At 33.2% G+C, this 56,223-nt stretch overlaps 2 protein-coding genes across 4 annotated transcripts; one reads left to right on the plus strand and one right to left on the minus strand.

Moving 5' to 3' along the window:
- Positions 1-7,611: 7,611 nt before the first annotated feature.
- LOC149903780 (lysophosphatidylcholine acyltransferase-like) lies at positions 7,612-49,984 on the minus strand. The gene is made up of 5 exons (XM_090108183.1): positions 49,668-49,984; positions 39,611-39,756; positions 10,212-10,423; positions 8,413-8,565; positions 7,612-7,775 (listed from the first exon to the last, which is right to left on the minus strand). Exons 1-5 carry the CDS (start codon positions 49,794-49,796, stop codon positions 7,612-7,614), a joined length of 804 nt encoding a protein of 267 aa, XP_089964309.1. The 5' UTR covers positions 49,797-49,984.
- Positions 49,985-51,897: 1,913 nt separating this feature from the next.
- On the plus strand, positions 51,898-55,906 carry LOC149903781 (sperm-associated antigen 7 homolog). Of its 3 annotated transcripts, none has more exons than XM_090107837.1 (4): positions 51,898-51,911; positions 52,112-52,208; positions 52,355-52,465; positions 53,296-55,906. In XM_090107837.1, the coding sequence occupies exon 4, from the start codon at positions 53,629-53,631 to the stop codon at positions 54,331-54,333; it is 705 nt and encodes a 234-aa protein (XP_089963963.1). In that variant the 5' UTR covers positions 51,898-51,911; positions 52,112-52,208; positions 52,355-52,465; positions 53,296-53,628; the 3' UTR covers positions 54,334-55,906. The 3 variants fall into 3 exon arrangements, with proteins under 3 accessions (XP_089963963.1, XP_089963962.1, XP_089963964.1); XM_090107836.1 differs by having other exon boundaries at positions 51,901-51,995; XM_090107838.1 differs by lacking the exon at positions 51,898-51,911 and having other exon boundaries at positions 51,919-52,208; positions 52,336-52,465.
- Positions 55,907-56,223: the final 317 nt, after the last annotated feature.

The raw sequence follows: 56,223 nt of genomic DNA on the forward strand, positions 1-56,223 counted from the left end.
ACTTCTATTCTCTATACAAATAAAGTTAAGAATTAATAGAGATGCTTTGAAGGGGATTATGGATAAGTTTAAATTCATATAAAATTCCTCCCGCTGGGGAAAGAATTTTTAACTTTCCTACTAACATGATTAGTAGCATATGCAGATAGGCGGATTTGATAAGTTGGTTTAAAACTCGTCACAATCAGTTTTTACCAGTACATGCAATAACCGTTAAGATCGACTTTTTAAGTCGTTTCAAATCATTTCATGAATACTAAAGTTAGAATCAGGAAACACCAAAATAATAAAAAAGGGGGGGGGGGAGATTTTCAACAAATAAAAGCTCAAATTAATCTCGTCATCCTCGAATACCATGTAATTCGAAAACCAGCCATAGTTTTCACTTAAGAGGTAATAATACTTATTTATTCTTTAACTCTTGACATCATACTTTATGTCTTTGAAGATTCAAGTCACTATTGAAAATCAGGGGTTCGTCAAACGAACACCATGACTATTGTTAATCACCCCTTTTCATAATTAAGAAAAGCAAGTTCTGCAAATACAGAGTAATTTTCAATTTCACACCCACTGTTAACTGTGACATGACATACTCAACATAAGATCATAAATTTTTGTATTTGCGAGGCTATCGACTACCCGTACGTATCGACGCCTCCTATATCCTTGTATCACTATTGTATACCATATCGATATTATAATTATAAATACATCATAAACGAAGGTCAATTACTTAAGATAACGTATCAGCCCTTCGGGCTCAAAGAATGTTTGCAACAGTCACAAACTGGACTGCTGAAGAACCAAGGGACTGTGGCCTTTACTTGGTGATCTACATGGGCAATGATTTGCGTTCACTAGAACAGCATGCACACCACATTGAAATGAAATGAAATGAAATGAAATGAAAGGATTTTGTGAAGTATAAACATAGATAATAAATAGTTTTCATTTCATATATTATCTGTTGTCACTTTGATTCTTTGACACTTGTACGATTGCGCTATTATTCATTGTTCGTTGTTCAATAAAACCGCTCATCATATTTTCTCGGACCTTTTATTTAACAATCACTACGTTGCATGGTGTCAGAAGCGGTTGTAAAGTATGTAATAAGAAAATATATGAGAAAGCTGTGAAATGACGACATCCGACGCAGTGGCTGGAATAAAGCCGCCAGCTAACCTACAATTAATTGACGCCGACAAGTCAACGTGTTGGACAAGGTGGGTGCAACAATTTGACTGGTATGCCACAGCAATACAATTAGACAAAAAACCAGCCGCAATCCAGGCAGCAACTTTTATGGCGGTCATAGGCCCAGACGCCATCGAAATATTTAACAGTTTTAACCTTGTCGACGCGGAAAAAAATGATATTGAAATCATTAAAAATAAATTCAAAGAATATTTCGCGCCGAAAAAGAACATATCTTTTGAACGATATGTATTCTTTAAGATCGAACAAAACGAGGACGAAGTATTTAATGAATTTTTAATCAAAATAAAAACTCAAGCAAGTAAATGCGAATTTAACAACTTACTGGATGAAATGATAAAGGATAAAATCGTTTTTGGAATTAGATCAAATCAGGTTAGAGAAAAATTACTAACGGAAGAAAATTTGGACTTGACAAAAGCAATAACGATCTGCAAAACTAGTGAACAAGCATCTAAACAATTAGATGAATTTGATAGTAAAAATAAAGTTTTTGCTGTGAAAAATAAAAGATCTAACGAAAACAAGACTTTTGACTGCCGAAGATGTGGTACTAACCATAAAAGTAGAGAGTGCCCAGCTTTTAACAAATCTTGTACCAAATGTTCCAAACAGGGTCATTTTGCTAATATGTGTCGCACAAAAATGAAACATAATAATTACAAACAGAAAAATAGAGTAAACGCAGTAGAAGAAAGCTCTCAATCCGAAGATGAAGTGTACATATCCGCTATAAGGTCTGGAGAAAAGAAAAACTGGACAGAAAAATTACAAGTTGGCAATTTAAGGATTACAGTCAAACTAGACACAGGAGCAGAGTGCAATGTGTTACCAAGACACTTGATGAACAAAACAAAGGCAATTTTGAAACCAAGCCGAACAAAAAATTTAATAAGCTACACAGAAGACAAGATGGCAGTTCTAGGTGAAACAGAGCTACTATGTAAATTAAAGAATGAAGAAACAAAAATAATATTCAAAGTAGTTGAAGAAAAAGTTTCTCCAATCCTAGGACTTGAGACCTGTGAAAAATTAGGACTTGTCGCAAGAGTCAAAACATTGAAGGTGAGCCAATATACTGATAATATATTTGAAGGATTAGGCTGTTATAAAGATTATGTGTATGATATTGACCTAATTGAGAACCCAAAGCTTGAGATTAAACCGTCAAGAAGAGTACCCCATGCTATAAGAGCCGAAGTTAAGCAAGAACTTGACAGGATGGTAAAGTTAGATGTCATAAAACCAGAAACGGAGCCAACTCCTGCTGTGAGTCCTATGGTAGTTGTCAGACAAAAGGACAAAATAAGAATCTGTATAGATCCATCAGATGTCAATAAAAATATCCTCAGACGTCATTTTCCACTCACAACTATAGAAGAAATTTCAGCTGATATTCAAGGTTCTAAATTCTTTGCATTATTAGACTGCACAAAGGGGTTCTGGCAAATTAGACTATCAGAAAGAACACAAAAAATATTAACATTCGCTACCCCATGGGGAAGATATTCTTTCAAGAGACTTCCATTTGGAGTTTCATCAGCACCAGAAATATTCCAAGAAATATTAACAAATCTACTCAGTAATATAAAAAATGTGAGAGTATCGATCGATGATATTTTTATACATGCAAAAACTAAAGAAGAACTACGCAAAACTGTTGACAAAGTCATTGAAATATTAAAGAAATCTGGCTTCAAACTTAACAAAGACAAGTGCATCTTTGAAGCAACCAAGATAAAATTTCTGGGACACATTATTTCAGCTAAAGGTTTAGAAGCAGACCCAGGCAAAGTAGAAGCTATTCAGGCAATGAAAAAACCTACAAATAAAACCGAGTTACAGAGACTGTTAGGAATGATTACATATCTCAATAAATTTATCCCTAACATGTCGGATTTGACAAATCCACTTAGAGACCTGTTACACAAGAATACAAGCTTTACATGGGAAATTCATCATGAAAAAGCTCTTGATAAAATAAAACAAGTGCTTCAAAATCCCCCAGTATTGAGACTATATGATGTCAACAAACCTGTAACATTGTCTGTAGATGCAAGCTCAAAAAATCTCGGAGCTGCACTTCTCCAAGAAGGACAACCAGTAGCCTATGGAGCAAGAGCATTGACCAAATCTGAACAGAATTATCCACAGATAGAAAAAGAAGCGCTCGCCATACTGTTTGGATGTAAGAAATTTCATGAATATGTTTATGGTAAACAACTGACAGTAGAATCCGACCATAAACCACTAGAGACAATATTTAAGAAAAACATACAATCAGCCCCCGCAAGACTTCAACGAATAATGTTTAACTTAGCACCATACTCACCCAAGGTATTATTCAAAAAGGGAACTGAAATTCCATTAGCAGACTTCCTTAGTCGAGACTGTGATGCGTCTAACTTGAGATATGATCCAGAAGAAAACTTAAAAATCGCAGTTATACTACCTATGTCTCTAGATGCTAAAGAAGAATTAATTAAGGCTACTAAAGAAGATCAACATTTACAGTTACTAATGAAGACTATAAAGCAAGGATTTCCTGAAACCATGAAAGAACTACCTACAGAACTACAACACTATTTTAACTTTAAAGAAGAATTGAGCTATCTGAAAGGAATTATATTCAAAGGTGATAAGATTGTTGTTCCGGCATCACAAATCCCTAAAATGTTAAAAAATATTCATCAAGGACATCTTGGTATACACAGCTGTTTGAGAAGAGCTCGACAATTTCTTTATTGGAAAGGACAATATAATGATATCATAAAGCTAGTTAAAGGGTGCACCGTCTGCGAACAAACACAAAGAGATAACATTAAAGACACAGTCTTAGTTAAAAAGCTTCCTACACTTCCATGGCAAATAATTGCTTCAGATTTATTTGAATTAAAAGGAAAAACTTACCTTGTTATATGTGACAGCTACTCTGGATATATTGATTTTCAAGAGCTAAAAAGCCAGTCGTCATATGAAGTGATTGAACAACTTAAAAGATGGTTTTCTACCCATGGTATACCAGAAGAGTTACAAACTGACAATGGAACACAATATATGTCTAGAGAATTTAAGACCTTTCAAAAAGAATGGAGATTTAACCATGTCACATCTAGTCCACATCACCATCAAGGTAATGGACTTGCTGAAAGAGCAGTTCAAACAGCAAAAAACATACTAAAAAAATGCAGCATTGACAAGTCAGACGTGCAGCTTGCGTTACTGAACTGGAGAAATACACCTAGAAATGACCTATTAGGCTCACCTAACCAACGACTTTTCAGCAGAATCACAAGATCACCAATACCTGTAAGTGACAAATATTTAAAACCAAAAATCATACAAGGAGTCACAACTGAACTACAGACATTAAGAGAGAAACAGGCCAATTACAGTAATAAACATACTACAAGACCAGTAAATTTGGAAATTAATGATAAAATCAGACACAAGGTAGCTCACCAACACTGGGAAGGGGCGAGAGTAATAGAGAAGCCCAAAAATCTACCAAGATCTGTTATTATACAAACAGATAAAGGACAAATTTTACGAAGAAACTTAAGTCATTTGCACAAGACACAAGCTGATATTCCCAGCAACAGAATAGCTGTACCTGAAACTAAATACACAGAAGAACCAGTAGTACAACAGATGCCAGCTCAAACTCAATCACCGGGTGTTCCTGCAACAACCCCAACAACTACACATCCATCAGAGATGCGAGAGATGCTTAGCTCTAATAATACACAGAGTTCTAATATGGTGACACAACCAGCGACTGCACCACAAGTCTCAAGATATGGTAGACCTATAAAACCTATTAATAAACTCAATCTCTAATATTGTTAAAAAACAATAAGTACTGTAGTACTATTTCATGTATCTTAATCATTAACATTAAGTATCAGTTAATTATAACTTGTTTACTATAATTTTATAAGAACTTGTTCAGTAATCATTTACATTAACATTGTTAATTAGAACTGAATGCTTTGCCATGTATCTTGTTATATAATCATATGATAGATATAATTTTTTAATTACTGGATAAGTAAAAATAAAGAAATTTAATACTTTAAATAAAAATGTTCATTCATAGTGTATACATATATTTAAAAAAAAAAAAAAAAAAAAAGTTTGGTTTGTTATGGTTGTTTAGTTTGTTTACAAAGAAAGGGAGATGTGAAGTATAAACATAGATAATAAATAGTTTTCATTTCATATATTATCTGTTGTCACTTTGATTCTTTGACACTTGTACGATTGCGCTATTATTCATTGTTCGTTGTTCAATAAAACCGCTCATCATATTTTCTCGGACCTTTTATTTAACAATCACTACGTTGCAGATTTATTTTGCAAGAAATGTGAAAAATTTACATATGTTATATTGTTTCATTATTCCGCACAAATCGTCAATTGATTGGCTTGCAGAGACTTTGGAATTACAATTCAACTCAATTCAATTCGAAATGAAAGTTCGTCTCTAACCTACTTTGGAATATCAATCCGATAGAATCTATTCTGACACCCGAGCGTTGCTAAGATTTTCTACGAATGGTTTGGAGCACGGAAGCAAATTTGAAATTGGCGATGGAAATTAAATTGAAAGTGTCAGTGCCTTAAAACAGGCTTAATAGCAGGCAGTTGGTCCCTCAAGCAGGCATACCACCTCTTAGGGTTTCTCAACTTTGCAACCTTCATCACCCTCCGGGGAAGGATGCACTGCCGCATGCTATAGCGCCAAGGGAACGCCTCTCGGGGCTTATTACCTTTGCAACCTTCATCACCCTCCGGGGAAGGATGCACTGGCGCACGCTGCAGCGCTACAGAAACGCCTCACAGGCTTATCACTTTTGCAACCTCTATCACCCTCCGGGTAAGGATGCACTAGAGCACGCTGCAGCGCTACACGAACGCCCCACGGGCTTATTATTATTTTTGCAACCTCCATCACCCTCCGGGGATGGATGCAGTGGCGCAGCACGCTGCAGCGGTACAGGAACGCCTCTCAGGCCTTTTATTTGAAACCTTCATCACCCTCCGGGGATGGAAGCACTTACGCACGCTGCAGCGCCACAGGAACGCCTATCAAGGTTTGTCATCGTTGCAAATTTTATTACCCTCCGGGGAAGGATGTACTGACACACGCCATAGCGCTACAGGAACGCCTCTTAGGGCTAATCAACTTTGAAAACCTCCGGGGAAGAATGAACTGCCGCTCTTGTTAAAGATCTAGTTCAAAAACATCTTTTAAAAGCAAGTAAGTGAAAAAACAAGTATAATATCTACCAGCCGTATCCAATTCACAGGATAGTCTTGGCAGTGAAGGAAAGGACCTTGGACCCAGTGTCATTGAAATGTTTGCAGTAATAGCTTTCCTAATCTTGACTGTCGAGGTAGTAAGAAAAAATTTCATTCAAAGGCAGAACGAAATCTCTTTGACAAGAGTTATTAGTTTGAACGTTTGAACACTTCACAACCTTCTAGGGCTGTACAGCTAGGAAGCCGAATTCTCGCGCAATTGCACCGGCTCCTAATACAACGTGCTCGAACAGTCGACACAAACATTTCCATTCAGAGGGGAATTCTACAAATAAATTTTGATCACAGCTCAAACAGCTTACGTTATTTCAAGTAAGACAGTCTTAAACAACCGGCTCTATTGCCTCGAGTTCATTATAATAGTACCCAAGTGGAAGAAACCCTCTTTGCACCTAGACCGCAAGAGGCGTGCTACTATCAGGATAAGTCCTCTCAATCGTTCACTGACAAACACGCACAGGTTCAGCTCCAACGCAAATACAGAACCTACAGCTGAAAGTCTGGCTCATTTTGAATAGGTCAACCTATTGTACACCTTGATGGACAGCTTAAAAAAAAAAAAAAAAAAAAAAAAAAACATACATAGACTGCTGGTGACCACTGACCAGGCTATAAAAGGATGCTAAATACTTAGCTAAATTATGTATAACTGACGGTTTAGTACACTATTCTTATACATAAAATCAGTCAGTTTGTATTAAAATAAAATTATATTAAAATTTCATTTGATCATTTAAGCAAATATTAATTACCTTAGGGTATTTCCTTAGCTAGAACAAATCTTTCAAAATTACAAATCCGGAAGACAAGGAAGGTTATTCAAAAACTCTTATCGAGATATTTTTAAAATAAATCAGCATAATAAAAATAATTATTTGACTATGTGATTTATAAAATTAATAAAAAATTGTTTGCATTTATTAACGCGCAGCTACTATACTGTGATTACTGTTATTAGCTTTTGGACGTGTTCTCTATTTATTCCTGTTTACATTGCAATTCAAAACAATGGGTCGAGAGTGAAGACGCGTTTACCTCGCATTCCGCAAGTTAGCTAAATTATTGTCACATATTATGTAAATATGAATCCAGTTTCAAGCGCATTTTCCAATCCATAAGAGGTTCTCTGACTAATCTCTTTATTACTACACAGCATCCGGTGAGACCAGCTACAGCGGCTATCATTGGTGGCAGGGTAAAGTGAGCTCTTTTAGAGTCGAGTTTGAAATCTGGGTAATGTTACATAGTTATATGTAGTAGCATCATCAATCTATTTGGAGAAATATCTAGTTATATCTAGCTATGTTTATAAACATTATTATTTACGTACATATTTTTAAAGAATATAATAAATTCGATCACAAGGTGGCATTCGAACCCCCGTCTTTCCGCCACATGGTGGAATTATTATTATATTATTGTCGTAGTGTATCTAATACTAATCAAAATAGAAGTCATTAGTAATCACAATCGAGATTTTTCAGCCTACTAAGGTTTAAGTGCATATTATACTGATTAAAATGTTGACAAGATATACTTATGGATGTATTTTATGCATGGTATTGAGACAAATTTTCAATAATTATCAAAGTCATGATTTTATACATTATATACTTTGTTTATAGGATGTATATAAGCTTTTTGGGGCATTACTCTATCACATTGTTGCATCTTATTTATCAAGCCACCAGGAGATATCAAACAACTCTCTCATAATGGACTACGGACGTCAAACGGAACACATAATATATAAATTTTACCTTAAAATAAAATTTGTATTATGTTTCCTAAGACGTCCGTAGTCCAGATAAGGTCTTCCTGGTGTTATTTTTGCACCATTCATTCCGTATCATTTATGAGACGAACAATGAGAATATTTCTGGTGGCTTGCTGGAACTGTGGTGAGTTTTGTCTCCCACCACTCTCGGCGCTGGCGGCGGTACCACGTGACGGGCTTAAAACTAGCACCATCTAGCGACTTCACGGGGAAAAAGGCGATGTACTCTCTCTCATAATGGACTACGGACGTCTTAGGAAACATAATACAAATTTTATTTTAAGGTAAAATTTATATATTTATTTTTTAGTTCAATTATGAACTTGAACATTGAAATTGCATTGCTCTTAAATGAAGTTGTCTTACTGTGAACCTATTTAACAACATTTTATTTTTTCGTAATCATTTCATTATATGAAAGATTTGTTTCAGAAGTGGTGGGTAACTTGTAACCTTTAAAAATAAATCATACCTCAATATAGCTATAACCTTGTATGTATTATATATTCCTTTATATATTGTAAAAGTACTTTCAATAAAATCGTTATTGAAAATTATATATGTAATTATTGTGGTGGATGTTCAAAATATTATGTTGTGGCGATTCAAAAGTGTTTCTAGAAGAAGTCTAATTGAATAAATAAATGTTTGAGTTTTAAAACAATAATTACTTCGCGATTACCATATGAATCTCTCGTTGAAATGGTCATCGAAAATGTCTGAGAAAATGACTGTAAACGTATATGTTTCTTACGTAAAATTTATGGTAATATAACATAATGATACTAATTGTCGATTTGGGAACAATTCTAACAAATTATCCTATATTACATTGTAAAAATATCGATAAACATTTAATTAAAAACTAGTCTAAATGTACCTTCTAGAAATTTCTTTAAAAGATTTAATCATAAAAGTATTAAGTCCTTATATTTTCCTCGGAGCTAGAAATGAAAATTCTCGGTATACAAGTGCATATTGAAGTAGCTCGGAAAATGAAATTTCCCTTTAAAGAGAGTTCATAATAAAATGCTCAAGATTAAATGCTATTTTAAGACTGTAATAAGCTTCCACGAAGTACGCTCTACCTATTGAAGTAGTTTTACATTTTACATCATATTTCTTAGTACTTTAAGAACACGTGTATGAATAAAATGAAATTAATCGGAACTCCATACAAATGTTTTGTGTAACATAAGCCACAAAAGGGTTACATGGCCATGTCTCTGTGACGAAACGTAGCCATGGTCTCTTCAGATCGTGACGGCGCATACATTGTCTTATTTTCACTAGACGGTACTATACTACGTATTTTATAGAGTAATTTACTAATTGGTATAGAAAGAACATAATATGGAAAGGAAGCTTATATGACTGATTAAAAGAAAGAGGAAGAAAGGATTAAAAGAAATCCAGGGAAAGAGGAAATACAAACTGTTAAAGATATTGGACGCATTTAATTTAAATGAGATCTATAAATCGTTGAAATAACTGACATTACAAACAATAACTTAATCATATCTTACTATCTACTTTCACCACATAATCACACAGACGAACCCACCAAAAACCATGATACCACCAACAAACTTATTACCACCTTCTAAAAAAGTTAAATAAATCATTATAACCGCCACCACGTTATCACCATCTGCAAATCATGCAAACTCCTATCGCCATATAACCCAAAACATCACCATCACCATTAACAACCATTATATACCACTACCATAAAACCCATAAAGACTCCATCACCCATTCTATATTTCCACCACTATTACCAAATTACCAATACTCCCAGAACCCTTTTCCACCATCACTATAAAACTCACACCTTTACAAACAACCCAAAGCTTTACCAATGAACCTAAAAAATTACACAACGTACTTCCAACATAATTATCCATGCTTTCTTTCCTCACGATCACGGAGGACATTCTCGTGGCATACACAATACAGCTGTCGAGAAAGGATGAGTGTGGAGCTACCACTAGTATGGGAGCCTCTCGTCGACTGGCCTGCTTGCCGCGGATGCTGATCGCCATGCCACCAGCAAGGTACGACATCTTCCCGATGAAGCATATCAGCGGTTTCAATGCCCTATAACGAGAGTGATGCTGTGAAATTCTGCTAGTTATTTTTTAATATTGGTAAGGATGAGGAAGTAAATATGATTCATTTCGATGTTGAATTGGAGTTAATATGGGAATTAAAGTACATAGAGGGATGACGTTTTCTTCTAAAATAAAAATAACCATTTTAAATGAATAATCGTTGTCATGTCCTTATATATGTTACGGCTAAAGGTAGGTGAGAACATAAACTTAAGATTAGCCGGCTAAACTTAGGTTTATTTTCGACGAGGTGTTAATGTTAGTTTGTTCTATCTTTAGCCGGCTAAACTTAAGTGTAACCGCAGGCCCGTGGCTAAAAATGTCGGGGTGGGTAGATTTGGTTACTATAATACATGTAAGGAACAGGGCGAGTGTTTTCTGGCACTTCGCCGGCTGCTGCCGCAGCACGCTCGCTGCGCTCGCTCGGCTCGTGCGGGTCTTAAGAGTTCTAACCTAACCTAACCTAGCCACCAGCTTTCTGCCCTGAGTCGGGGTGGGTAGATTTGGTTACTATAATACATGTAAGGAACAGGGCGAGTGTTTTCTGGCACTGTGCGGGCCCCTCAAGCCCTCCACCGGCCCGGCGCTAACCAAATCTACCCACCCCGACATTTTTAGCCACGGGCCTGCGGTTACACTTAAGTTTAGCCGGCTAAAGATAGAACAAACTAACATTAACACCTCGTCGAAAATAAACCTAAGTTTAGCCGGCTAATCTTAAGTTTATGTTCTCACCTACCTTTAGCCGTGACATATATACTACATATTATAGTATTTCCAGACTATTGCACATATTCGCATTGTATGAAACGATTGCACACGGAAAATATAAACCTTGATTCGTTAAAGATAATTAAATTTATATATATTTTAATAATGTATTAAGATTTTCGTTTTAATTAGACCCTGATTGACCCAAATTATTAATCACAACTGTAGAGTAATGCTTTTGCCCCCAAGGTATCCAAATTATAAAGCCTTTTTCTTTAATTACTTTTAAATTTTAATCCTCTTTACAATACGTGTTGCTTAGGCTAACCGTTATGCACTACTGATTCTAATTTTATAAATATAAAAAGCGTCGGGGAAACAATGTGGACACATACATATACAAAAAGCTTTGATCAGCGAATTGCATATGTGTGTCCCTACATTATTCCCCCCTTTTTCTAATGTGATTAATAATTTGGCTGTATAAAATTAATCTTTATATATAAAATTCTCGTGTCACAATGTTAGTCTGCATACTCCTCCGAAACGGGTGGACCGATTCTCATGAAATTTTCTGTGCATATCGGGTAAGTCTGAGAATCGGCCAACATCTATTTTTCATATGTACCACGGGCGAAGCCGGGGCGGGCCGCTAGTAATTTATAAAATATATTTAGTCATTTCTATAATGTCATGTCAAAATATTAGTTAAGAATATAAATTGACAAAAAAATCAACAAACTTCAAGAAATAGTGAGATTTAAATATATATCTCCTGTAAACTCCGATGAACGTGGCCCGTGGGTAAACTTTTGATAAAAAGAAACTTGTGTAAAGATTTTTCTTTGAACATCTTTGTGCTGAAATTCGTTCGAGAAATGCACTTTATTTTTTGAGCTGCAATTTAAAATTCCGTTTAGATGCTAGAGGCTGTTTAATATTGGTTTAGCTCGAACTTTTAGCGAGATTAATTTTCAAAAAGGTACTTTGAAAGTTACATATTTTGCCTCTAAATAATGAGATTTATGTTTGATGATTTCTAACAGAAGAAGTTTGTAATTACACAAATTACCTTGTTGCCTAACGATAACCTTTTTAAAATATTTATTTAAAGGTTAAAACGTCATGTTTTCACAAAAAGTGACTTAAAATTAATCCCACATTTGAACCAAGATTAAAAAGGGCCTGCTTAATAAAAATACAATCAATTAATTATAATAACACTTTATCGCTTTTAAAGGTTCATAATTATAATTATAAATTCCAGTCATTGTTTCATTTAACGATAATTCTCATGAAATGTCGTGTGATAACACAATATAACTGTTTAAGTTTCCCCACGAAATATTGACGTCATTTTGGTTATAATTCTAATTTTATTAATATACCTTAAATATTATAATACCTATAAATAAGTAGCGTTAGATTCAAAACAGGTATGTTAGGTGCATTAGATCATTTATTTGTAGATACGTATATACTAACGAAAATGTTACCCGTGTTCCCGAGGGTATTCGTTATACTTAATAACTTATAAAGTTATAGAAGAAACATCTATTTCACTGATCGATTTTTTTAACGTACTAGTAAGTGATAAGCCTTCTTGATCCTGCCAAACCAGATATTTTCTTTATTTTGTGAATTTGTACCGCGAAATCAACCTAATATCTTTTGACTCTATGTTCAATCGATTACTTCTAAACAAGGAGATGTTCGTATCATAGCGTGATGTATTTTAATTAGAACACCAATTGATTCGACACATTATGTGCGAAATTTTCTAAAACTCCTCTAATATTTTAATTCAACACGATACAATTGGAATATAGAATATTTATAGCTTCAAATTATTAACTGATAGAGAAATGAAAGAAATAATATCTGTATCTAAATTAATTCCTATAATTTCACTATTTACTGTATGATTTGTAAAAAAATAATTTAGTAAATTGAAATTTACTTTCAATTTTTGATACTTTCTCATAGCGCTATTAAGATTAATCTGAGATTAATTTTAATGTTGGTAAATTAATTAATAATAATTATATACAAATCGTTTATATTTGATTACCACGTAGAACTGTTTAAAATAACTGAAATACCTCAGAATTATATATTTTCTCTAGAATATAGAGCCATTTGTATTGATGTTTCTTCAAATACTTACCAAATGTAACAAATCCCTGCAGTAACCATCCACCTTTCCCTTAAAAACACAACCTACGAACCACACTTGCATTATAACTTCATTACAAATATACTATCTACAACTCGGAAAACATGCAAAAAGACAAAACAAATGACAACACGAAACTACAAAAGCTGGTAATAAGCTTGAAATTTTGGTAAACGATATTTTTATTAAACAAATTTTTAGATGTGAAATCCAAAACTAATTATTTATTAAAATACAAATTTTGCATTTAAATTAAAATTAATTATTCTCCATTATTTTGTTATTCAATTAGGTACCTACCAAAGAACACCTGACACTGATATTTAACTAATTAATCTCATAATTAACTGTTTAATTAAACAAAAAAACAATCGATCTAACACGCAATGTCTAACACTATAACGAAGGTCACGATTTACCAACATAGAAACAACCCATTGTCGCTTTCATAATTTATTTTATAGCGTGTCATTCTTACTATTCTTAAAGCAGTATTATAATATACTAGCGACCCGCCCCGGCTTCGCACGGGTGCAATGCTGATACTAAATACCTACTATACAGAAAAATTGTGAACGTTGTATAGGTATAAAAATATAGCGGCCCGCTCCGGCCTCCGGCATCGCACGGGTATAAAATACATAGCCGAGCGGCCGCAAACGCTACGTCCTGCAATTTTTAAATCTGTAATATCTTCGAAAATATTCACTTAAATCATACGGTGTAAAGGGCCATATAGATCTATATTAAATGAACAATGTATCCATGGTATTTAATTGGTTAAGGATTAATGCTGTATTGGTTAAAATCGCTTCGAAAATTAGCCATTATTTGTCGTAAAAAGTAAATGACAAAAAAAAGTTATTGTGGGTTATCCATAAGAGATAGACATATACCATCGCGGACTTTTCTGTAGACCTTTTCAATGTGTATAATACTTAGTACATTATTTTGATAAAACTCGTAGGGTTCAGCCTGCGTTTGCAATGTAAGCGGAATAAATGTAATTTTTTACGACATCACATTAGAAACCTCAAAAATAACAGTACTTCTCCACTACTTAATGGATCTTATTATACATATAAACCTTCCTCTTGAATCACTCTATCTATTAAAAAAAACCGCATCAAAATCCGTTGCGTAGTTTCAAAGATTTAAGCGTACAAAGGGACATAGGGACATAGGGACATAGGGACAGGGAAAGCGACTTTGTTTTATACTATGTAGTGATTATAATATCAGTGTGGAAAAATGACAGCGCTATATAGGTCCTGTAGATCATTTTCCCATACTGGAAATAATCTATACCAATATTATAAAGAGGAAAGGTTTGTATGTATGTATGGTTTTCACGCATAAACTACTGGACCGATTTTGATGAAATTTGCTACAGATAATCTTTAGACCCTGAGAAAGAACATAGGCTACCTTTTATTGCGAAATATGTACCACGGGCGAAGCCGGGGCGGACCGCTAGTACTGATATAAGACAGCATGGTAAGCTCAAACCGTTTCATTCGACGTATAAAAAACAGACAGACAGAGTGAATTTCGCATTTATAATATGAATACTAGAGATAGTAAATAATAATACCACGCGAGCGAAACCGCGGTCTCCAACTAGTTTACATCATACATTATGAGTGTTGGGGAACGCTTGAGAAAGCTACGAGTTACGACCGCCATCGATCATTTTCCCTATCTGCAATGTGTGTGACACAGTAAGTGCATCTAAAATTCTAATGCATCTAGCGAATGTGCTATTCATCATTTAATAAATAGCATTCATCATTCACTTAATATAATGTTCCGCAGAAAGTAAAGCTTTATATGTATATAGAGCACAACAGTGTAGGTTATAAGGGTAAGTGTATGTATCATAACTTTCTGTCTAACTTTTGTTCATTTCATTAACATAAACCATACAAGTTACAACGAATGCCCTGCTAATATGCCAAAGTGTCTCAATGTTTGTCTGTTATGCTTTTACTCTTAAACCATAACTTACTAAGCCGATCTTAAAAAAATTAGAACAGAAATAGTCGAGAGATTGACCTTTATTAAGACTCTCAAAAGTACATACGTAAACCTTATTTTAATTGGTGCTATTATTATACAACTATTCTACAACACACATTCATTCTAACTTCTTAGTAAAATAAAAACATTACCAAAATTTCAAGCTTATCTACGCAAAAACAACAAAAGTATTGGAATAGCGAACACTAACATCCACAGAGTCGACATAACTTGGCATACGATCTTTGTGACAGTCAATTTTATGTTCCTCTGATCATAGTCAGTAAATATTTTATATCTTATACAATGTAGAAACTAATATAATATACGATATTATAATATCTATGACTTTTGTTATGTATTGTTGTGTTTTACATATAAAATTGTTATTGTGTATCATCTTTCTTATAGAATAATCTCAATTAGATTTGTATTTTATACCGAGGTTATAATAGAAAGTGTCATACGTAAACATTATTAAATTATATGCTTGTTAATTATTTAATATATTCATAACATTAGCATAATTTTGTAAAAGCCTATGAATGTTTTTGATTGAAAGTTGTTGCGAGTTGAAAAAAACTGCATTTTGATGTGTATTCTATAATTTTTTTCTGTATGTATTGCTTTTTTGATGTGGTATGAATAAAAGATAATAATGCTTGTAGTGCTGCATATTTTTAATGGGGTATATGTTTGTTTTCTGTACATATTTTGTTTTCCACAGTTTATCGAGATTAGCTCCTATAGGTATCAAACGGGCCATTTTCTTCTGTACCGTGATCGGACCTTAATGTATCATTCGTTTTAAGTTTCAACCACTGTACCTTTGGTCAAAATAATAGTCTTTAACCTTTTCACCCTTACACAGTGAATGACACTGTGACATAGTAAATATCATAGTAGTGTTTGAGATTGTATGATGTATCTGTTATACTGTATACACTAACTGTTATAGAGTACCGTTATTATGAATTCCGCAAATACATCTTAAGTGTGACACTCAGTTTTTATATAGACTTTGTATTAGGTGTCGAACTTTTTGTTACAAGAAAAATACGGAATTTTTGCTTTGAAATATCGTTTACAGATTGAAATGTTGGTAATAGACTGTTTATTCTTTACTTTGTTTGTTTATACGGTTAACTATAAATTTACAAAAATACCGGCGGTAGAGTTTTAACAATCTGCTCTAGTATTAAAAAAATGATATTAAAGTATTGTATAGCTAGCTAAAAACCAAACACGGAACTTTTACTTCTTCATGTACAAAGTGATAATTGACTTTATAATGATGTGAAGTGATTCAAAAATTTACGCAAGTGGAGCATTTCGCAGTTTTATTGTGTTTACAGCTTTTTTGTGTTTCATTTTATATTGAAAGTTATTATTTTTCATATTTTTATAATAACAGGGAATTTATCTCACTTTGAAGTCGAAATAGTCTCTATTATTATAAACATCAAGTACCCACCTACACATTATAAAATGTCAAGGTTTAAAATGCGAAATAACAGTATCATTATTTTTTGTATTCTATCGCAATTCAATGTATTTATAATTTGTATTTCAAAATAAAACATAATGAGTATATCTTGTGAAACTAGTAAATTAAGCAGACCGCATTTAAGTGCATCATAAATTAATTCAAATATGACATTGTATTTATTACTACATACATTGCGGTTTCAGATAACCGTGCTGTTGAAACATCCTGTATAACACATGTGTTGTACCCACCGCAACAATTTGGAGCGATAGTACCGCAGACCACATGTATATGACAAGCGCGTCAAATTGTATGAAACATTTGTATGCCAGTATGTCACAATAGTTATGCCCTTTTCACAATGGGTAGCGTTGGGCGAGTAGAGACAATCACGATAATGTAGAGGATCTTACTATGATCAGCCGTCATTGTGGAAGTTTATTCGTATTAGTCAGTTCAATAAAGAAACGAATCTTCAATGGCGGCCAAAGCTGACTTTGACAGATGGTAGGATCATCAAAAAAGAAAATAAAAATAACGTAAATTGATAATTATTTTATTAATTATTTCAAATTGTTTGTTGACAAACTTTTTTGTTATTGTATTTGTGTATTTATATGAATTATCATATTTACGTATACAGAATGTAATAAAATCCCCATAATACTTGTAATAAACCCATAAAACTGAACAACTTTTCCCAAAGAACATATTTTGTCAAATTCCAATAAAACATTATTTACTTTCGCAAATGCATAATTGTCATTGTAAATTTATGATAAAAGCTATTATAGGGAAAATCAAATACATTTTAGTGATTTTATTTTTCCATTTTTTTTTGCATACCGTACGGCCGTGTGTGAGCGAGAGGGAATGATAAGCGCCGCCATTGAAGATTCGTTTCTTTAAAGAACTAACTAATAATCGCCAAAACAACAGCAAATATCGACGATCATTTGTTGGGCCAACGCGTTCGATTGTGAATAGGGCCCTTTAGTTGAATTTGTTTTATCTATGGTACGTCACGTATGACATTTACGATGTTGCCATTATCTCTAGAAATTCAAAAATCGAATGCCAAGCGTGTCAAAACTCGGAACATACGTCCAATGAACGGCAGTCGCGCGGTGTCCGCCTTGGCGACAACACTGGGCGCGCCAAGGCAGACTATGGCGATGGCGTCAAAGAAACTCGAATGCGGCGCTATCACTATCACGGGGGCTTCACGTCCTTTGGCCTTATGCTCCTGACCCACCACCTTGACGCGGTGGAAACCAGCCGCGACCACCACCAACCTCATTAGAGATAGAATGTAGAAACGCAGTTTGCTATAACAATAAAATGCACATTAGAACGAAATAAGCTGTAAATAATACAAGATACATTAAAAATGTAACGCAGTTAGTTTTAAGTGCGATGAAATTTATTACAACGGTTAAATCTAGATAAAAGATTAGCAAATCGGTTTAATCATAGACAATGAAGAGAGATAACATCAGACATGAGCATAGAGTTTTAAAATGAATTTTTAATCTAAAAGACTAGCCTAATTTACATACCATTTTTTTAAACTTTAATTTTTAATTTTTACACAATAAATATGTTTCATACCATAGTTATATTGTACTAGCTTTCCGCCCGCGGCTTCGCCCGCGCAGTCAAAGAAAAACCCGCATAGTTCCCGTTCCCGTGGGATTTCCGGGATTGCGTCATTTTCCCGGGATAAAAAGTAGCCTATGTCCTTTCTCGGGTATCAAAATATCTCCATACCAAATTTCATGAAAATTGGTTCAGTAGTTTAGGTGTGATTGAGTAACAGATAGACAGACAGAGTTACTTTCGCATTTATAATATTAGTATGGATTACTACTTATTATGAGATAAATAATAACAAAAGCGAAAGTTAAATTACTGTTAAAACTTCTTAATATGAAAGGTCAACTATATAACATGACTTCTGCCGTTCCGAATGACTATACATTATGAGCGTCCATTCTTAAAATAATAATACGTCTTCTTATTGTTATTTCTGAATCTCTATTGTATACTTGTATTATAAAGAGGTAACGTTAGTGATACGTAATCTCTGGAACGACTGAACTGATTTCGAAAAATTATTTTATCAATAATAAGCTACTCGATTATTTACCTCAGTTGCACAAGCTTTTTTATACCGGATAAACACTCGCAAAGCCGAGGCAATACGTAGTATAATTTTAATTGTCTTTGTCTATTTCTATTTAGTATCAAGAGTTTTACTTTCTATAAATACAGTAAACAAGATTTATACCATCGCAGCGTCTTTCCAAACTATACAAGGCCAGTACGCAACGGTGTGAAACTAATCACGTATAGTTTGGAAATAACTTTTTTACAAAGTTCTTCCAATCTATACAACAGCAGTACGCAAATACTTGCAAATACTCGCGTATACTTTGTAGTGAAGTAAGTAAGAATAGCGCTCCAAAACATACAGCGCCAGTACGCATGCGGACTAATCGTGTATGTTTCGGAGTAAGCGCGGCGTCTCTCCATTGCTCGCGTTTATATTATTGTATTGCTGTTTTGAAATCTATTATTAAAATGCATGTGTATTGTGTATATAATGTTGCGTACTGATCGTATATTTTTTGTATCGAGGATGCTTGTGTCTTCGTTCCCGACTATACTGCACGACTTACAATTGACAATAGTGCTAAAATGTAAGAATCTAATAAGTCCAGAAGAAGACGGTTGCGAGGCGATGGAGCCCCGCTTCGCGGGGCTCCTATTTTTGTGTAGTTAAAAAAAACACGAACCTAACCTCACCCATAGGTAACCCTTATATCTGTTACCTATTTATTTTTCTAAGCTTACCTAATAATATTTTTATTCCATATTTTACTGAATCAATCAAGAAGAATAAAAGTAGATAGATATAGCTGTACAAGTCTTTGATTGCCTATATATTTATTATTTCGCTCAAGCGTATGTGGTGTTAGCTATATTTAGTTATACATATTTTGCGTGCTGATCGTGTATAGTTTGGAAAGAAGAAGCAAGCATCCGCTTTACAAAGTATACACGATCAGTACGCAAAATTCGTGTATATATTGTAATAACAAACTTAAAAACAGCATTACAAAGTATACACGAGCAGTTTCCTATGGTTGCGTTCTGGCTATGTATAGTTTGGAAATACGCACCATCGCATCGTTCGGCAACGATCTCGAAAGCTATTAATTATCATTTTATTAATTTAAACCGCTTTATATCGCAATTTGTTTGCAATTGATAAGGTTGTTGAAACTATAAATTACATGTTAACAGTTATGTTGTTACTTGTAAACTATTAAATGTAATCCATACTTATGACATTTCAACGAACGAACATAAAGTATAGTTCGATTCGTACATTACGTACATTTTAGTTCGATGTGCTATGTTTTTGAAGCATTGTCAATAATTAATCAATTGATTCTTAATAACCTCTCATTAATTAAGGGCCGATTTTTCAATCCTTGGTTAAAGTTTATCCGTCCAATAAAGTATTACACGAACATTTTAAAATGTCACCTGTATGAATACATTTTTGAAATGGTAGTTTAATACGTTATTCGATGAATAAGTTTCAAGGATTGAAAAATCAGCTCTTAGTGGAAGCATTTTAAATTTTTAAGGGTAATAAATTCACTTGCTCTTTATTACCAAAATGTGGTTACTTATCATCCAAAGAAAAACATTTTTGTGTTACAAATTAAAAACTGAATAATTTGTGAAAATGTCTTTATTAATAGGCGAACAGAAGCATCCAGGATTCCAGGGAGTCTATACTTCCAACTCTATTAAAATGTATCCAATAAAACAACGTGAAAAGTAAAACACATTAATTATAACTAATCGTGTATAACCATGCTCGTAGTAAAATCACAAAAATTGGAATGTTATACTAATAATACCAGTTAGTAGGTTAAGACAACTCGATAACGGTATCGAGGTATATACCGAGATTCCGTGTATGATATGGAACAGCTTTCTATGGGCATTTGTAGAACTAAGCGATTTTTCTGACCTTGGCATTACTTTCTTTGTATATGTCGCGAAATGGCGATAAAAGAATTTTTTTTTTTTTGATTTTATTGTTGAAGTGAAACTTCTTTAGGCGCGTTGAGAGTAAAATTTCAAGGTCGCGTCATGGCAATACCGTCACACCATGACGTGACGGCGGTAAGGCGATCTGAAGATAATCATTGACAGAGTTTAAAGATTGATAGTAGTCAACTTCAAGAAATACAAAACATTAGACCTCATCTCTATGAGAGATCGAATGAGTCCAGTCAAGATCACTATGGTCTATAATCTTATAGACCATAGTGATCTTTTAAATAGTTTGGGAATAGTTCGTATTAATGTAATGTAATGTAATGTAATGTCCTATCCTACTAAATGCTATTTGCGGGGTAATCAGCTTATGTACGAATGGTGTCTAAAATCTATAGTTTCCCTGATAAAGGCAATCTATATCAATCACCAGCCTTCAATCACACAAAAAATCACGTCAATTCATAACGCCGTTTCGCTGTGAAAGGACAAATAAACAATAGATTGAATCCATGGCCATAAATCTTTTAAAATATCTCTTTCATACGATTACGTATGTAGGTACCTGACCTTTAGTTTCAACATCTTATTTACAATGGTAAAAAGCATTAAAATCATTCATCACTATATACGAAAACTTTGGTAATAAATTGTAAGTACGAAGATATTTCGGCTTTGAAATTAACTCGCGTTGTATACAAATGTAATAAATTCACTTTCTCTCGATACTCTTGACATAATTAGTGCAATGCTTTTTTAAGAGTGCGTATAAAGCCAGATAATTCTACGATTAAGCCCCGCACATTACGCGCCATGCCGCGCGCCCTCACAATACCCTCATACACCCGGCTCATCCAACGTACGTAAAGTTCATCGCACGCTAAATTATACACAATATTCTTCGCTCGTTCAACGCGTATTTTCGGTAGTTAGTAGGTATGTTGTCTAAAATAATTGTATAAAACAGTGAAGTTGAAATCATCACAAATTATGTAATATGTCTTTTTATTATTATTTGTTTATAATTATTAATGATAATTTATACATATTATAAAACAGTAAAAAACTGTCTGTATGTAATATATAAAAAAAAAACAATATTAGGGAAACAGTATAGACTATAGAGCACGAATCCGTAAAAAAGTCTGTCAAAATAGCGAGTATGGGAGTATTCAGAGAGAAAGCTTGAAACTTATAAGCGCTTATCGGCGCTTGTCATGTTCATATATTTTCCTGCGCGGGTTGACAGCACTGACAGGAAAATATATGAACATGACAAGCGCCGATAAGCGCTTATAAGTTTCAAGCTTTCTTTCTGAATACGCCCTATAGTTACTATTTTTAAATAAACATACGCAGTCGACGACACACATTCCTCCAGAACTTTATTTTGATTAATTTGGTTATAGTCCATTGAATGAGTCCCTCCAAGGGGGGTCTAGAGTGCGTGAGTTAGTAACGTAAGATGTTTCTTCGGAAACATGTCAAGAGTCCCTAGGTAATAAACATACTAAAACCCCGGGCCACTAGGAGGAGCCCCGGAGTGGGGGGAGGGGGGAAATGGGTCCATTTTTTCATTTTTCGCTTAAATCTCAAAAACGGTACATGTTAGAGAAAAACTTTCAAGGAAAAATTGAAAGGCCATAAAATTATCTACAAGTTGTACCTGAATCATTTTTTCCTATATCCTACCGTTTCTGAGTTATACGCAGTAAAACATGATTTTGGCTCAAACAATTTCAACATCAATCGATCAAAAAATATTTCTTTCTTCCAAAAAACTCAAATGTGCAACTTGTGACCAGTACTGATAGATTGCTCTTAATTAGTTCTATAATTGGTAAAATAAACACATTCCTCCATGGAAGCCTTTAGGAGGAATCGATTGTCAAAATATTATATTAGGGCAGTTTGAGTTACTGAACTTGATCTTTTTATTTTTTTCTTCCAAAAAACTCAAAAGTGCAACTTGTGACTGGTACAGATAGATTGCTCATAATTAGGTCTATCATTGCTAAAAATACCAGATTCCACCACGGAGGCGTTTACGGGGAATTGAATTTTATCAGGGTAGTTACGATACATGAACTTTTTATTTTTTTCTTCCAAAAAGCTCAAAAGTGCAACTTGTGACCGGTACCTAATTATGAGCAATCTATCTGTACCGGTCACAAGTTGCACTTTTGAGTTTTTTGGAAGAAAAAAATAAAAAGATCGAGTTCAGTAACTCAAACTACCCTAATATAGTATTTTGACAATCGATTCCTCCTAAAGGCTTCCATGGAGGAATGTGTTTATTTTACCAATTATAGACCTAATTAAGAGCAATCTAACAGTACCAGTCACAAGTTGCACTTTTGAGTTTTTTGGAAGAAAAAAATAAAAAGATCAAGTTCAGTAACTCAAACTACCCTAATATAGTATTTTGAAAATCGATTCCTCCTAAAGGCTTCCATGGAGGAATGTGTTTATTTTACCAATTATAGACCTAATTAAGAGCAATCTATCAGTACCGGTCACAAGTTGCACTTTTGAGTTTTTTGGAAGAAAGAAATATTTTTTGATCGATTGATGTGGAAATTGTTTGAGCCAAAATCATGTTTTACTGCGTATAACTCAGAAACGGTAGGATATAGGAAAAAATGATTCAGGTACAACTTGTAGATAATTTTATGGCCTTTCAACTTTTCCTTGAAAGTTTTTCTCTAACATGTACCGTTTTTGAGATTTAAGCGAAAAATGAAAAAATGGACCCATTTTCCCCCTCCCCCCACTCCGGGGCTCCTCCTAGTGGCCCGGGGTTTTAGTATGTTTATTACCTAGGGAGTCTTGACATGTTTCCGAAGAAACATCTTACGTTACTAACTCACGCACTCTAGAACTTTTTATTCAATGGACTATTAGATTGTACGACATTTTTCGACTCAGCAATTATTCTAAAAATAAAATCATTCTTATAAATGTGTAGCTGGGCTCTTATGGGTCTATATCAGATGTTCCAGATCTTTGATTTTTTTTAATCAACAGAAAATTTCCATCAGACGCAACAATTTTTGTTGACGTCACTCCTATAAATGTTAGAGTGTGATCTCAGGGTCCCTCATCATACATTCTAGATCTTCGAATTTGTATATTTATATTGCCCAGATAATACCTACACAACAAAATAACTTTCATTCAAAGCCGTCCAATAGTTCCGGAGATTGGCGTGTACAAACAAACAGACACATAGAGTTTTTTTATGATTTACGGGAACAAACCTATCCAATGTCCTTTCTCAGGTCTCAAGCTATCTCTGTATCAAAGTTAGAGCTTAGAGAGCCAGACATACATACAGACAAACAGACAAAAATTCTATAAACTATGTACCTATATTTTTGGCTCCTATATCGATTGAAAATCACGCCCCAAGTAGGTATCCGTAAAAATATTCAATGTACAGTTTTGACTTTCGTACAATTTTTTTTATACCTATGTGATTGTAATATTATTATCTAATACAGATTGTAAATATATATAATGTGTAACTTTACTATTCACAACTTGTATTGGTTATTTACTGGAGCAAACATAGGAATCTACCTATAGTAATACTATATATATATATATATATATATATATATATATTTACATCATACAATCTTTTTGGCGTCATGCACGTCGTGCATCATTACGACGTCCCCCAGTTCCCCTTGCTTTTTTTAAAATGTGTTAATGAATATTGCTTAGTTTTTCGATAGCCAGCTCCGTGGGGTACGTCATTTTCGAATAATTTAATTTTTCGCGATATTCTTCTTGCGTTCGTGCCGCAACATTTTTGAACCCCGAACCATGCTCATTAATTATAGGCGTCCTGGATATATTGATCGTGATTTATCTATCGCATCGACTATCTAGCGTCCTCATAGCATGAACGGCATATTTTGTGAGTGCGACGTTGCCAGATTTCGGTTTCTTTTATTAACGCTTGTCTTTTCATTTATACTAATTTCGTAAGATCTATACATATACGGATGCACATTATTTTTATATCATTTATTATTATCTATCTACACAACTAAGTAACAATGGATTTTGATAAAGTTTAGTACACAAATAGTTTATAATAAGAGAATGAAAATTAAGCTCATGTCTGTAATTTTTACATGAAAAATCGCAGGTAGTTGCTAAAATAACAAGCATATAATTATGTACATGTTTATCTAGTCTATTTTTTTATAAGACAATTAGGTAGGTAATAACTTTATTTGTGAACCAATATTATATATGGACGTCAAATATTATATACGGACGTCCAATATCTATATACGGACGCCTAATAGCTATATACGGACGTTAAATAACCTGGCTACTTTAATTGTAAAAATGTGGCACTATTTTTTTTGAAGTGAAACTTCTTTATCGGGGTGGGAAAAAAATTTAGTGTAACATTTTTTCGTTACGCGCCATCTTCTTATGCCTACCACGCGTGAATCGACGTATTTCTGTAAAGTTGCATATAGTAAATTATTTTTTGAAAAATAAGGTCATAAAGAAGTTTCACTTCTTACGTGTGTACACTAGTACACGCACACATTTTTTTTTATAATCGATAGGCCATCGTTTGACCACAATCCCACCTGAGTAAAAGCGACGATGTGGTCTACTTGGGTACACGTCTGCCTAGGAGAAGCCTATTCACCCTAGCTTTGAAGAGGTCCAGGTTGTATTGCTCAGGAAAAATAGTGGTAGGGAGTGAATTCCATTGTTTGGCTGTTTTAATTATGAAAGAAGACTCGAAGCGACGAGTTCGAATGTTAGGGATATCCACAATGAAAGGATGAAACCCCTCGACACGCTTCGAACTACGATTGAGGGATAATTTACTATTTAAGGCAGTACTGTTTGGCTACAAGCTACTGTATGATGGAAATACTGTTACCAATCGTGTTGCATCACTTGCACCATATTGGATTATTCTCATTTGTCCCCACAGATTTTCCCGGGATCAATGGGAATTATTGGCATTTAGTAGGAAGATATATTTTTAGAGAGAAGAAGAGAGATTTTGAGAATATCCCACTAGATTTGAATTGAACATTCGTATATAGCAATTGGACGTCCGTATAAAGCTATTGTACGTCCGTTCAATATAAACATATTTACTACTAAGTTTCCGCCCGCGGCTTCGCCCGCGCAGTCAAAGAAAAACCCGCATAGTTCCCGTTCCCGTGGGATTTACGGGATTTCGTCATTTTCCCGGGATAAAAAGTAGCCTATGTCCTTTCTCGGGTATCAAAATATCTCCATACCAAATTTCATGAAAATTGGTTCAGTAGTTTAGGCGTGATTGAGTAACAGACAGACAGACAGAGTTACCTTTAAATTTATAATATTAATAATATAGTATGGATGTTGTTATTTTAACTGAAAGTTACGATCGTGGTCTTTTCGCTTTAAATCTTATGGCTTATAAAGAATTTCACCCACGATAAACACTACTGTTCCGCTACCGTCGCTTAAATTTCCTCCAATTTGGTAACATTTTTCATAACTGCTCCACTCCTATTAGCTTTAGCGTGATATTATATAGCTTATAGACTTCCTCAATAAATGAGCTATCACACTGAAAGAATAAAATCAATCAAATCGTACTAGTAGTTCCTGAGATTAGCGCGTTCAACCAAACAAACGAACTCTTCTGCCCCGTAGGTGATAGCTTGATAATATGTAGCCTATAGCCTGACCCGACCTCTTAGTAATATTCATGCATAATTTCAAGTAAATCCATGCATGAGTTTATCCCGGACGTACATACAGACAAACAGACAAAAATTCTAAAAACTATATTTTTGGCTTCTATATCGATTGTAGATCACGCCTCAAGTATTCTTTTAAAAAAAATCCAGTAACTGCACGTATTTTTTTTTGAAACTTTCACTGACTTTTTAAAAGTTTTTAAATAAACTCGGGCTCCTAATGATACGCAACGCGTACACCTCCTACGGCGAATATATTGTTATAATTGCAGTCAGTGGTAAATATTATGATTGTGATCTATTGTTGCGAACGAGCTGGCAACGTCGCAGTTGTGGACGCCAAATACGCGGAGTCGGAGTCAGGAAATCTCCAAGTTATACGACTGTAAATATACGCGCGACAGCAGCGCCTCATCTGCGCTAAGATTTTTTCTGGAACTTTTTAATATATTATTGCAGCCATTTAAGCGATATTTTGGCATCTATCGATATTTGTCCTACGGTTTGTTAGGACCAATAGGACGTAAATGCCACTGGCTATCAAAGTGGCGTCCAGTATTCGGACGCCAAAAGCAGGTGGACGCCAGTTTAAATGCATTTTTGTCTTCAGAGGACGGCTGTTTGTTTGAGGGATAAATATATATATATATATATATATATATATATAATATTATAAAACATTCCCGATTTGATTGATTGCATTTGCAAGGCGACCGTAGGAATTAGGTACCTACATAACTAAGTATAAAAAGTGTCTTTGTAAATTGTAGGTACCCACTATGAATGTAGGTATCTATAAATATCGTCGCATGAATACTCAACTCGCGGAAACGAATTTACAGAATTTACACAAATAATAATATCCAAACTCGCCTGGATAAACTTTCTCAAATGAATCTATAGTTTAGGTGGTCTGTTGCGGTTCTGCATCAGGTGTTTCAGTTTTCGAAATAAATTATTATTTTATATTTCCCGGATAATATAATAGTACCTACACAACAAAATAACTTTCATTCAAATCCGTCCAGTAGTTCCGGAGATTAGCGTGTACAAACAAACAGACAAACACAGACAGTTTTTTTTTATTTACGGGATAAAACTCATCCTATGACCTTTCTCAGGTCTCAAGCTATATCTGCACCAAAATTAGAGCCCAGACATACATACAGACAGACATACAAAAATTCTAAAAACTATATTTATGTATAGATATGTACTACATATTACTATGTAATACAGATTATGAATATATTATATATATACATATACATATGTATATTATAAAAAAAATACCTATTCAATGTAAGTACAGTTTTGACTTTCGTACGAATTTGTTATACCTATGTATAGATCTTATGTATGATTATCTAATACAGATTGTAAATATAATATATATGTACTATTCACAACCGGTTTACATATTATTGATATTATTATTTACTGGAGCGAACATAGGATCTGCCTATAGTAATAATAATAATATAAATCTTTCTTGACTTGATTGATTGCACCGCGACTGTAAGAATTAGGTACCACTATGAATTTTATTTACCTATCTATAGTTGCTGCTGCTATCGCGTCAATACTCAGCCCGCGGAAATTATTTTACAGAAACTAAACTTTCTCAAATAGGTAAATCAAGACTTATCTTTTTATATTATAATTATTATTTATTAATATTATAACAATACTATTATAACTTATTTTCGACATTTAGTTATCTTTTCAATTTGAATCTTCTTTAGTTCTCGTTTCTTAAGTCTTTTCATTTTGTTGTTTACCATTTTCAACAAATCAATATTCGGCGTAATTATAAAACACGGCGCAGCAATTTTAGCGTGGTCTACTCGTCTCAACGGAGCGATAGCGTCTGATGTATGAAATAGAATTATGTTTTTAGCTCCCGGAACGTGCGATGGAAGATGATTTCTTGCGTAATTAAAAATATAGTAAGCGCCAAAAGTGTTTTATCGTGATTAAAGCAAAACTAAAAGTAATTACACAAAATGCTCTGACAAATATCTTGCAAATGTTTTAATATAATTGTTTATGAAAAAAAAATCATAATAAGTATTACCATGTCCAGTAAAAAACGTAAAAGTGTGAAATTTAGAGGTAACTTCGTGAATTTTTTCTATCGAGTCAATTTCAATATTTTATGTTTTTGATCTGACAATATCATCGAAAATATCATCAAGTTTTACATATATTTTATTTTTTATATTTGGTCTTGAATATTACACGTATCAACTAAAAGTTGATTGGTGATTTGACTTTATACGCGCCCTTAATGCTGCGGCTGATATGCATAAAAGAGTCACACGCAGAGGTGGTCAATAAATATATATCTATTTATTTAAAGGCGTCTTTGAATCAATTAAGTTCATAGGTATCTCTATACAATTTTTTGTGATATGTGCAAAATTTACTTCGTTTGTTTTATTTTTGGTACTTTGATAAAGGCATAGTCAACGAAAACAGTATTTGAAGATTTGGTAGAAATATTGAAAATTCTATGGGGAATTACCACCGTAGTCGAAATAAAGGCCGTAACACACATAATATATGCATAATATGATATGACCCAGATCCTCCAAAATTTTCGGAGCGTTAATCGCCTTAAAGAAAATCTTGATTTACGAAATATTATGTTAATTCATTAAGGCGCCGATCAATCGTTATACAATGTTTAATGCATGTCATAATATTATAATCTATTACACTTTAAACGTCAAATCAAACTGATTAGATAAAAATGAATAGTCACTTGATAGAAAGGCTAGATTAGTTATCTATTATGTTAACTAATTATAAATTAATGTTAGAACATGTATCTACTAGCGCCAGTAGTTTTAAAATGTGACGTCATAAGATCTCAATTTACTTATTGTATTTAAGATTAATTCGAAGTAAAACCTTGAAACGCTTCAAAACTATTTTTCGAAATTACCTTGATTTTGAGTTTGATTTTGCTCGTAATAAGTTTTGAAATTGAAGACGATGATGAAAAGCGTTCATTATCTATTGAATTACATTATTCAGTGCGAGATTTATTAATTATATGAAGATTACAAATAAAGATAATTTGATTTGATTTGCTATACCTAAATATTATAATTGTCGCTGTTTCATAAAAACTCAATATTTTTATACATAATATTGGAAATAAACATATAATGAATAGTGACAAACCTAAGATATAAAATTAGTCAGAGCTCAATCGCTTAATTATATTGCAGTAATCATGGATGTGAAGAAATTTTAATTTTATCCTAATCAACGTTTACAAACTGTAGTGTCTTAACAGGATCTTAAAAAATAATTATTGCAATCCTTATCTTATGCAGCAAGTTGATAACTTTACCATAAAATTCAGCTGGAAAACTTAGTACAAAAGTGTAATCAATGCCTCATTTTGCTAATCACACACTCATACATACAAACATAAAGTCTATAAGATTTAAAATTTTACCAACACTGAATCGAACCGGCTCTATTGCACCAGTGTGGGTCAATATCCGCTGCAACATACATCCGCATTATTCATCATCAATTTATCTAAAACTAGCTGACACGACAGACTCTGTCCTGTCTTCCCGCGAACTGTTAAAAACGTGAAGATTATAAAGGCGTTAAGTTATTTTCTATGAGGAAAATTCTTAACTTTTTCCTCAGAATATGATCCTTCTCCTGACGCAAGCGAACACAAAAACAATCATCGAAATCGTGACCAAGGGAAATAGAGATTCTTTTTTATATATAGACTAAAATATCAATCACTTAAAACGAAATCCAATTTCAACAACTTCAAGGCAATCGTTTTTCGTTCTGAAATAAAAAACCTGCACCAGAAAAAGGTCTTACACAAGGTTGGAGCATAATGAAGTTTCTAGATAGTTACAGATCTCGGCTTGTTATTCCAACATCCATTTTGTATTCTAGCTCTTCCACGATTCGTGGAAACTACGAGCTAGCAGAGGCGTAGCAAGGGGGGCACGGGCCCGGATGGTATACGAAAGGGGGAGGCAGAAAGCACTTAACTTGAATTTGGAAAATGTTAAGAAAACAATTAAGTATGTTGCCTAGCATTTTTTTAAACATTATGATGAATGAATGACGTATATATGATACGTCGTCGTCGTCAGCCGAAGAACATCCACAGCTGGACAAAGCCTCCCAGAACGGCCGATCAACAGCGGCCTGCATCCAGCTCACGCACTGCTCATTATAATATGAAGTAAATATGTATACTATATATTATGTACTAATATAATAAAGTTGAAGAGTTTGTTTGTTTGAACGCGCTAATCTCGGGAATCGCCCATTAATCGAGGAAGGCTATATATATATATATATATATATATATATATATATATATATATATATATATATATATATATACAGGGTGTCCCAGTATCGGTATACTAAGCGCGAAGGGACTTATAGTTTTGCATACACTGATCACGTAAAAAATAGTTAAAAAATTCCAGACGAAGTTTTTTTTCAAATAGATGAATTCTCAAAATTCTATGTTGAGAATGAATTCTATGAACACCCCTAACAAGCAACCCGCCCAACTTTGCCACCCGCACGTGAGGTTTCGTTAAAGATTATGTTTTCATAGACAAAATGCTCACATTAGAGAAGCGGTATATGCCGGCTGCGTGAAGCTAGAGAAGAAAACATGAATTTTCAGGAAAAATTTAGCAAAAAATTTTTGCCGTAATTATGCTGTTTAAGTATTTTTTACGTACTCAGCGTATGCAAAACTATAACCTCCTTTGAGCTTAGTATACCAACAGTGGGACACCCTGTATATATATATATATATCATCACGCGAACAAAGTGCGGCATATTTCCAGTGGGCCCCGGCAGCCCCGGGCCGCAAAAGACCCCGCTACGCCACTGCGATCTAGTTCTCTGTGCAATATCGTTATTGATTTTCTGTCCAACTAGCTTTTACACGTGAACTCGCCTGCACGTTTCTCGCTAAGTGGATTCGGATTACAGTTCGCAATTAAAGCCTTTACGAGGGATTTAATAGGATTGTTATTTGTTTGCTTTGATCAATAAACAATAGGATAGAGTGTTTTATTAGGGCTGTGATTGAGAGGATATATTGGTATATTGTAGAAATAAAGCGTTGTATATTGAAGCACACAAGATATATAAAATTTTATTTTGGATAAAATAAGATGATTATGGACTAGATAGATGTTTAGATACTAATGATGACGATAAAACCGTTAGGTTAGTTCCATATGGCTACAAAATGCTCGTCAGCTGGCGCTTGGCACCTAATCTAATATCTAATATAATCTATACAAATATTATAAAGAGGAAAGGTTTGATTTTTTGTTTGTTTGTTTGTTTGTATGAATTGAATAGGCTCCGAAACTACTTGGCAGATTTGAAAAATTCTTTCACTGTTGGAAAGCTACATCATTTCTGAGTGACATAGGCTATATTTCATTTTCAAAAAATATATATATAAGAAGATTTATAAGGGTTTAGACAAAGCGGGCGAAGCCGCGGGCGGTAAGCTAGTATATTATAAAGGCGAAAGTTTGTAAGGATGTATGGATGTATGGATGTATGGATGTTTGTTACTCTTTCACGTAAAAACTACTGAACCGATTACAATGAAATTTAGCACACAAATAGAGGGTAACTTGGATTAACACATAGGATAGTTTTTATCCCGGAAATCCCACGGGAACGGGAACTATGCGGGTTTTCCTTTGCAAACGCGGGCGAAGCCGCGGGCGGAAATCTAGTAGTAACTATAAATACATCAACAATCTCAGGGATATGAAAATTTCTTTCAAACTTAAATCTTCACGAAATGTTTATTGAGTAAGACTTACATTAAAAATACATTTGATATTACAAGTGCAATGATAAATGAACGACCCAAACGTCTCAATGATAAAGCAGAGATTGTCTCTCATTTAAAAAAACCTTGAATTCAATTTATCAAAAAGTAAGCGACCTTGCATATGCTAAGCAATCATCGAATGCAATATTTATAAATAATCAAATAAATGTAAATAGTGTACCGTATATTATAATAACGTTCATTAATTATTCATTTATACATATTTCGTTCAAAAATGTTTCTCTACCACCACACCGAGCAAAACCGCATTATTTAATATTTCGTTCAAAAATATTTATATAAAGGTAAACACAAGCAAAACCACAGAGTGAAACTAGTGAAAATTAATTAAACAGAATACCCGGAATAAAATAAACATAATATTCGCAGAACAAAACAATGAGGACGTTCCAGTAAGTTTGTAAATAAATTTTCTCTGAATTCAGAATAAATTAAATGGTAGTTCATCTGAAAACAAAATTATTGAACATTTTAATATAAAAGGTATTTCGAATTAAACGCAGTCTACACGTGCCGTAAGGGTGTGACTACACCTATGTGACCTGATTCATATTTTCCTGTGCCATTGTTTCTTTTGTCACTTAAATCTACCCTAGAGCAAGAATTGATCGATTCCATCAGTATTTAGACACGCAATCTCTCTCGCTCGAAAAACATTATGCTTTTAGATGACAGAAAATGACAAAATATGTTCGCAGATATATCAGACTTGGTGCAACGATCCAAATTGTAGGATTTGATGTATCTCTATGGAGATTAGCAAGCATTATTGTAAGAAGTAAGGCAATACAAACAAAAATGTCCCTTTGTTTAAAGAATCCAAGAGGTTTTTCCACACCACATTATAATATTTGACAAGCTTGTACAACCTGAAACTGATAAGGCATATGTTCATTTTATAACATTCCTGTATTTTGACGCTGCTAAGGCTGCTCTGATCGCACCCTTAATATAAAGGTCACGTGTACCGGATAGACTGCTGAATAACGTCAATAAAGTGAATTATACAGATTCGCGAATAGGGTTGTCGACTAGGTTGAAATATGTCGTATTGCAAATAACGTGATGTGATGTACCTTGTGTGTAAATAGACAGTTAAGAATTTTTAATTTTCGATTATTAGATACACATTTTATTTTACATACTTATTTATTTAAAGACGTACTAATTTGCAACATGTTATTCATAGGATCTTATTCTAAGTCAGATATTGCAATATTAGCGACTGAGCTGACTTCACAAATAAGTACTGAGTTATGAGTACTAAAGCGTAAGATATGGAACAATGGTAATGACAAAGTACAGAGCAAATTAATTTAATTTTAGACAGCTCGTGGAGAAATTAAAAAGTCACAGAACGAAAAAAAACTAATAGGTAATATTAAAGTCTCACAACCCTAAATCACGCTACACATTTTTGAAATAAAATCATTATGTTAACAGCGTACTGACGTAAAGGTAACTCGCATGTAACTCGATTACGTTGCGTATAATAATAAAATCGATCGATGGCTTTAATATTCTTAATCTGAAAGCATCATGGAAAAGCTAATAAAGTTGGTCAATCACGCAAAAAGTTAATAAAACAAGAAAAGGGACTTGCGTATTAGTTAAATGTTGTCGTTTTCATGAAGCATGTTATATTTTATGCCTTTTTTACTATATAATAATAATGAATAATTGGAAAACCTACAAACGTAGGTTTCATATATCTTTTTGAATGAAAAATAGTTGATTATCCTAATAATAGAGCCTATCGATCGATGCAAAAAAGTAGATAAGGGGATTCATTTTAATGAATTCAGAGATTCTCGAAATAAAAATATTTATTTTTAAAAAGTTACGAAAGGTTTTCAAATTTTCTTAATATATCCAGTATTAAAAGAACTAGATATTACAAATTGCCTCTACATGAGGTAAAGCTAAAAACAAAGTAGGCGTTATTCGTTTAAAGTACCAAATATATCACCACGTGGGTGTACGCTGTATCTATTCGTGTCCATTTTTCGCACGTGTAAACAATGAATGGAAACAATTAATTGGCCCTTCATTCACGTGAACGCTTTTATTGCCAATGTCTGTAAACAACACATGCCCAGTACATTCGTTTGTATTTCAATTTGATTGACATTATATTTTGGTACATAATTGTATTTAGTGGAACTGACACTAACTCACCAATACATGTACCTAATTATGTACAATTAGGTATGCCCTCTTGGTTGTAATGAATTGTTGGTAATGGTATTTTTATTCGATTTTTCTTAAGTAAAAACTAGGAAAGTGACTTTTGAAATAAAGAATGAAGGCCAAGTATCACAATATCTTACAAAACCGATTCCGACAACAATGACAATTGTAATAAATCTCTATTAAATAAAATAAATAACGCCCTATCATTTTGTCATAAACACATTATGTACTTAGCTTCCAGGTGAAAGTGGCACACAATATAATGATAGTGTAAGGTAATATTGTTTATCGTGAGTAACAAGGTGATGACTATTTTATAACTGTCAACATTTTAAGCGAAAAGTAAACATTTATTTAAGTTATTAGTTACCTATAAACGGAAAAGAATAATATTATAGTACGGTATAATTGTATTTAGCTCTAAGGTTAGGTTAACTGTTTGCTTGAATAAACGAATTCTTTATTCTCAAGATATTGATACATTAACATGAAACACGAATTGTGAATTTACAATCTTAGAACATTTCTAACCAAGGAGATAGCTAGATCATCAATCATTAGTGTCAATGACACAAGCTAGTACATAATCGAGTTTAAGATCTACAAAGTGATTCGAGCCATCTGCATCGCATCGCTTCAATCTCTACTTGTATTAAGGTTAAAACTGCATACAATAGCCGTGCGAATTGTGGCGCATTCAAGGCCACTAATACATCGCTGCTTTTGTTCAGTCTGATATGACAGGATTGGTATAAATTAAGCAATGTATGCTGTGTATCAATAAACCTAATTATTCTGTTGGTTTATGATTCAAATGAGATGGGTTGCGTCAATCAGGCTTTCTAGTAAATTGTTAAACTGAATATTGTTAGTTGAACGTTGTTATTATAGAAAACGAAAACCGTAACATAAACAATTATTTGTATAAGTATGTACATAACAGAATGTCTAATGCAAAGCTAACTAAAATTGATAACAATTATTATCTAGTTTACACTACTAAGTTTGTACGTACATTTTTCAGTTTATCAATGAAGCCGCCTCATTAATCATGGAGTATATTCCATCCGTATTTCATTAGTTTAATTTTATTATACTGCATACAATTTGTATCTGTAACAATACTTCGTTACAGAAATACCGCGAGTATACCACGTCGCGTAACAAAATTGCTCTCAACAAACACTACAGAAAAATAAGGGTATTTTTATACGAAAGCTACTAATTTCTGCACTAGACGCGAACAAAGAATTAAGCTCAGATATAAGACAATAGAACAAAAGCCTGCAAATCCAAAGGTCATGATATGATTGCGGTCATTGTAGATAAATGTCATAGAAGCTTATTTATATAATATATATATATTATTTATATGCAGATGCGTCCGATATACTAGATAAAATCCTTACAATAAACAAGAAAATTTATTTTCCGACGGAATGATACTATCTTTTACAAAATGAAAATATATATTATGAAAATGAGAAATATTTTAAGAAGAAATAACCTGTATCTATTAACATGTACCTGATGACACCTATAGGTTGTTGTTTTGATACGGAATTTAATAACAATTCACATTTTCCCGTGAAAACAACAATGTTGCTAAAATATCAATATAACTACTGTGAGATGAAACATTATGTACCTCAGAGAGCGTGCCAATTTCAAAAATGTATGATCACTCACAACGTAATTCGTGTAATTCGTGCCTATAACAACATTCCATCTCAAAGAAAATACATAAATTCATAAACTAACCCAACAGAAGACATCTTACTAGTGCCGAAGTACAAAGGATCAACTTGGATAGCCTTATAAAACTCTTCGTTTAGACGATTAACCGCTAAGGCAAATCATCTAAAGTTTGATAAAGTTTATAGGGCTTCAATCTCAAGTCTCAACCCTTATAAATACTTATAAGGAAATATTCCAGTGAAGAAAGACGAAACTGCATTTTCTTGCGTAAAATTCTGTAGTATAACAGTAAAATTAGGTACCTACTATAAGTTCAAAAAACTCGAAAATTCTCATGAAACGAAGTACTGCCGATTATCATAATGCTGTTCGATTACGTCCATTGTTATTAAAACAATGATTACTATCATAAATAGCTCTTTAATAAAGCAATTATCAAATGTTTCTTTTAATAAGTAAGCAAATGCTTTGAAAGTATGTGCTATTCACGAGGCTATAGAACCAGTTCTACTGAAATTTCAAAATCTCTTAAGTTTCAAAAAATATGAAATTTTTTATTTCGAAATATGAGCTTGGCCTGCTTAAAAATGATATAGTTATTACATTCATGACCGTGGTTAACAACCGCATTATATTTTGCAGTAATATTATATGTAATTAAAACTCCAACGTCACTCTTAATTTTGAAGGTCAGACGAAATCCATACTGATATTATAAATGCGAAAGTAACTCTGTCTGTCTGTCTGTTACTCAATCACGCCTAAACTACTGAACCAATTTGCATGAAATTTGGTATGTAGATATTTTGATACCTGAGAAAGGACATAGGCTACCTTTTATTGCGAAATATGTACCACGGTCGAAGCCGGGGCGGACCACTAGTTAATAATAAATTCCTTGATCATAATAAGAGCTTGAGCATTTACCTACCCAACTTGTACTTGAATATTTACTTTTATATTTAAAGTTCTATACGTGCCTTCATTTACTAACGTCTGAAGTTCTGGATGAACTTTCCTAATTACTAAAACATATTACCAATGTTAATTAAACACGAGTGAGATTTCTACATATCTACATCTCGTGAGTTACCCGTACCTTGAAAGTTAGTGAAGGACTGCCAGAAGTAAATTCCTTCCATCTTCTGGTAAAATAACCAGACTTACGAGACTTATAGCATAAAGTTAAGAGGAAATTTAATTAGTACGCCATCTTCAGAAATAGTTGTTGAGCGCATGCTTCTTCGCGATTTGGGTCAAGCTTGTACCCGAGAATTTACAATATCGTGGAAGATTGACAAAGTATCATACGAACAACATCATCTCATGTACCTAATCTTAGTGAATATTGTACATTGCAATCGCCATAGTCCTAATATCATTAATAATCCTTATGCTCCTGAATCCTATCGTTTATCTAATACGCCTATGGTTTATTTATCAAATAAATAGTAACTAAAAATGCAAAGTACAACCTCAATTAAGTAAACAGTTATACTAGATCAAATATATTTTCATATAAATAAATAAATTTCAATCAATGACAAAAAATACATAGACATTATAGATTGGGTCTCACCCTAATGATCTACCAAGAACACCCAAATATGCAAGGTACACTTTTCAATAGTGTCTCTGATAAGAACAAATCAATTTGATCCGAAGTTATCTGATTGTAATCACCAGCTTTTTCATTCACCGTTCAGCTAATTGCATTTCTGATTGACAATTCCATTTAACACTTGACTTCGTGAGGGCAATTTGAACCGCTCACTTTGATGGATCGAGTGAAATTAAACAGTCTGGTATATGAACTTAATGTGACGTTGAGTGTAAATAATTTATTGAACTATCAGGGCTGATAAGAAAACTATAAAATGACACTAATCTTACTATAGGTTATCTTTTAACAGGTAATCAACGCGAACGGTCGAAAATAAAACATGCAATTAATTACCTTTTGGTAATATGGTACATACAAGAATATGATATGTCATAATAATATGAGAAAATATAATAATAATATCATGAGAGAAAATAGAACAAAAAGCTTTTACCTGCAAATCCGCACTGTCTAAATAAATCCTATTTTCTTATCAAAATGTACATGAATAATAAAATATACATATATTATGTTCCTTTAATATGAGTAGATTACGATCGTTTCTATCGATAATAAAAGAAAACAATCGATCCATCCTTACATAATAAAAATTAATGTCTCAGTTCTCCTTCGTGATGAGATAACAAGCTATTTCATAATAGAATTAACATTAACAAATCCAAGGTAAAATAATGCAAATCTCGAATGCAATGTCGCGTAAACTAGTTCTTTAAAAAGTCTAGATTGATCTACAGAAAAATGTGAGAAGGAAGTAACCTTTTAAAAAATCATACCAAACCTTGAATAATTCCCTAATATTTATTTATTTATTTATTTATTTATTCACAGATATTTTCCGTAAATAAGGAAGAGCCTCTAAAATACGGTTAAATCGTTTGTTCTAGAAATTAATGTTAAGGAGACACATTAACTATGTTTTATTGCGACCTAGATAAGGAAGAGTAATATAGATTATGTGCATTATTTGACGATATTTCCGAAAACTACTTTTTGATATCATATTAGGTATAATCTCAAGATTAGCATTCTTCGTAATGATATTAGAAGATAATGAGTCATTATCGAAACTGTTAATTTTTATAGCTCAATTTTATGAGTCATACTTAAACTAACGCTGGGCATAATGTTATTTAACTTGACCTAAAATATAAAATTAAGCCTACATTAATTCCACTAAGTGTAATATCTAATGCATATTAGATGCAATATATATTTAATAATTATATTCATTGCATCTTCATAATAACGCAATAGCAACAATTCTATTATGAAAATCCTCGAAGGACCAATTATCAAATATATTACTTTACAAACTTATTTCATCAGAATGAGACTAAATAATTTATTTTTTATGTTTATGAAAGAGCAAGCAAAGGGGCTAGTAGTACTACTAGCCCCTAGTACATTGGTAGTTAAGATTAAAAGACAGTCTTAATATACCTATCATTTGAATGAATTGTAAAAATTCCCACAAATCTTCACACTTCACAGTAATGATATAGCACGATATAACCCCTATCATTAGTAAGAAGTATTAAAGTATACCTTCTCCATCCAGTCATAGGTTTGCTCCTCAAGTCCTCCTCGCTCAGACCATACAAGCCGATACACGCGAGGAACCATGCTGTCACGATCAGGTAGCATATCACGATCACTCGGAATGGCAGCAGGATCACCGTGAAGATCGCCGTCTGCAAATAAATATATATGAGTTATTTGAAATGACAGAGTAATTAGTGACTATGATTATGGCTAGGGATATATCCTACAAGTTCCATATTCCTACATTATGCACATTTTTATTTATATAGGGCATTTATAAAAGCAGGTAATTGAGAGAGCATCGTGAAGGTATCGCATGAAAATACACGGGTTTAATAATAATAGCATTCATATTAGTTTAATCAATCACTAGTAGTAACGTATGAATTTAACATTATTGGATTTACCCCGTAATCCGGAATTACACTAATGCACAAATAATTCCAAAAAATATTCAAAACATAAGGGATTAGCATATTAAATAAGGCAACGATCTTTGAATTATTTGAATTCATTATGCTTTGTATAGTCTGGTGCTCATATAGACATATTTACGTAAAATATGCAGTTTTCTTATTATAGTCCAACTGGCGTTTTCTAATTTATCAAGTAAGTATCAGCACCCATATAAAAAGTAGCTTAAACCAGAATATTATGTCTCAGATGAAATTAATCTAGAATCTAGATTTGCGAGGCAGGTTTTGGGAGGTCATAAACTCATAACATCTATAAAATATCTTATCTGCATTTCATCCAACAACCATTTTTGCTTTTTAGTTTTATAGCATTCAAATGCTATATCCATGCTATATCGAATTGATCTATTATGATTGATTTTTTCTATCCTTCAAAAATTTCTCGACCACTTTTACGTTTACACGCATAAGCAATTCATCCAACCATCCATATTTACTGATGATTCCTGACATGTTCTTTTAAAACAAGATACATAGGATCGTGTAGGATCTTTATATTTATCTCAATAACAAATGATGTAATCTAGTTTTACTAAAACCCACACGCTCTCAGTTACAACTGCACTTCGGTCAAATTATTTAAAAATACTCTTTGGCACTTGCGTCCGTAGCCATTTCGCTATTGCGTGTAGACTGGCCTTCTGAAGTTTGAAATCCGGTCTTGACCGCGGCATGGAGGTCACAAATCAGAAACAATTATTGAATTACGAGGCGCGTATACATTTGTAATATTTTTGCTTAGCAACTGTATGGTTTATGCATCGATATTAGTGCTTGCGTTGAAAAAGAATTGTTATATTTTGTTTACGGAAAGTGCATATATATCTTGATGATATTATTTACTAAATCAAAATGTGCAAATGAATAATTTCATAGAATATTAATAGTGAGAGTTTAATGTACAAATAATTACAGAAAAACTAGTTGTATGTTTCAGAAACTAATAATTATACGATGTTTTGTTAGTAAATACGTGTTAAATAATATTTATTAAACAAGGTTTTTTTTTCTGTGTATAAAATAAAAATATAAACACAACTGTTTGTTTAAATCTATCTATAGGTATATATAAAACTCAAAGGTGACTGATATAGTGATCTATCGGGCTGAAATTTGGCATGCAGGTAGATGTTAGGACGTAGGCATCCGCTAAGAAAGGATTTCCCGAAATTCTTGCGGGAACGGGGAAAAACGGGGAGGAACGTACAAAGTCGTGGGCGGAAGCTAGTTTTTAGCATATAAACACGCGCCACATCACAAATAAACCGCAATTACCTATACATCTTATTGTATGTTATAACGCTAAGTTATAACGGTATAAATTTATATTATACACTATCTAGAAATAACAAATCATGTGTCGTACATTTTAACAGTTTTTCTATATCTAGTTTATTAATTTATGCATAACCCACATTCATAGATGCCTTATGCGGTCACTTGATTGAACGGTAATTTACATGTCGTAGTTAGATTTTTATTTATTTTCAAGTAATTTGCTTTTGATTGCCATTAGGTTGCCATTTGCCAACATATAGCCAATAATGATCGATGATTGCTGATTGTCTAGATTTTTTATATGATTGGCCGTAAGATTGGCCGCTACTCTGGCTTTCAAAGTAAAAAGTTACTTGGCTACTATCAGAATTCTGATCTTTTGGTGCTGGATAACTTGAAGCTATTTAATTTCATATATTATATCTTAATAGTAAAATTGGCCGGTAAGAGGAATATTAGAGTTCTTGCAAAACGAGAATTTAAAACGAAAAAGGCTAATTTTAAGACAAGGTATAAATAAATGAAATAATAATAATAATAAGGTATAAAATGTAAGAAAATTCGCATAACCTCTTAATACTGTATAATGCTGTTTTATGTTGAGTTATTTCCTTATTTACAACCAAATACTTACATAACCCACATTATAGCAGATTTATAACAAATATTGAATAATAATTCACGCATGCTTAACAATTTGAATAAACATGAGTTTTAATTAATTATTATTGTACATTTTTCTGGAATTTTCTTTGTATGTTTTTTGCTTGTTTTATGATTTAGAACTTGAACTAATACAATCATGGAGTATGGACATATTTAGAGGAACAGTACAAAAAAAAACAGATAGGAAGTTAAAATATTTTTCTATGTACTTAAATATAAAAATTATATTAAGCACTTTATTGAATTTAACATTTTGTTCCTGTAATTATGTCCATCTGTGTACTTTATCAGTTTATCACTAGGTTTAGCCACTTTTAGCTGGGCTAAAATAAAACTTTTATTATTTGAACAAGCTTCATATGGATGAAGCGGCCATTTAACATTTTCCTGAGTTTCATAAAAAAATACATATTTAATCGTCGTCGTTTTGTATAGTTGGTCTAATACCTATTCTATATCTCATCACTTTTATCTTATCAATAGAATATAAGAGCCTTTCGATACGTTTTCTCTTCATTGTAATCTTTGTCAGAAACTTGAAAATTCTTGATAAGATTCAATTGCCTTTCTATTGATAAAATGCTACTGTTTCCGATAAATGTTTACGTTTTAATAATAATAGACTACAGGCCCATGTTGAAAAAATTATGGGTCATTTGACCCACCACCTGACCTATCTAGAATGATATAAGAGCATAAAATAAAAAGATTCAGCACTATGACGTCACTTGTAAGCTGTCCACCTGAGTGCAGATGAGAATTCGAAGGTTCAGGTAGAGATTTTCTCCCCTTGTCTCCATGATTTTTGTACGGCGTTGCGGAATAATGGCTTAAAAGCAGTATAGAAATAGTATGACACAGATGCCGTACAAAAATGGTGGTCCACAAAGTCGGAATTTATTTTTATTTTTCGTCAGTTGCCGGGGTAAATTTGGTCATTTGATTTTGTACGGCATCTGTGTCATACTATTTCTATACTACTTTTAATCAATTATTCCGCAATGCCGTACAAAAATCATGGAGACAAGGGGAGAAAATCTCTACCTGAACCTTCGAATTCTCATCTGCACTCAGGTGGACAGCATACAAGTGACGTCATAGTGCTGAATCTTATTATTTTATGCTCTTATATCATTCTAGATAGGTCAGGTGGTGGGTCAAATGACCCATAATTTTTTCAACACGGGCCTGTAGTCTATAAATAATAAGTAAGTTTATTTAATTCAATCCCTTAAAGTGGCGAAGTTATTGCAATTGTGGTAACTATACTAATATTATAAAGCTGAAGAGTTTGTTTGTTTTTTTGAATGAGCAAATCTCAAGAACTACTGGTCCGATTTGAAAAATTCTTTCGGTGTTGGATAGCCCATTTATCGAGGAAGGCTATATATAACATCACGCTAAGACCAACAGGAGCGGAGCCACGCGGGTGAAACCGTACGTTACGTTACGTTAAGTAGGTACCTATTCAAAATCATGCTTGATCCTAAACTCAGGCTATAATTTTGTAAACAATTGTGTAACAAACAAGAAATGCGTTTATTTAATCACCTTTATTAATTCAACGCATTCCTTTACCAACATAACTAGCCCAAATCATACAAGCATGTGTACCAACATTGCGTACAAAACCGTGATATCCAACTATTACGCAACTAAAGAAAGTAGCGTGTTTTCTAACCGATGGAGTACGTTATACAATGTTATTACTTGCACTGCTCTCTTCCTCAATAGGTTCTGGAAAATTCTATCGAAGCACAAAGGATCGATCAATGAATTTTAAATGATAGAAAGCGGAGTAGGAACACGTATAGGTACATTATACAACAAAATTTTTACTTTACTACCAGAATACAGAATAATGACGAGGTTTGAAGTACTTTTTTAAATTGTAGTCTGTATGTATATAATATGCATTATTAATAATCATCATCTTCTTCATCAGCCCATATATTACACTCCCAAGGCAGGGATACAGGCATGAGGTTACACGCTATAATTCAATCATCATGCTTTGTAATAATATTCGGAGGAAAAATATTTTTCATTTTGTCAAAAGTTCACAAATCTAAACTACAATTTTTTAGATCATTTTTCCGTTTAAATTTATATGCAATAATTGGATTGTTAAAAGTTAGTTAGTCGCTGCAGGAATGAAATAGCCAATTAATTTATAAGAACTTTTTCTGTATTTTTAGTTTTTACTCAGCGTTTACATCACAGTTTACGTAAACGACGCTAGCTTTCAAAATTAGATTTATTTTCCCTGTTTACTATAATATTATAAAAAAGTAAAAGATTTTTTTTGTTGGAACTAAACCGATTTATAAATTTCCTTCACCCGAAGAAAGCTGGCATAGGCAACACATTTTTAAACGTTTTCCTGTCAAAAGCATATTGCGGCATAGTACCACACCCCGGACACTCCATACAAAATCATCGTTTTGACAGTCACACTGTAGAGACTGCAAATGTGTGTGTTAACGCTTTATGGTTGGCACATTTTTGACTAGCGTAAAAAAAATTCGCGTTTTTCTGATGAAATACATCCGTAAAAAGCACAATATCTAACCATTTTCTACGAAAAACGATAATCATAAATCCAAAATAATAAAATTACTTTAAGTCAATTTTCGTTGCGTATCGTCCCTGTAGAAAAATATGGACCATTTTTAGACTGATCGTGCGGGGGAGTTAAGTGTTTAATTTTGGCGGGAGGCGGAGAGTGTCCGTTCTGTAGCGTTTAGCTACTATTATGTATTCTGTAATAGTACCATAAAAAATACACAATTAAATAAACAACACAATAAACAAACACATCTTATAAACCTCATTTGCAAATTTATATATTTAGAATACAGACTTGACACCAATTGCGATGATTTCAATCACATTAAACGAATTGCTTTTACACCTGATGGTATTATGAATGAAACAAGTTGGTATTTCGAACAGGTATTTTGATTTGCACCTCGAATCTTTGGAGTTTGTTTAGAAAGTTTTAACTTCTCCAAATAAGTGAATATTCTAAGGAATGTGTACCGTAAATAGTAGTAGGAATCAAACAAATAACGCAATGTACAGGGACAACATAAATTAGATCTTTTTAACAGATTTAAACCAGATTTTATTCATCCTACCACTTGATTTAACTAAGTCAATACTCAATAACCACATTTGACGTAGAGCATTATCAATGATCATAAATAACTCATTTGTTTATACTTCCAAGTTACATTAGGAAAAAAGTCACGATTTAAATCCGTTAAAAATGCAATAAACTGAACAATTCTAACAATGTACAACGATGACCCGCGTCACGGTATGACGGTAGGCTTTCCATGCGAAATTGTTCCATTGCCATCGAGGGAAAGTTGTTTTGGATTGGCACTTTGGGATTTGCCTTGACGATTTCGAATTGTCCATGCATTTACGTGTGATTACTGTTAATGTATGATATCCTTGGTTATATAAACAAACCATGTAGGTTTGTTACGTTTTCTAATCTAATGTCGTTGTAAGGAACTAATCTAAGGAACCATTTATCGAAGAAGGCTTATATCAGGCTACCTATATTTCATCACAAAAGGAGCAGAGCAATGCGGGTAAAACCACATAGCACAGCTAGTATAAGGAGAAATTAGATAGAACATTAAAAGATTGGCTGGAATATTTTAAAGATAGTCAAATGGGATATATAAATTACAAAGTATAGGAATAACAGTAGCAGAATGAGGTGCAGGCAAGAGAAGCCGCGTCAAAAGGTTAGTTGTTTATTCGAGAGTTCTAATCTATCTTATCTCTATAAATGATTAACATTCATCCGATAACTACTTCCTTGAAACCACTTTTGTTACTTTTATATTCTTTCATCTCAAATACCTCATACCTGATACCGTTATGAATAAGGCGTGGCAAATTGTAATTCAATTTCACACTATAATTATAAGAAATGCATAAATTTTAAGCTATATTTTTTAACGTAATATGTTATTTACTATTTAGTGAGCCGGAGCATGATAGCATGTGATAGCATCGTTAGATATATTATAATAAAAACACGGACCAGTAAATTTGGTTCGACTGTTCAGCTGAAAATTAGAGCTATTTCTGATCGCAGACGAAACGAGCTGGCTGAGTCATTTCCTTTACATTTTTTGTACTATTCATTTAGCCAATACACCAATTCTACAATTACGTAGAAGTTTGAACTTATTCAAATATGTAAGCTGCAACACAAAAGTTTTAAAAACGAAAAAATAAAGGCCAAAACGAATAAAATACTATTTATTAAATATTCTAAGGCCTTTAATGGAAATATTCATTTTAAAATAAAACCCTTTTCCTTATTAAATAATATATAAAAGCGTTTCACGCTACACCGTGCCGGGACCGGGCCGTGCGGGAGCCGGGATACAAATTACAAATGAAACAAAATCCATCAACATTAATTCTACGCCACGCCGTGGCCCGTCCGTGCACGGTCGAGCCACGGTCAGGCATGAATCTCTTCATACAAAAAGTATACAATAATGTTTGAACGAGCCCCGGACGGGGCACGGCCCGGTCGCGAAACGGTGAATTATGAATCATGCTTTAGTCTCATTGGATGAAAATTTAATGGTGTTCCTGCAAAAATAATTAATATACCTTTAAATAAATTAACTTCAAACTTATTTAACAGTATCCATGAACCAATCGTAAGTTCGTTTAACTTTACATAAGTCGAGTCTATAGATCAAATAATGAGAAATAATATATGGTCTGATAAATTAAGCAAACAAAGCGATCGTTGAACTTTTATAAAAACGGACGAACAAACAAAATATGTCTTCATATGTCGTTTTTGTGTAAATTTAATCACAAACTTCATTACTTTTTGTCCGAAATAATAATAGTACATCAAAATAAACTGCAAATTATGTGCAGTAATTGCCAAAATTGTAAAGTTTATTGCATCCTTCTTTGAGTTTTTATAGTGAAATCAATTTTGGTTTGTTTATAAGACTACAAAATCATACGCATAAGGTTTCTATGCAATAATTTTATACTGTACTAGCTTTCCGCCTGCGGCTTCGCCCGCGTTTTCGAAGAAAAACCCGCATAGTTCCCGTTCCCGTGGGATTTCCGGGATAAAACCTAGCCTATGTTACTCGTGGATAATGTAGCTTTCGAATGGTGAAAGAATTTTTAAAATCGGTCCAGTAGTTTATGAGCCTATTCATTACAATCAAACAAACAAACAAACAAAGTTTTCCTCTTTATAATATTAGTGTAGAAGTGTAGATAGTGTAGATATGTCTCTTCCTCTTTCACACAAAATAAATATAATGACGTGATTTTGCATCTTTCGATATGTAGATGAGTTATGACCTAGACATGTGAGCATACATTTTGCCATCTAGTCCACTTTCATCATGGCATCATCTACTTTTTGAGAAAACTGCAGCACTTTCTGTGAAACTTTTTGTTTGTTAACAATAAAAAAGTACATGTAGATTGTAGGTATTAACCGTTTCGTTTCCATAGCCTCTCGAAAAAACTAAAAGACCTGAAGAAAGACCTAGCTCAGGTATTGAAGTTCGGAGAAAAAAGCTTTCGAAGCTTTTTGCCCACACGTAATGTATCACAAGTACCACTACACCTACTTAAAGCGAAGCTAACTGTGTAAGAGCAAATGGTTTAAACTAAGTAATATGAGCAAACAATGTAACTATGTACCTTTATTTACTGGTCTAGGTGCAAATATGGCAAAAGAGCAATTTTTAATAGGGTTTCTATTGTAGACTGGCTTGCAAATTAAATAATATTTAAAAAGGTGTAAAAATATTATTTATTCTTTGCCTACTATGACGATGAAAGTTAAAATCGATGTAGTTACCTATGTATTTATTTTATCGGTATTTTAGCTTTGATGCGGATTATTTCCAATTCCAAGAGAGTTGGCTAATTTACATCAAAAAATTTCGGCGACACGTATGAGATGGAATGGAACGTGCCAGCTAACTACGTACTTTTTATAAAAAAATAATTACTTCTGCCAAAATTAAATTACATTGTACACATGCGTATGCGCATGAAGTCGTTAGCTAGTCATTATAATATTTGGGCCACGCTTTGTAAAGAATATCTCTTACACATAATTACAAATACCAATCTTTTCTTTTTTAACATGCTTCACTTTAATGCTTGTATGTAACAGACTCCTTTAGACTCGATTTTAAACTTTAAACGTACAGATTTCATTCAAACTTTGTACACTGCATATGAAGGATCAGTGGCAAAACAAAAATTATATGTGTTTATGTAATTAAAGGTGCCTATTTTAGTTTTTTTTTAACAGGTGTAAGTAGGTAATTATTATTATTTACAAACACATGTTAACCTTCCGCGTAGAGTATTAGCAGTGTTTATTTTTAGAGTTACTGCATCTCGGTATAATATAAGTCGATCGATACAATGTTACCGTTATTTTATGATAGCAACGTCCGCGTCTTAATTTTGTTCTTTGCGTTCTTTTTTTTTTGTATCCTCAAAGACGGAACATAGGTACCTATGTCAGCTATTGCAAGTGATCGATTTGTCAACGATTTGTCCCATCATAGAACCCAGTTGTATACCTAGTCTATGATGAAAAATTTGGGACAATTTTTTATCTGCGTAGGTCCAAAATAAAGAAGGAAGGCCTTCCGCGTCGTTCGAAATTCAAAATCGTAGGTACATAAGTTTTTTTTTTGTAAACAATGAACTACCTATAAATTAAATAAAAGTGTACACAGGTAGGTAAAAGGGTAAATTCGCCAATGCATCAATGTCTAGTTTGAAGAAAATATTAGTGAAATATTAACTAAGATTATTGTGGATGTCGCGAAATTATGTGATTAGCTCTTAGGATTAGCTATATTAGTTCATATAATGAAATTGTCAAAATATTCATATCGATACAATTTGAGACCAATAAACACACATGCCAACAAACTTTCACATTTATTAGTTCAAACAAGATATCTAACTTGTTTTCCTAACTTAAATTTCATTTAAGTGAAAAGTCCGCTCTCACCTAAAAAGCCGGCACATTTTTTAAAATCTCGCTCGTATAAATGTAGACTAGACTCGCCTATGCTCTTATGTTTGTAATAAAAATGTAACAATAGCAGAAACAGTTAAAATTTATATTTTTTGTTATTGTTACGAAGATGCGATTGTCGCGAAAAATAAAATACACAGGTACCTAGGTATCCTTATTCGTATTCCCTTCTATGAAGTAACTGCCGAGCTACGCAATCCTTTTACGAGTCCTAACATTAGGGCAGTATTGATTTTTTAGTCTGGAAAATCTAGCTCAACATGAATGAAATATAAAACAAATTTGAATCGAACACGCTCGCGGCCGCGGCGTGCGCGAGTCATTTTCCAGATACCTAATACAATACCGGTCCATTTTTTGTATGTAATTTAATTGTGTTATAACGTAATAAATTCTGCTTTATTCTATTAGAAATTGAATTATAATGCATGAATCGTTTTTATATAATTTTCTTTTCTACGTCCGAGCCTGCGCACATGTACATGCTAGGTTCACAGGCAAACAATAATAATGTTTCGTCGATACATAATTTCACAGATTTATATGCACTTACCCTTATTTTATCGTAGGTGTTGTCTAATTCCAATTTGTGTACAAACGGATTTAAAATTTCGGCTCTCATGCCGTCGGACGAGAAAGTCCCCGTTCCACTATGCTTTTTACCATTCATTTTCACTTGCATCACCAAAACTTACGAACTTTAAAACTATTCTAACTTAGAGTGAGCAATAGAAACACATTTTAGTCAACCATGAAACATAGAGTACGAGTACGCATACAGTTTCAAATAAAAACACGTAAATTTTTAAATATGGAAATCCCGGTGGCGTCCGACGTGCATCTTACCGCGAGTGAAAGCATAAACTGATTTGTTTTGTGAATGTACATTGTTGATTGTACGCTTCGCTAAAAAATGTTGCGCCATTGGTCCAATATTTTGACAGCTTTCAGATTGCAATCGACCTGTTGCCGAGGCATCCCGAATAAGCACGAACGTCGAACGCAATATAACTTCCTCTCATCCTATTAAGGCTGTGATGCACCTTGTTGCAGTCATCGAGATGTTGCAGTGCAGGCTAATGTAATAGCTCTATAAAATTCATAAATTCGTTTTGTGTTCTACCATGGTTCTACAAAGAATATGAAAGCTCATACGTTAAACAGATAGGTATTTAATAACTTAAAATATTGCATGAAACATTCGAATTAAAATTAATTTTAAAGTATTAAAATGTACTTACCTACTATAATTAAATAAACTTATCTACCATTTTCATATATCCCCTAGGAACTTAGATCATTACCATTTTCATATATCCCCTAAGAACTTAGATCATTTTACTTAATGATAAGGAATAGGAATAATGGGCATTATATTATATTAACTCAATGGCATTATAGTAATTCATTACTTCCACTTTAATTTTATTATAATGCTAAGAAATATTACATATGATTTAAAAAGAAAAAAATAGTTAGGGTAAAAGTGGGATAGATGCCCCACTTTTTGAAATAGCCTCATAATTTTAAAAACATGAATCTTATACGAACACTTTGTATGAATATAGCTAGGTTAATTATCTGTTTTGAATTACTATATATATTTTTTATCCTATCATTTATAGATAATGTGTAATAAATATTTTTGTAGAACACCTTTTTTGAGGATAGATGCCTGCAGAGTGGGATAGATGCCTTACATACTCTATAAACGCGAAATCTAATAAAATTTATATGATAAACCAGCAAATGTCATGTTCACATAGTTGTTCTGTTGTCCAAGAATATAATTGCGCTCGCCCTCCTTCATTTCGTTTGTATTTTCGTGGTGTGGTTCTCCTACAATCAGTATAAGGGCAGATCATTAATAAGTAAGTAAACATAACAAAAAAAGCAAATTAAACGAGTAAAATCGGTTAACATAGAGAAAACCTCTGACGCAATCAGGTAAAAATATAAACAGTACCTGTGATTATCGATAATAACATGTACATATGTATTGAGGGATAGATGCCCTTAGAGGCCCCTAAGGGCATCTATCCCTCGAAAAAAAAGGGGCAACTATACTCTTTGATAAGGATAGCTGCCCCAGTATTTTTTTTTATTAAATAAAAACAAAAGAGCCACTATTTTTACTTAGATTTGTACTTAATGAACCAGTGTATAGACATAATAAGAAATATAGTGAAATTTATTAATACTTATAAAGTTATGCAAAGGCAAATATCAACCTTTTTAAATTTTAACGTGTTCGTGAAGTTCGCCGCCGATATTATAACACGCACTAGCGAAACACGTCTTCACCAAACAACAGCTCATGCGTACACGAGGTTCGGGGTGATATGAGCTCCTATTTAAATCATTAATTCGTAGTCAGGACTCTGGGAAGTGAGGTTTTTTGAAAATGGGGCATCTATCCTAGTGCGGCATCTATCCCACTTTTACCCTAATAACATTGAGGTACATGTAACTCAATGGTTAATAATGTTTTTTTTAACCGTAAAATTCAAATTATTTTGAACTAGGAACTTATTACTAAAGACCTAATAAGATGTTTAGGAACATTTTACAGCGAAGAGCAATAATTTTTAACTATTGCCTTTCTTACTTCAATTATCGAATCCTTAATCTAAATAAATATATTATTCTGTAATTAATATTACTTATTCTAAGTACTTATTAATATTATTTTAATACTCCTTTAAATAAAAATTCGTGAATTCCACGTGAATTCTAATTTTTAATGATGACAATTTTCGATTGACATCACTTGACATTTGACATACCTACCTACTGTGTGAGTGGATTTAATCTGTATTCTGTGTATTTAAAAATTATTTTCTCGTTTACATTGAGTATTGATAAGTTTTTATCAGTTTATGTAAGCAAAAATTACTTTTAGTAGTAATATTTCTTGATGTGCAATATGATATTACCATCGTATTGTAATGGAAGCTAAAATACAATCGCAAATCATCGATTTCTTCTCGTTTTTAGAAGATTTCTACAGCACATCCAAAACGTGTTTGAAAACTTGCCAAAACTACGCCGTATCCATAAATAAAATAATTCGCCGTTGCAAAAATATAAAGGAGTAAGTAAATATAATACCTACATAACCTTTGCTTATTAGAGAATGCTGCTATGTCACATACATCCAAGACGTGCTACAGTTATAATTTTTCTTTTTTTCATTACATTGTGATTGTTTGTAAATATAGATTTTGCGTTTTGTTCAAGAGCACAAATTATAAACACACCTTTGGAAGAATTTGAGGGACTTCAAAACAAATTACTGTCTTCACTCCACAACATTATAAATTGTGAAATACGGGAAATACAATCCGAACTGTAAGTAACTGCATTATGTTATGCATATAAAGGAATTTTAATCTATAATGAAAAGATTTCCTTGCAGCTGCTTCCACTTAATATGTAAATTTTGATTGCAAAGACAGTAATAATTGAATTTAAAACAAAAAAAATTGGTTGTCTGTAAAGTCGGTTTACTGACGATAGTTGAACGTGACAACGTCCGATTGTGCTTCATTGTCGCTCGTTCCGCGCTCTCGCTTACACTTTAAGCCTATGGAACGCCTCAGAGCGAGGTAACGCCGCATGAGTCATGTTTTTTCGTGAGATAAGCTCTATCGAATTATTAGACGTTGTCACGTCAATAATAAACTTTGTTTGTCGTGTAATAATTGGGTACTATTCCTCAAGTGATATTAAGTTTTTAGTTTATTTAAACTCGGCAAAATGTCAAGTATAGCTAGTTGTTAAAAGTAATAATAATATTTTCTCTCATTGCAACAATATTAATAAATTAATTAAATCCTTGCACCAGTTGACAGAGGATTAAAAGTGAAATATTTGTTACTCGGTAAACATGTAGCTTTTTACTTTTGTAGACACTCTAATCTTACTTTTCTATTATATTGATTTAGATAAAATTAGTTAAGTATTTCAAAAAAGTGTAGGTGTTAAAATGTCTTCGTATATCCTGAAAATTGAGAAAACCTGTCATGAAGTTCCTTTTCTTCATTGTATTACATAAGTGTTATCAGCCAATAGATTTAATTTAAAAATAGTATAATTAAGTCTTATTAGAGTATTATTTTTTTAGAAAATTAGACTTATAAAAAAGGTAAATTACATCTTATAAAAATTTATAATTTCAGCTCATCAATAGAAGAACTTTGTGAAAAACTCTGCTATAAGAACAAAGTTCTTCAGGAAAACTGCAAGGACATTGACTTCAGTGTACAAACACCATTAGTTAAAGGATCACCACTCCAGCCTCCGTTAGAAGAAATATTACAGTTTGCATCAGAATCTGTTACATTTGGCAGTCAGATTTGTGCCCAAATTGAAACATCACTAAGAGTTCTCTCATTTAAAGGCCTAGAAACATCTCATTTCATAGAGAACTTCAAATTCCCAGCCAATTGGCAAGAGAGAATTTCTGAAATCCTAGCCTATACGTCTTTCTGTCCAGAGAATCAAATTTAAAGATGGATCTACTAGGTTCTATCTTGAATTCTATGCAAAAACCACCAACGGCGAGCGAGGCACAAAAAAATGCCATGCGAAAACAGAAAGAGGCTATCGAAAAGAAACAGAAGGAAAATAAGATCATGATTAATAAATTCAGACAGCGGGTTGAGGATAAGATAAGTGACTTCATCAAGGATGGCACCAAACCGCACTTGGCATTTGACCCCATGGAACAAATGTACAGGTCTATAATTCGCGATGTCGCAGAAACAGCTGGTGTCCAAGTATTCTCCTTTGGGCAAGAGGGTGTTGATAGATATTCTGTTGTGTACCTCAAAGACAAAGGGCCCTCTGAAGACGAAGTTGCGGTGCGTAAGAATGGCGGTATCTGGGATGAGGAAAAGGCCATAGAAATGGCGAAACGAAGAGAGTTACACAAGCAAGCAGAGAAGGAAGACATAGAAGAGAGAAGTAGAAAGCGAAAGAATAAAGAGGAGATTAGTGGCACATTCTATAAACAGAAGTATGCGCATTTAATCGGTCAAGAAGCAGCGCTCGATGCGGCTCATAAAACGAATATGAATAAAAGCTATGGAGAAGTGCCGAGTGCAAATAAAAAGGATCAACGTTCGATAGAACAGACGATGGCGGATATAAAAGCTAAGAAAATGAAAAAGATTGAAACAGAGAAGCAGTCGGCAGAGGGTAATGAAACTATCTAGTATTTAATACATTTTCTTCTCAAGTGTATTATGGGTTTGTGATATATGGAGTTATTTAAATTGTTATGAGTTAAAGTTGAAGGATTTGTTCTGTTTTAACTTGATAAAATGAATAATTAGAACAGTACTAAAACACATCTTATATATACTTACTCAGTATTCAATGTTATCTATATCTTGAAGTAATAATAACACCATATAAAACATACCTTAAATCCACATTCAATTTTACTATGAAGTAAATTAGTTCTAAAATTTGAAATATAGAAAGATGAAATTTGTCTAAAAAGCTAGAATTTACATTTCAATGAACTCTTTAAATTTAAATCTTACGACATGCCCTGTATGTTAAAAATTACTCTTTGCAATATGAATTTAGATCTATCACATATCGCACTTTTGCTAAAGGGCGAACACTAGAGTAGCCTTCGAGAGCATTATAAATTATAGTTATATTACGACTGAATAGATAGGTACAATAACGAATAGCAATTAATAGTATTACACACCAAATTTTCTCACATTAGACGTTTAACCTGAGTAAGAAAGTAGGCTGTGATGAAAACCCTTGTGTCTCTAAGACCTAAGTAAGTTAAATCCTGTGCTTACCCTTATTCATAAACATTTTTCATAAAGTACCCGCAACTTAGAATAACATAGACTTAAATTTTAACAATATTTTTGCCTTTGTAATACATCAAATTGATATTCATCTGATGTATAATTTGTTTTTATATAATTCCTCTAGCACATTACTAGTAAGGCTGGTTTTAGAGTCAAGCTGTTGCACTAAAATCCTTCATTAGGACAGGTGACAGTGACAGACAGAATAAATGTTCTAATATAAAAGGCCTAAATAACTACCCAAGAAGCTTATATCTAATACACTGGAGATTGCACTATGACCATTAACTTGTTACAAGAAAATATGACGTTGAATGACGCCTGTATGTTTTTTTATCCCTTTCACACCAACTTGCCAATAGCTTATTAGATATAAGCTTCTTGTAACTACCCAATAAATACATTCTGTGGGTGTTCAATTAGTATACTTTTATGTGAATATAACAATAACCCGCCGAACTTAAAACAGTTATGAATTATGACTGGTTTAAATACTATTAGTATATTCATTTTAAAATTACCTGCCTTTTATTTGTAAGAAACCTATTATTAAATGAAGTTGTCATGATTGCAGTAGATCATATAAATGTACTCTACCCATTCTTACAAACATTTCTTGATTGAAGTATTTAGTAGAAAATATTGAATATTTTTATACCAATTGAGCAATACAAATGTAATTAGTAAAGCAATAGTTAGAATCAACATAGAATTATTGTATTCTAATATCTAATATAGAATTAGTACTTAGATTAAATGAATTTTAAGAATTAAACGAATCAAAAAAACATGGCGGCACGTTGACATGTCATTATAACGCGCGTAACTTCGAAAGACCGCATGCCGCAACCGTGTGCTTAAAAATGAAATAATTATCATAATACCGATGTATTATTTATCTGGAAGCTTGCTTTTTGTAATGGCTGGTTCACACTTTGATTAGTGTGATGGCTGGTTCACACTTTGATTAGTGCGAGTGCAGGTGATGAGTAGTACTACGTGTGGACAGCGACTGTTTAGTGCGAGTGTTTAGTAGGCTGTGTAGTAAAGTGAATAGAAGCGTGTTCTATTTTTTTGCGAGTGGACTGCGAGTAGCCACGTCCCGCGCGCCCTCCCTTCCCCCTCACTCACAGCGTGCCTGCACTCGCACTAATCAACTTCACTCGCAGTCAATTGGACACTACTCGCACTACACACCTGCACTCGCACTAATCACCTGCACTCGCAGTCAATTGGACACTACTCGCACTACACACCTGCACTCGC

This window comes from Colias eurytheme, chromosome 12 (assembly GCF_061535395.1).
Source record: "Colias eurytheme isolate Ceu_HAF_F1 chromosome 12, ilColEury1 Martin Lab GWU primary, whole genome shotgun sequence".
Lineage (NCBI taxonomy): Eukaryota > Metazoa > Arthropoda > Insecta > Lepidoptera > Pieridae > Colias > Colias eurytheme.

Bases quoted from the DNA above. Each gene is read 5' to 3' on its own strand.
- LOC149903780 (XM_090108183.1), bottom strand. From the start codon at position 49,796: ATGCAAGTGAAAATGAATGGTAAAAAGCATAGTGGAACGGGGACTTTC. The intron at 39,757-49,667 runs GTAAGTGCATAT...ATTTATTTGCAG, and splicing joins ACACCTACGATAAAATAAGG to ACGGCGATCTTCACGGTGAT. The intron at 8,566-10,211 runs GTACGTTGTGTA...AGACGTCCGTAG, and splicing joins CATGGATAATTATGTTGGAA to TCCATTATGAGAGAGAGTAC.
- LOC149903781 (XM_090107837.1), top strand. From the start codon at position 53,629: ATGGATCTACTAGGTTCTATCTTGAATTCTATGCAAAAACCACCAACG.